Genomic DNA, 72,089 nt, shown 5'->3' with positions numbered 1-72,089 from the left:
TGACTTCATCAATTTTCCCAAGACACATTTTTCACGAGAACTAAATTAAAGTAGGTCCCTTTTTAAATCTCAAGGTGATTTATGGCAATATTTCATGTTCCTAATCAGAAAGCACTCACAAACTTTTGGGGAGACAAGACCTCTTCACTGGAAAGGTAACAATGCTGTAACAAGCAAAGTTATACAAGGACATTAGAATAAGGTTTTCCTATGCCTGCAGCCCCACCCTTTCCTTTCATTTCACCTTTGTAAAGTACTAACCAATGAATTAACAAAGATGCTGCAGAGCAAGACATCCATGCACGCAGTCATAGCTATGAAATGTTCACAAGATTAAGGATGAAGAGTGGAATAGGTGTTGGAGAGCGAGAGACTACGATGGAACAAGAACTCTTTCAGGAAGTATGTAAATTGACTTCATAGAATGCCAAGCTGACTTTCCAGCAGTGTTATGTGCCCCTTCATTTGCAATCTGTCCTGTTGACATTTAACTGGGAGTTGGCTCAATAGTCCGCGTTATTCACTTTAAAAATGTACACTGAAAGTAAGAGACAGACCACAGCCTGCTCTAAAGACATCTCAGTGTTTCCTGAACTAGGAAAAGAAGCTAACAGGACCACATCATCCAAAGATTCTTACCAAAGGAAGTTAAATATGTAAAGGTTTTTAAACTATTCACATATCTTTGAAATAAAGACCACTCTTTGCAGGAGGATGCAGTAAGTAAAAGTTCCACAAAATGTATTTTAAGCAATGTTATTTTAATGAAAAATAAATTTTACATGCCACATACTAAAACAGCATTTAGTTGCTCTGGTGGGTAGACCTAGAATATCATGGGGAAAACGCAAAAAAAGAAAAAAAAAAACAAAACACCCCACAACAACAAAACAAAAGAAAACACTTTGTGATTTAGAAAAATCACAGAGTTGAAGTTTATTCCTATAGCTACCAAGGCTTTTCCTGAATAAAACAGTAAAATATATGAATCTCAGCAGGGGGAAAAAAAACCAACCCAAAACCCAAAAAACAACCACAACAAACTTGTATTTCACTACAGAAGAAAGCCACACTTTTTGGTTGGAAAAAAACCTGAACCAAACAAGAACTAGAATTATGAGATATCCATTTGTTACACTCTCATGCCAGACAAATCTTTCTTCAGATAGTTCTTGCACAATCTAAGTTGCTGAACAAAGATAAAATGGCACAAAAACTCCTCCTACAGGCATCATAACTGAAGTTCACCTTCACACTGATGACATCTTTTGTTTTCTTTTTTCAAAACCATATAATGTCATCTATTCCGATAGTGCCAATTTAAAACAGGACTTACTTGAGGATTGCAGAGCAGAGACCTCCCAGATAACACTGATACTGGTGATTTTTCTCACAGAAATTCTTCACATGACTAAAGATTATTTTTTTAAAACAGACGCTAGGTATAAATACTGGAAGTGTTCCGAGAGGAAAAAAAAAAGACAGAATAAATTCTTACATTACTCCCATAAAAGGAACCATTTTGTCAAGATCTTCATTTTCATTCTTTACCTATTATGAAAGACGAGCAGAAACCCTAAGAAGTCCAGCAGATGTTGCCTTCTGATAGTCATAAAGGTCAGGTGAAAGCTGTGACTCCCAGCTTGAAATAATATTTAAAATTTCTCAATTTTTGACTATTCACATTCAAAATGTTGATTCTAGTTAAACGGTAATACTTTCTAGGTATATCCTTTTAGACACTGTGTGTCACATTATTGAAAGGTAAAATTACTATCTCAAAAAACTCAATGATATCCTCTATTTCCCTCTTAACCTCCCTCCAACCCCCCAGCACCTTGCTCCGGTTAGCCATGATTCACACATCTTTAGGAAGCCTGGAGCACATATGGGGGGGGGGAGGGGGCGCAGAGAGGGAACACGGTTCAGATACGCTACTGGCCACCTCACGTGCCACTCAGAAGTAATGAAGGAAAGAAGGCTAAAAGACTGAAAATAAAATAGCAGGCACAATAAAGAGGAAAAGACCTGTTGGTCTACACTGTAATCATTACTATTAAGTAGCATCTGGCCTGAATGATATATATTGAACTAGAAGAGCACAAATTTTATAACATTGGTACATTTGGAAGCATACCTTGATAAAAATAATAAATGAATACATTAAAAAAATAGTTTGAGTGGAAACATCACCACAAAACCTGGATTTTATCAAAATAATAGGGCAATCTTAAAAGCAGGGAATACATGGTCAACAGTTCTTATGTGAATGTTATTTCCAATGATAGGACTCCTAACATTAAAAATTCTAAAGAGGAAGTAAGGAAAGTTCATGAGCCATCATAGCAATCTAAAGCTCTTTTCTAACCTCATTTGAACTCTACATAACTCTCGATTTGAATTGCACAAGCACAGTGTCATAATCCATCTTTCATTTAAATTGTCAATACCTGAAGTTTCTACCTTCTGAATGTCCTGGGTTCAGCTACAGCAGTCATTTTTCTCCTTCTTAGTAGCTGGTGCAGTGCTGTGGTTTTTAACTTTCAGCCTGGGACCAACGCTGATAACACCGATGTTTTTAGTTGTTGCTAAGTAATGTTTACTCCAACCAAGGACTTTCTCAGTCTCATGCTCTGCCAGGGAGGAGGTGGAAGCTGGGAGGAAGTAGAGACCTGACACCTGACCCAAACTAGCCAAAGGGGTATTCCATACCACAGCACATCGTGCCCAGTATATAAACTGGGGAGAGTGTGTTAGACGGGTCTAACACTGTGGAATTGGTCCGTGGTGGACCACCCCGATCATCTAGAATAAGTGTGTATGGCAAAGGGCCGGCAAGGCCACTCCTTCTGGCACAGACTGTCCCCCTGCGTCAGGATGAGTCTGCACTTTTGACATATAAAAAGCCCGGGGGTTCAAGAGAGATCGAGAAGGAGGCGGATCCAACTATCTTTTATGGTTGACATTACCTCTGCAGGGACGCCTGCCAAAGTAGTGCCTGCCGCCCCATCTCTTCACGATGCACCCCGGAGCTGGCCTCTTGGTCATTGTATAAGTGTGTGGGTCGGTAAGAATCTGTGCCTAACCTAGTTTTGGTAGCCTTTAGGTATCTCTCTTTCTACCTGGTCATATCTCTGGATTTTGTATCTATTCTGGATCTTGCAATAAACTTTCTAGCGGTTTGGGGTGTGTGTGGCTTGCATCCTTCTCCACCCAGAATCCTTCGATCCCTGGAACAAAAATTGGCGATGAGGATGGGATTCCGGTATTGAGAAGGCAGCCACACCCGGGTTTGGTGAATAGTGGGGCCGAGTAGTGGAGTGCACAGCTACCGGATCATGCCACTGTAGTCCGTGTGTTAGTGGGGCCGTGTAGTGGAGTGCGCAGCTACCAGATCGTGCCACTGTAGCGTGGGGCCGAGTAGTGAAGTGCGCAGCTACCGGATCGCGCCACTGTCGTACGTGTGTTTGTCTGTTGGAGGTTGCATAATCATGTTTAGGAAAAAGAGTCCGGCAGCGACCCCTGCCGCTCCACCGGTGGAGCGATCGGGGTGGGAACCGGAACCCTGAAGTACTTTGTGGGATAGGTGGGAAACCTGTACCCAAGTAGGTCTAGAACCCTGGAATGAACAGAGCCCCATGGGCTTATTAAAATATTGGGGACAATTCGTAGTGCTGCCCCAGACAAAAACGAAGGAGAGGTTACAGCATACTGGACGCATGGGGGGCAGCCTCCTCAGTGCCTTTAAGATCATTTGGGGACATAATCAAGCGTTAGAAGAAAAGATAGGACAATTAGAAAGAGAACTGCAGGTGGAAAAGGCTAAAGGCATTATGCAGCAACAAGCTTTAGTGGCTGCCACCCAAGCGGGGGTGGGGTGGCAGGAAAAATTGGAAAAATTAGCTGCCTCCTACGCGGTGCAGGCAGCGCGATGACAAAGAGGGCGTCCCAAAAAAACCGATGACCCCGGACTGCGAGTACGCACAGTCATCACGCAGCCAGACTGGGATCCAGAAACGTGGGATGGGAATATCTGGAGCTCCTCAGAGAATGAGGAGGAGGAGAAGGACCTAGAGCAGGGCATTGAATCAGTTCAGGCTGCTCCAGTGGTTAAGAGAAGGGGGGCACTGGACCCCCTCTTGGGGCAGGGGGCAAGGGCAGATATTATGGAGGATTTTTCACCAGAAGATATTAAAAACCTACTGGCCAAGTATAGTCAGCGGCCGGGTGAACGGCCACAACAGCGGCTAGTACGTCTGATAGAGGAGGGTGCGGACAGTGTCTTGCTGGACAGTGTAGATGCTACCCATTTTAATGGATTGTCCAATGATCCCTATGTGCAGCAGGCACTACGAGCATTACCAGCGGGGCTGAATGTCCCCCTCACTATTGTGATAGCCTAAAACAAGCCAAAGTGTTCAAAACACCATTAGGGAAAGTGAAAAGGGGATTGAGAGGGGGAGAGGTCTGGCAAATTGACTTTATAGGGCCACTACCAGAACATAAGCGTCAATGTTATGCCTGTGTAGCAGTAGATACCTATTCTAGTGTTGTGGTTGCGATTCCCACTCGGTATGCTAATAGTTATGCAACCATAAGATGTTTAGAAACCATCGAACTATACTATGGAACCCCAGTAGAAATACAAATGGACAATGGCATTCACTTTAAAATGTTAAGGTAGCCCAATGGGCAAATGAACGAAACATCTCTTGGACATGGCATTTGCCACACCATCCACAGGGAGCCGGGCTGGTAGAGTGCATGAATGGACTCTTAAAAACACAACTAAAACGTTTGGGTGGGGGAACCTATGTGAAATGGGTAGACCATTTGAGTGAGGCACAACGGGTATTAAATAATCGAATGATATCCCCCACCTTAACGCCCCTAACATTAATGAAGGGTGAGACCCGCACGGTGGCACGGGTTGCCCATGGTTCTGTCACGATTGTAGGAGGAAAAGATTATTCAGTATATCCCGACAAAGGTAGTATTGTGTTGGCACGAAAGCAGCCCCTAACGCTTGATCCACAGCAGGAGCAATGGCTCTGAACTGACGTACAGGTCCATGTAAAACCCAGTTCAGAGATACTAATGCGAGTCATTGTTTTACACCCAGATTTGAAAAGGCTAAATATACAGCTCTTGAATCCTGTACAAACAGATCTTGAAAAACCCATCTTACTGGGCCTAAAAAACAAGTCCACCAAGCAACAGATCCTCCCCCCTGGGACGTGGTGTAACATTTATTATGTCGCCGGTTTAGTAGAGTTACAATCTCCTATCAGAACCTTTCCTGGCAGTCAGGTATAGTATCAGAAACCAGGAACTTCCGCTCCAGTGGCTGCAGAAGTTATAGCAGCAGATGATTCACATGCAGTCACCATTGTATGTCCAAATTCCACTCAATGGCTTCGAGTCCCGTCTGAGCATTTAAGAAGAAGAGAATAGGGATGGGGGGGGGGGCATAGCAATTTTTGTGTTCTATTCCCTGCAGACTTTTAGCCTAGTCTGTGACACAGCCTCGAACCTATGTATGGATCACCCTCACCAATCTCACCCACCATGACACTCTCTGTTTACACCATCGGATCCGTTTTTGATATGTCTAGCGGGTGTTCCCTTGTCGACAGAAGAACTCTGGAACATTGTTAATAATTCCCTCTAAGGAGCATGCTCCCCACCCACCCCCCTGTCCTCACCCACCCCACCCCCTGCCATGCGGTGCCACGGAACCCGTGGTGGCACAGTGTGGCGGTCTGACATCAGGCCAGTTCTTTACAGTGAGGGTGGTGAAGCACTGGAATGGGTTGCCCAGGGAGGTTGTGGATGCTCCATCCCTGGCAGTGTTCAAGGCCAGGTTGGACAGAGCCTTGGGCCACATGGTTTAGTGCGAGGTGTCCCTGCCCATGGCAGGGGGTTGGAACTAGATGATCCTAAGGTCCTTTCCAACCCTTACTATTCTATCATTCTATGATTCTATGATTCTGATGAGGCAATGTATAGAAAGCCCAAAATATGCTATAATCAAAGTTACCAGCTAGTGTAAGCTTTGAAAAACGAGAAGCAAATCTGTAGCTGATAATTAACAACTTCCTTCATTGTTGACTACACAGGAAAGAGAAGGATGTTTTTACTACTGCTCTACTCCGCGTTAGTCTATGATGCTACTGCTATCACACCGTCTAAACCCAACCTTAGAACACAGCAACTGCTTTATTTTTTTCCAAAAACTCTTGTGAGTTGGAGTCATGAAGGACTGCTTTTTGTACACTAAAATACTAATGTAATTTATTTAGTTAGATAGAATTAATCTGTATAATTAATAACAAAGCTTTCAAGCTTAGCCTTAGTGTCATGAAGACATGACATTTTTTCTTATCCAAGCCTGTTTTCTCAGGCTAAGTATAATTCATCCCTGTGCAAACACTAACCATTAGATACTGCTTATCACACCTTAAACAGCAAAAAAACAAGTAATCTACCAATATAATCTATTCAATAACAAGACAGTAAATCCAAGGTAAACTTCTTATCTACCTTATTCTAATTCTCCCATATTCCAGAGGTTGATAGCCGTCTTTTTCTGACCACATAAGAAAGCAACAGGAAAAAGAGAGTAAAGATGGGTTGTTCAAAAAAGCCTGGTGCCTGTAGAAGCTACAATAACCAGGAAGCAGCATTATTAATAAGATGACCTAGTTGACAAAAAAAATTTGCAGAGATATTTATCTGAAACCCTCCACTTCCCACTGAATGACAATACAACAGGATCACTCAGACTCCAGGCTTCTACCAGAATGCTGTGTCCAAAGCATCCTATCATTCAGGTCAACTACTAAGGTTCAACGCCCCCCCCAATGTTCTCTGTGAATGCTTTCACAGCCTCAAAATAATACATGAGCCTACAAATGGAACCAAAATGTGAGGAACATTCTTTCATAAATCCAGAATTATCCAGAATCACCTGGCAGTCAGGTGAAGTTCCCGATAACTGGAAGAAGGGTAATATAACCCCCATTTTCAAGAAGGGGAAGGTGGAAGACCTGGGGAACTACAGACCAGTCAGTCTCACCTCTGTGCCTGGCGAAATCTTGGAGCAGTTTCTCCTGGAAAACATGCTAAGGCACATGAAAAACAACGAAGTGGTTGGTGACAGCCAACATGGCTTCACTAAGGGGAAATCCTGTCTGACCAATTTGGTGGCCTTCTATGATGGAGCCACGGAACTGATGGACAGCAGCAGAGCAGTTGATGTCATCTACCTGGACTTGTGCAAAGCGTTCGACACTGTCCTGCACGACATCCTTGTCTCTAAATTGGAGAGACATCAATTTGATAGATGGACCACTCGGTGGATAAAAAACTGGCTTGATGGCCGCACGCAAAGAGTTGTGGTAAATGGCTCGATGTCCAGTTGGAAACCTGTAACGAGTGGTGTCCCTCAGGGATCGGTGTTGGGACCGGTCCTGTTCAACATCTTTGTCGGCGACATGGACAGTGGGATTGAGTGCGCCCTCAGCAAGTTTGCCAATGACACCAAGCTGTGTGGTTCGGTTGATACGCTGGAGGGAAGGGATGCCATCCAGAGGGACCTTGACACGCTTGTGAGGTGGGCTGATGCCAACCTTATGAAGTTTAACCAAGCCAAGTGCAAGGTCCTACACCTGGGTCAGGGCAATCCCAGGCACAGCTACAGGCTGAGCAGAGAAGAGATTCAGAGCAGCCCTGCAGAAAAGGACTTGGGGGTGTTGGTTGACGAGAAGCTTAACATGAGCCGGCAGTGTGCGCTTGCAGCCCAGAAAGCCAACCATATCCTGGGCTGCATCAAAAGAAGCGTGACCAGCAGGTCGAAGGAGGTGATCCTGCCCCTCTTCTCTGCTCTCGTGAGACCTCCCTTGGAGTACTGTGTACAGTTCTGGTGTCCTCAACATAAAAAGGACATGGAGCTGTTGGAGTGAGTCCAGAGGAGGGCCACGAGGATGATAAGAGGGCTGGAGCACCTCCCATATGAAGACAGGCTGAGAGAGTTGGGGCTGTTCAGCCTGGAGAAGAGAAGGCTGCGTGGTGACCTCATAGCAGCCTTCCAGTATCTGAAGGGGGTCTACAAGGATGCTGGGGAGGGACCCTTCCTTAGGGACTGTAGTGGTAGGACAAGGGGTAATGGGTTCAAACTTAAACAGGGGAAGTTTAGATTAGATATAAGGAAGAAGTTCTTTACAGTGAGGGTGGTGAAGCACTGGAATGGGTTGCCCAGGGAGGTTGTGGATCCTCCATCCCTGGTGGTGTTCAAGGCCAGGTTGGACAGAGCCTTGAACCACATGGTTTAGGGCAAGGTGTCCCTGCCCATGGCAGGGGGGTTGGAACTAGATGATCTTAAGGTCCTTTCCAACCCTTACGATTCTATGATTCTATGATTCTATGATTTCTTGGTGTATATTCCTAACTAGATGTGTTCTTGATGTGAGGGTTTTTATGCTTTGCCTTAAAATGCTTCATGTTTCCACTAGTTTTTCAAAAATTACTATATGGAAATCAAAATACTACTTACTCGTTTGCCCAGGGCAATAATTATTTTTTATAAATTTGTCAAATATCCTTCATTTTTTAATCAATCTCCAGGGCACATGCCAGGCAAGCAGGTTCTGTGACTCCTGAAAGTAAAATTTCAGGACAATTTTGCAAGGCTGATATTAAAGAATGTGCACTGAATATTTCAAGGCTCCAATGAAAACTGTAAAATCCTAATAGATAATGCAGAAAACTTTTATCCAAATCCACGAAATCCAAACTTGGAAATCATTGGGTAGACCACAAAAATATTTGAATTATATCTATAGATTATATCCCATCTATTATTTATGAGAAATAAACTGAATTCCAATATACAAGCTTATCTCTGAGCCCTAGTTGTGTTCAATGAAGAAATAATGGCCTACCTATGCTTCTGGCACTAACACCTATACTGTTTTGAGCTTAGAAAAACGCAAACTAGAAAATGAACCAAGCCCCACATTCGAAAACAACCTAGATGAGGCTCACCGTTTAATAAAATAAAATTTAAAAAAAAAAAGAAAGATGTTTTGGTGCATTCATATGGGACCTTTTGCTAAGATCTAACTGGAATCACACGGTATGTACTAGGTAAAAGAAAAAAATGGTTTTGATCTGGTTGTCATCTAATATTCAAACAAATATTGCCTCTCATACTGTAAAACGGTGCAAGAACAGTGGCTATTAACCCAGAGTTATGACCAAATGATACCACACTTGAAAAATCCTGTCATCATGGATCCTTAGACATCTTCATATTCTGGACCCCATGCAAATGAAAATATTACTTTGTGGATCACATCCCTTCTCATCTGCACTTTCATAAACCAAGCTCCCTCATATTCATAACCCTGACTCATGTCCATCACTGTCCTGGGTTCAGCTGTAGCAGTCATTTTTCTTAGTAGCTGGTGCAGTGCTGTGTTTTTTACTTTAGTCAGGGAACAGTGCTGATAACACACTGATGTTTTTAGTTGTTGCTAAGTAATGTTTACTCCCATCAAGGACTTTTCAGTCTCATGTTCTTCCAGGGAGGAGGGGCACGGGAAGCCGGGAGGAAGCAGAGACAGGACACCTGACCCAAACTAGCCAAAGGGGTATTCCATACCACAGCACGTCATGCCCAGTATATAAACCGGGAGGAGTTACCCGGAAGGCCCAGATCACTGCTCGGGTCGGGCTGGGTATCGGTCGGTGGGTGGTGAGCAATTGTATCCTCTCCCCTTGTTATTTCCCTTATCGTTATTATCATTGGTGGTAGCAGTAGTGGTTTTGTATTATACCTTAGTTACGGGACTACTCTTATCTCAACCCGTGGGAGTTACATTCTTTTGATTCTCCTCCCCATACCTCCGGGAGCGGGGGGAGGAAGAAGGGGGGGGAGTGAGTGAGCGGCTGTGTGGTTCCGAGTTACCGGCTGGGCTCAAACCATGACACAGTGTTGTAACTTGCATATAATTAAAGCATAGCATACTATCAGAGAAAGATTTAAAAAGCAATTGAAGAAAATTATTTTTGCATTTTATGTATAGAGAAGTGTTTAGTTCAGAATTCTTAATATCATTTATGTACTGTACATAAACTATTACATGCACCTAGTGCAGTTTTATTTGTTGAAGCAGAAACAGAAAATTAACTGAAAATTAGCGTCATCACAATATTGGGTCTGAAGACACTTGCATTGTCATTTGTAGATCATCCATGTCTTCTGAGCTGATCAGGAATGAGAGATTATCTGTAGCAGTTAATCCTAATCCAGTTACCAGGTGTGACAATATTCATTCATTAGCATTATACTGAAGTTCATGGCCTGCTCTTGTCACCAGGAAGACACTGAAAAATTGGTTTATTTGGTTTAGGATACAGACACTCAAGCAAATTAATGCACAAAGCAGCAGCATGCAGATTTACTTACTACTCTTTCACTGAGGAGTTAATAGTAATTGCTAGGGTGTAATTCACAGCAAAAGATGGTAAAGACATGTATGTATTCATGCCGTCATTAATCCCATCATACCTTGTACTTAAATATCCTAAAAAAAAATAAATCACACAGACAGGGTGCAAGACCAGACACTTGGTCAGTTTGAAAGAACACTAGCAGGGTACCAATGACATTTGAATCAGCCAGCTTTCATTCTGTTCAGAGATAGTCAACACATGCATTATCTAGTTTTTCCTACTTCAAATTTTTTGCATTTACATGGGAAGCATTTTATAATCTGTACACTCCAAATAGACAAATCTATAATTAAACAAATCACAGCATTTCTGCAAGAACACTCTAAAAGAATCATCAAATCAAACTTTGAGCTCAGAGTCCAGAAGACTCAAGAGTTGCTCAACAATACCCTAGCTAGGTCCTTGTTTCGGTGCAAATAAGGCAAGTAAAATATGATGTTGCACCAAAAGAAACAGTTAATTTCTTTATCTGTTGTACATGAACACACACTACCAAAAGCATTGCTCCCCTTTTGAATGCCAGGTCTCTAGAACAGCAAAAATGACTACACTGAGGTAAGCATCATTCTTGATTCTAGAGCACATAACAATAGTTGTAACACAGAAACACAGCAAAACACACAAACTTCTTCAGTTCACTTCATACAACTTCACACCGATTTCCAGATATTTAAAAGGAAAAATGGTAGAAATTAATTACTTTGACTGTTGCTAAAAACTTAGATGTGTCTCTTTATTAAGAGTTTGAGTAAAAAGTATAGTTGGTATAGTTTCTTCTCTATACACTCCATAAATCTGTTTCTTCAATATACAATTCGAAAAGCCCCAAATTGCTATTCATAGAATCATAGAATCATAGAATCGTAAGGGTTGGAAAGGACCTTAAGATCATCTAGTTCCAACCCCCCTGCCATGGGCAGGGACACCTTGCCCTAAACCATGTGGCTCAAGGCTCTGTCCAACCTGGCCTTGAACACCGCCAGGGATGGAGGATCCACAACCTCCCTGGGCAACCCATTCCAGTGCTTCACCACCCTCACTGTAAAGAACTTCTTCCTTATATCTAATCTAAACTTCCCCTGTTTAAGTTTGAACCCATTACCCCTTGTCCTACCACTACAGTGCATAAGGAAGAGTCCCTCCCCAGCATCCTTGTAGACCCCCTTCAGATACTGGAAGGCTGCTATGAGGTCACCACGCAGCCTTCTCTTCTCCAGGCTGAACAGCCCCAACTTTCTCAGCCTGTCTTCATATGGGAGGTGCTCCAGCCCCTTGATCATCCTCGTGGCCCTCCTCTGGACTCACTCCAACAGCTCCATGTCCTTTTTATGTTGAGGACACCAGAACTGTACACAGTACTCCAAGTGAGGTCTCACGAGAGCAGAGTAGAGGGGCAGGATCACCTCCTTCGACCTGCTGGTCATGCTTCTTTTGATGCAGCCCAGGATATGGTTGGCTTTCTGGGCTGCAAGCGCACACTGCCGGCTCATGTTAAGCTTCTCGTCAACCAACACCCCCAAGTCCTTTTCTGCAGGGCTGCTCTGAATCTCTTCTCTGCTCAGCCTGTAGCAGTGCCTGGGGTTGCCCCGACCCAGGTGTAGGACCTTGCACTTGGCTTGGTTAAACTTCATAAGGTTGGCATCAGCCCACCTCACAAGCGTGTCAAGGTCCCTCTGGATGGCATCCCTTCCCTCCAGCGTATCAACCGAACCACACAGCTTGGTGTCATCGGCAAACTTGCTGAGGGTGCACTCAATCCCACTGTCCATGTCACCGACAAAGATGTTGAACAGGACCGGTCCCAACACCGATCCCTGAGGGACACCACTCGTTACAGGTTTCCAACTGGACATCGAGCCATTTACCACAACTCTCTGCTTGCGGCCATCAAGCCAGTTTTTTATCCACCGAGTGGTCCATCTATCAAATTGATGTCTCTCCAATTTAGAGACAAGGATGTCGTGCAGGACAGTGTCGAACGCTTTGCACAAGTCCAGGTAGATGACATCAACTGCTCTGCTGCTGTCCATCAGTTCCGTGGCTCCATCATAGAAGGCCACCAAATTGGTCAGACAGGATTTCCCCTTAGTGAAGCCATGTTGGCTGTCACCAACCACCTCGTTGTTTTTCATGTGCCTTAGCATGTTTTCCAGGAGAAACTGCTCCAAGATTTTCTCAGGCACAGAGGTGAGACCGACTGGTCTGTAGTTCCCCAGGTCTTCCACCTTCCCCTTCTTGAAAATGGGGGTTATATTACCCTTCTTCCAGTCATCGGGAACTTCACCTGACTGCCATGATTTTTCAAATATGATGGACAGTGGCTTAGCAACTTCATTCGCCAGCTCCTTCAGGACCCGCGGATGGATTTCATCAGGTCCCATGGACTTGTGCACGTTCAGGTTCTTAAGATGGTCTCGAACCTGATCCTCTCCTACAGTGGGCCTAAGGTCTTCGTTCTCACAGCCCCTGCATTTGCTTTCCAAGACTTGGGTTGTGTGGTCAGAGCATTTGCTGGTGAAGACTGAGGCAAAGAAGTCATTAAGAACCTCAGCCTTCTCCAAATCCATGGTAGCCAGTTCTCCTGATAGCTTCTGGAGAGGGCCTACATTGTCCCTATTGCTATCATGATAAACATTGGAAAGTTCTGCTTGATCTTTTATTAACATTTTTCTATACCAATATGGTTCTTTTGCTACAAGCACCCTAAGGAATTATGAAAAATACTTTTTTCTGTAGTTTAGCCTATGTGCACTTAATAGGCTCACAAATATAATATCATTATAAAAAAGAAAATCTGCCAACACTGCTAAAAAATTGTCATAACAGTAAATTATTATATAAAAGGAGTATGTCTGTAAAATATTCACTCAATGAACATCCCAAGGTGATGATTTTGCTATGTTGTTTTTATTCCTGGGAGATCCATAACACATTTGGATATGCCACGTATCACCACATGAATCAGGCAGTTAATGCATGTGCTTTTTAGAAGCAGAGGTGTCTTCCCAATAGAATGTGCTATAAAAAAAAGTTGAGATTCTGCTGCTTTGTCTCATAGGCATAATTTAATGTCTTGCTTATAATGCTGCATCTTAAGGAAAAAATGTGCACTGTCCTATGCAGTTATTTACAATATATTACTAAATCTATGCAAATATATTTCCCTGAGCTTGGTATTGTATAACAAAGGTCAACAATGTTTGAAATATTTTGAAACGCATTCCCAATATATTTTATATACAGCACTAATGTCCAATGTGCATACATATATCTTAATATATTTTCAGATATTTCTATTCTTTTTATCTTGCTGTAGATTATTACAATAAATATCTGGAGTTTTTTGCTTTAAGACAATAGAAATTGGCCTATCAGGCTATGGCTTTTCATTAAGAATGCTACTTATACAGTTGTTAACAATGCATCATTTAAATTGCCACATAATATGCCAGCACTATTTAACAAAATAAATTGTAATAGTCAGTATTCAATAATAAAGATACTTAAATAAGAAAAATTAAGAGAAAAAAGTTTTAAAGTTCTGCTTCTTATGTGATTTCATTTCTACCATTCACATTTATTTCCACTATCATTTAAACAGAAGATCCCCAAATACTATTTATCTGTCCCATTTAGGGATAAATATTTCTCTATCTTTTGTGAAAACTCTAGACATCCAATTCATTCACATATCCTCTTGTCATTTTATGTCCGCATTACTGTTAACAACAATTTTTTCCTACATATGAAATTGTACAAACAATTAGCAAAACCTTGTGTATTCAGAAAGCAGGAACAGTAGTTTCAAAGGGAGTATAATTTTTTCCATATTTTCTTTAGGTTTTTTCCTTTTATTTAAATGCATGTTAGGGACAGTATGCATTGTCTCTGCAGAAACATGGATGCTTTTTTGAAATCCAGGACTTACTTAAAAGTTAATATATTAAGATGTTCCTATGTACATCCAATACCATTGAAATGCTGAACAGTTTGTATGTTGCCTTGTCAAGTAACTGACATTTTTCCAAATTTTACACCAGGATTTCAAAATAAAAGTTCTGAAATGTTTACATGTTATTATATGTTTCGGGGGGAGGGGTGTTGCTGTATATGTTAAATTATTCATCTCTTTAAGTGAAAGCTGTATCATGTCATTTTAGCAGAGCACTGAACAAATTTTAATATGCATTAATGGTGCTACAGATCCACATGTCTGAAAAAGATCCGTAGACTTTTTCAAGGCTAAAAGAAATCACGTCCTACCTAGTCTGACTTACTTTTGCTACAACACTTCAAGCAATTCCCAGATCAAATCCAACAGGCTGAATTGCTATAAACGGTGAATAAAAACAGGTTGAAACTAGCACATATTACTGCAGAATAGGAAGAGCAATTTTTTTTCCCCCTCATATTTCCATTGCTAACAAATTTCTGACAGTCAATTTTCTGGGCAAGGCAAGATGACATCCTATGAAGCACACCGAGTGCAAAGCATATCCTGGGTCAGCATTTACTATCGAGTCTAGCATGTACTAGCTGTCTTACATACTCCTAACTTGCAGGACCATCTCTGTTGTATTATTAAATACTAAACATAGCACTTTGCTCAATAAGTACCAAGCAAGATTTAGATAACTATGTTTACATTAAACTAGGGGAACCCAGAAGCATTTTCAAGCTGTTTCTGTAGTTGCATACCATGGCCATATCCCAATTCCATCCCTAAAACAGATGTCAGATAGGGGCCAGGATATTGGGGAATGTCATAGCATGCCATTGCATATCTGTTTAGACACTTAACCCTTCCCTGTGTATCTGCAGGTAGCAGGTGATACCACTCATTCCTACTGCCAGTGTAACTGCTGGCATGGAAGCAAGGATTCTCCATCACTCACCCACCATTCAGGTTGCACACTTGGACTCTAAAGCTCAAGCCACAGCAGCAGATCAACAGGTAACTTAACTTATTACCCTGTCTCCAACACTGGGTGTAAGCAGAAGGTATGAAGAAAACAGGGCCAGGATAAGATACTTCCCCCTAATATGCTCCCTGCCTTCAGCTATTCTCAGGTCAGAATTTCCTGTATTTTTTATCTCCATTTCTACCTGAAGCCCTCTACTGCCACTCTCTATCTTCTCAAAGTATCACTCAGCATCTTACAAAAGATTTTGGACATTTAATGTCATTACTCTGTTGATGTTTTCATTCTCTCTATGTAGTGTTGGTTATTATTAATGTTTTAATTTCTAACATGTTTTGGTCATCTCTGGTGGGTTTTTACTCTATTAGAGCACATCAGTTCTTACTCATTTCATTTATTTTAGTATTAACCACTTCAATATTACCCATTCTTGTTTTTCAAATAGTGATAAATTCAAAGAATTACATAGTTGAATTGTAATTCTAATTCCACCAAACTGTAAGAACTGTCATTCCAGAATTCTATTCAGGGCCATATTTTCCATATGGAACAGTCATCTATTTTTGTGCATGTGATACAGTTTGCATTTGCAAATCAAACAGTATAGTATACATGTAATTACTTAATCAAAACTACACACAAAACCACTGTGACTGCCAATAGAATGGAACTTAACCCTGTTTTCAGCATACCCATTTCTCACATTGTCTGCAGGTCTTCCCACTTTCCATTAACATGCTCATGAGTACTTTCGATTTCTCTTTCCTTGCTTAGCATGATCTACATCGCCTGTGATCTGCTACATTTTCGTTCATCTGAATTAGAAAATAACACAATCATTTGGAAGTGATAATATACACGCAAGACTGTGTTTAGATCTAGGATAGTCCTGGTCAAACATTGCTATTAAATCCCACTGCATTTTTAAACATACCAAAATTGCACAAAATGCTGATAAAGAAAGTTGATATTTAATACCATGGTCCTATTAAGCAGTATCAATCAAGCACACTAACAAAAGAAAGCTCTCAAAGGCTAACACATACTCAAGGAAAAAAAAAAAGGCAAGATTACAGAGGCAACAAGATATGAATAATGCTTACAACTGGTAAAAATTTATTAATGTTTCCAAGAAAATATTTTGAATTGCATCCACGATATTTGCCTAGAAGAACAAGATCTTTATTGAAGTTTGGAGTTAGTTTCTTAGCATTATCCTTCTCTCTTGTGTAGATCAACATCACTGCAAGATTTCTCAAGGCTCACTGTCTCCACTTAACAAAGGCCAATGTTTCTTTTGATATCAGGGAGACCCGCTAGGAACACTCTGCATCTCTTCACGTTTTTCACCCAGTTCTAAGAAATATTGGCAGTTCTTCTATTATACTTCACACATCTCCCCCCATGAATACACACACAAGACATGGGAGGAAAACTGGCAGTATTCAATGCATTAAGATCACCTTTCAGAAAACATCAGTACCCCAAAAGGACTACACCCCCAGTAAAGCCGCTCACCTTGAGTTTCTCTTTGATGCATACTATTTCAGAAGAGGTACAAAGGCCACCATAGCTTTGAAGTTTGGAACAACTGCTTCCTTTCTCCTTTGATACCAAATCTACCCTACCCATTTTGACATTTTCACACTGCTTTCCATCTTAAAACATGGAAAAGGAGTTACAAAATTTGCAGAGATTCCAGAAGTCCTTTCAAATAAAGATATTCAACAAACCTAAATACTAGATGTTTTTGCAGAGGGCTTTAAACAACATCATCATAAGCAACAGATTGCCTTAAGATAGGAAACTATCATTTTCAGACTCTCTAAGAATAAATCTGCTAAACATGAACTTTATGTTGCAACAAATTAGCAAACAGTTAACCATGTCCATTTGTTGGCGAAGGTATGGTCACCAGACTCTATTAGTATATTTAAATACTGAGTCACTTTTATATTATACTTGAATAGAAAACTAATTTAGCCAACTAATCTTGTTTATTTCCTAAATATTGTTATTGTTAATTAGTTTTGCCCAGAGTCAGAAACAAAAATCTCTCCTTAAGATTAACTAATAGGCACACATCATTCTGCAGTTGACAGGACACTAAGTGTTTGAGGTAGGGGGTGATAGGAGTTTCGTTTTGTGAGGAGAGATGACAATGGACCCTACACGATTCAATGTGAATCAAGCTGAAGCCACTTTATTGTTCCCACAATCCCTTTATATACAGAGTTTTCTATCTCTACATGCGGTCACGCACCTTTTGATTGGTAAAAGCCCTCTTGCACGAGGCAATCACGCGGCTCGGTAAGTGTCCTTATTGGATCACCTAATTCCTGGTGTTCTTCCCATGTATCCGACTGCAGATGTTTTCTTCCTCTTATCTTCTTCTTGGTATGTGGCTGCATGCTTAGAAGAGGCCCTCATATGGCTGGCTCATCACATGTCCACTGTCCTCCAAATACGACCCCACAATTCCCCCTTTTTCTCTTTGAACCAGCCAAACTTTCTTCAAGGAACTAGTAATCATGTTAGACACTCCCTTTAAGATACAGGGAACGATTAACAATACAATCACAATTATACTTAAAGTTACAATGCCTTTTTTACAAAGATCTAAAAGCCATCCTGTTATGCCCCGACCCCTTAACCACTTATCTAAACCTGAATTGACCACCGTCAGTTTGTTCATGTTGTCTTTTATCTCCTTGAGACTTTTATGAATTGACTCCGAATGGTCAGACAGATTCATACAACACATCCCTTCAAAATCCTCATGCCCATGACCCTGTGCTAAAAGCAAAAATCAATTGTAGCTCTATTTTGCAAAACAGTGTGTCTTGTGCTATCTACATCATTAAGCATTTGCGTAATTACTTCTGATGTTAAATTTATATGCTTTGCGGCCCAACACCCTAACTCAGTCACGTCTCCTAATGCTTTTGCTGCAGCTACTCCAAATGCAAACAAGGAGGCGATAACTCGAGACGGCACATCCCAAAATTGTACCTGATCATTACAATCGGGCCTCAGTTGTATCCTTGTTGACAAGTAATATTGAGCTCTAACTTAAACAATGTGTCATTTGGCACATATCCCTTGAACCATTGTGACTGATAACCTTCTACCCCGCGAGTGCCCTAGAACTTCGACAATACCATCTGACTCCACAATACTCGCAAACACACAAACTCCAAGGCTCCCAAGTTCCACAGTTATGGCACGGAGTCCTTAGGTGCTGGGGTGTTTTCGGGTGGGTCATGCAACTTTTCTTGCCATGGCTTTACCCACTTGGCTGGTATCCATCTGGTTCCTGTATCTGTAACAACACATGCATATCCTCTTCCCCATGTGATTAACTTAAATGGTCCTTCCCAGGCCCCTGTTATCCCGTTTTTAATCATTACCTTGCATTGTCTGCTCTTAACTTCTTCCAACCCTCCTTGTAGACCAGCCCCGTGTTTTACCATTGGTGGCACCAAGCTATCTTGTGGCAATCGTAAGAAATTTAACACATATAGGACTTTGTTTAATCTATCTGTTGGTGATATAGTACTTTCTCCCCCTTTTTGTTTTTGAAGCAAATGCTTCAATGTCTGATTCATACGTTTGACTATAGCCTGACCGGTAGGTGAATGGGGCGTACCCGTCACGTGAGTAATGCCCCAGAGCTGGAAAAACGCTTGCGTGGAATGAGCTACATAGCCAAGGCCGTTGTCAGTTTTGATTTCTCGTGGCATGCCAAGGGCCACTATAGCCGAACACATGTGAGGCTGCACGTTTGCTAGATTCGCCAGTCTGAGCTGTAGCCCAAACTGCAAGAGAAAAACAATCCAAGCAGACATGCACATATTTTTGTTTACCGAATTCTGGGACATGCGTAACATCCACTTGCCAAATTTCTAAAGGTCCAGTACCATGAGGATTGACTCCAGGAGCCAAGCCTCCGGTATACTGTTGACAATCGGGGCACGACTGGACAATGCCCTGGGCATCTGATTCAGACAGCCCGAATTGGTGGCGCAGTACTTTGGCTGACTGGTGGAAAAAATCATGAGACCGTCTGGTTTGCGCGAACCGGTCCATTGAGGGAGCCGCCCATAGCGGCACTACCAGCTTGTCGGCTCTCCAGTTGCCTTCCGCTAAGCCTTCAATTGTTCCTGTGTGACTCCGAATATGGGTGATAAAATATTCACATTGTCTTTCTGACAGCAATAGCCACAACCTCCGAAATAGTTTGTACAATACCTCATTGTTTATCTCTTTCAGCAATGCTCGTTCTATACGTGATACAACTCCTACTACATACAGTGAATCACAAACATTGACTGGTGTTGTCTTCCATCGAGCAAACACTTCTACCACAGCTCACAACTCCAAATGTTGTGTGGAGCCTTGACAGTCTGTTAAAACTACATCATGCCATGGCCTGTTGGCCTGCCACGTGATGGCAGCCTTTTGAGATCTTCCTCCTGCGTCTGTAAAGACTGTAGCACCGTCTACCAGACGTGCAGAGCGTCTAGGTCGCTCTTCTATTTGACAGGAATGTAGTACACTAAAAAACTTGTGTGGTGGATAGTGCACCTTTACTTCACCCGAATAATCCAGCAATGCCACTTGCAATAAAATACACTGGTGCAAAGCCCAAGCTAAATATTCTGCCACTAAAGGTATTATGGTAAAAGATGGTTCTTTCCCTGCTATTTCAACAATTCGATTTCGCCCCCTCATGATTAATTGTGCTAACGCCTCCATTCTTGTTGTAACTGTCCACTTTGACTGTGCCGATAAAAACACCCACTCTAATAACCACAAGGGATCTCTTCCAGGAATCCATTGCAGTATTACAGCAAAAGGGTGCTGCTCACTATTGATTATTGCTAAACCTATCCCATAATCAGGGATTCCAGTGATGGGTGTAGGCTTTACTAACTTTTATGCTAATCTGCTGCAAAGCCTCTTTGGCCTCATTTGTCAATGTCCGGGGTGCGTTTGCACCACCTCCTCCCCTGAGTAACCTCATCAGAGGTGCCAACTCCTCATTGGTAATACCGCATAGGTCCTCACCCAGTTTAAATCTCCTAACAATTTTTGTACATCATTCAAGGTGTGGATCTCCATCCGGAGTTCCACCTTTTGAGGTCAAACAACTGCTTTGTCAATTTCCCAGCCAAGATACTTCCATACTTCTGTTTTTTGTATTTTTTCAGGGGCCAATTGTAGCCCGTTTGACTGCAACACATTTTGTAATTCAACAATCAATTGGTCTCCATTCAGCTGTTTTCCGGCTATCAAAATGTCATCCATGTAATGATAAATAAGCAAGTCTGGATGTGCTTCATGTACCGGAGTAAGTGCCCAGGCCACGTAAACCTGGCACATGGTTGGTGAATTTTTCATGCCCTGCGGTAACACTACCCAGTGGTACCTTTTCATAGGTTCACTTTCGTTTACGCTCAGTACAGAAAAAGCAAATTTCTGATAATCTTCTGGATGCAGGGGAATGGTAAAAAAGCAATCTTTTAAATCGATAATTAAAATGTCCCAATTTTTCGGAATCACATTTGGGGAGGGTAATCCAGGCTGTAACGCCCCCATATCCTCCATGACCTCATTAATTTTCCTCAGATCATGCAATAGGCGCCATTTGCCACTTCTCTTTGGAATTGTAAAAATTGGGGTATTCCAAGGGCTTGTGGTCGGTTTAATGTGACCTTTCTCTAATTGCTCCTGTCCCTTTCCAAAGCTAAAATTAAGGGATCTGGCAGAGCTCTCTTAATTCCACATTCCTTCTGCCACTCCTGCTGGTTTCTTAACATGAAAAACATATCTGCATACATTACTTCGCTCTGTTGATATCCCATTTTTAATTTTACACACACACACACAAGGGATCCCACAAACACACTCCACACAACTACAATACCTAAAACACAAACAAAATCCAATTAGACAAACAACTATTAATGACACAATCACAACATACAGTGCAGCCTTAACCATATTATATCGTCAACACCAAAATCGTTACCGTGATAATCCACAATACTAGGTCAAATACCAGCAAGTCACAAACAGAAACAAATCCAAATGTATACCAATCGAGCGCTAGCAGCCGGGTATACGCCTTTACCTACGAGATTTCTATATCTTGATTTACGGAAGGCTCCAAACAAAAGGTTAACCCACCAAAATCCAAACTTCAAACAGACTCCCGTGCAGGACATCTCCTATGACTTACGGGATGTTAACCAAAACAAAACGATATTTACAAAAGAATACCTTCTTAAAGATGGTCCTTGTCTGCTCCCGCAGTGATCCGAGTGAGTCGAGGGGTCCCTCCAGGAAAATCCCCCGGGGGCCCTAGGGAGCCCTGTTCTCAGCAGGTCCTGCAGCCGAGCAGAGAGGGTCCCATGTGGGGTGCCAAATTGATTCATAGAACTCGTTAAGAACTTGTCAACTTAATTAGTTCGGTAACACTGCTGGCATAAATGAGTGATTTCTCCTTGTCTTTCTACTTATCAGTTAACTTCGCTACATCACCTCCTGAACATCTGCTTAGTTTCAGCTACTCCTTAGCTACAATCCTGTTTTGGCTACAATAAATTTTATGCAAAGGTCATAAGGTTCCAAAACTATGTCAGCTACAACGATTCATCTTAGACAAGGACCCTTATTGTGTTCTTTTGGTCGGGCCTTTTTTAGGTTTGGAAAGTTTTGTTATTATATACAAAGTCACCAAGCTTAAAGTTACTTAGAACTAAATTTTCTTATTTACAAAAGATTATATTGCATTTTGTACTTCCTTGTCTCAAATCCCCCTTTTTTCTATCCTTTTGCAAATTCTTCTGCAATTTTTTTTTTTTTTTTCACTAGCGCATTCTGAATAATCTCTCTCCGTCACCGTGTTGGGTCCCCGTCAGTTTTAGCAGTTTTGCCTCTCGCCTCCACCCACCCCTGGAGCTTCCTGCAGCTTGCTATCGTGCCCTCCTCCTCCCTCCTGTGTTCTTCTCGAGCGATCTTATCTCTTTCCAAGTCCTCCAACTTTCGAAGTAGTTTCTGCGCCCAGTCCGGCTCCCTGTGGGGCTCGAGTGTGGATGATTTTTGCGGAGACGTTGGTGGGGGAGGCGTGGACGGAGGGAGAGGTGGAAAAAGTGATGGCTGGCTATTGGAGTGAGATGGGTCGGGTGGGACGGGCGGCGGCTCTCCCCTGGGTGGCTTTTCTACGCAAGGGTCGGGAGGCAGTGGTACGGACCAGGATTCATCCACTTCCATCCCCTCGTCTTTCCGGGGATCCATCTCATCCTCTATCAGAGGTGCCGACAGGGCAGCAGGGGAAGGGACAGGGAGCCGATCGAAAACTTTGATCTTAGACGATGGGGGCTGTAAAGCTATAAAAGCTCCGACAGCGGCTGATCGCACCGCCCTCATCGCTTGAAGGGTCATTAGAATCAGCTTCCAAGTTGTTGCTAGTCCCTTAGCTTCTTTGTTGCTGTCGCTTATGGCATCCCATAACTGTTCCCCAACCTTTTCCCAAGTTTCGACCTTAAAAGCAGCCTGTGGATCTGGGGGGAACCCGTTCTCTCGGCACCATATTAATAAGTTTCAGAGCACAAGCTCATCGTGTTTAATTCCTCTCTTAGAGAGTATATGTAGGAGCAGTTTCACAATCGCCCTTTCTTCCTTTGTTACACTCTGCCCCATCTCTTATTACCGGCTGCTCACCTCTAAGGGTGTCCCATTGCAACGTACATTCTTTTTCTTCACGGACCATCCTCCGATCCGTCCTGACTCCAGTCCCGCTGGCTCGGCTCTCCAGCCGGTCCTCTCCTTCGGGGTTGCTCCCGGTACTATCGTATGGCGATCACGTCGGGGTCACCAACTGAGGAGAGACGACAATGGACCCTACACGATTCAATGTGAATCAAGCAGAAGCCACTTTATTGTTCCCACAATCCCTTTATATACAGAGTTTTCTATCTCTACATGCGGTCACGCACCTTTTGATTGGTAAAAGCCCTCTTGCATGAGGCAATCACGCGGCTCGGTAAGTGTCCTTATTGGATCACCTAATTCCTGGTGTTCTTCCCATGTATCCGACTGCAGATGTTTTCTTCCTCTTATCTTCTTCTTGGTATGTAGCTGCATGCTTAGAAGAGGCCCTCATATGGCTGGCTCATCACATGTCCACTGTCCTCCAAATACGACCCCACAGTTTTGGAATTTTTTTATTCTTCCCCATTTCAGTTACATATTAAGAAAAAAAAAGTAGGAATACACACATGAAATTTTCCCCAGGTTAGGTTGCTTACACAGTATTCATTATGCATTTGAAATGCATTATGCATTCAAAAATGCATTCAAAATTCATTATGCATTGCTGTACAGTTTATCACTTTTGATATGTATCACTAATCCATATAGTGATACTAATGTATCACTACATCATTCACAGACAACACGAAACTTCAAACACAAAAGCTTGAATTCAATGAATGAATTCTGCAGGGACACAAAAGAGAAAATCACACATGTATCTAGCTTCCTCCCCACTAAGAAAATGGAAAACATAGTAAAGAAGGCAAGACATAGCAAAAAAAAAAAAAAAAAAATCACTGCATTAAGAATTCTATTATCTTTGTTAATATTGGTACCTATTCCTTGGATTTCTGTCCTGAGTTCAGCTGTAACATTTATTTTTCTCCTTCTTAGTAGCTGGTGCAATGCTGTGTTTTCGACTTTAGTCTGAGAACAACGCTGATAACACACCGATGTTTTTAGTTGTTGCTGAGTAATGCTTGCTCCAGTCAAGGACTTTTCAGTCTCTTATGCTCTGCCAGTGAGGAGGGGCACAAGAAGCCGGGAGGAAGCAGAGACAGGACACCTGACCCAAACTAGTCAAAGGGGTATTCCATACCATAGCACGTCATGCCCAGTATATAAACTGGGGGGAGTTACCCGGAAGGGGCAGATTGCTGCTCAGGTCGGGCTCGGTATCAGTCAGTGGGTGGTGAGCAACTGCATTGTGCATAACGTGTTTATTACTTTCTTTTCCTTTTCCTCTTAGAGTTTTATATTCTCTCCATTTCCTATTTCCCTTATCGTTATTATTATTAGTGGTAGTAGTAGTATTTCTGTATTATACCTTAATTACTGGACTGTTCTTATCTCAACCCGTGAGAGTTAAATTCTTACGGTTCTCCTCCCCATCCCTCCAAGAGCGTGGGGGGAAGAAGGGGGGAAGTGAGCGAGTGGCTGCATGGTTCTGAGTTACTGGCTGGGCTTAAACCACAACAGTTCTGTTTGGATCCCAACGTGGGCCTCGAAGGCTTGAGTTAATGACAGATCTGACTAGAGTGTGTCTAATAGACACATATATTCAAACTCAATAGACACAATAGACTCATTGATCATGAAACTGGTCTGGCTTGAGTTCCCAGCGTGGTCATCACCTCTATACTTTGGGAGGTATACAATGGAATTTTTTAGCAATTACACATCTTTTTTTCCTCCTCGGGGGTTCAACCTATGAAGGAGACATTCCCTCACACCCCCTGCTCCCCCACCAGGCTATTTACAGCAGCATTTGAGAGTTCTAAAGGTTTTGGATGTCATTTGGATACCCTTGAAACCTGCCTGCTGCTTTTGCTGGGGATCTGCATGTTGCCACAAATACTGCATGTATTTTACCCATGGCCATACAACCTTGAGAACACCCTATTTCGTCTGATCTTGAAAGTTAAGCAGGGTCAGACTCGGGCCTTGTGTAAGGTTAAATGATGATCTAAGAGGACCGCCAAGAGATTTTCCCCGAGGCTGGACAGCCATGAGTGGCAGGGTGTGTGGGATAGTATGGGCAAGTATTTAAGCCAGTGGGCCCCTCCAGTGCTTTGGAATTTCACCCCTGAACAAGTGCAAAATCCAGAAAAACTAGTAAACCACTTAAACAAGGTGTGCTGTTGTCCTGGTTATACCAGAGAGGGACAAATCATGGCAATGTGCTGGGGCTTGGCCTATGCCTACAGAGCATCTCTGGAAAAAGATGTCTCTGGATCTGATAGCAAAGCAACAGAAAACGCAGCTACTCAACCCCCAAGTGCAACAGCTACACCAACCACGACAAGAGACACTGCAGCCACTTCAACCACAGTGAAAGACACTGCAGCTAAACCAAAGGACCAATCCATGCCATTATCAGTTGTCCCTATAAGCAAGGGGAAAAGCAAACGAGACCAAAAGGAGCAACTCGTGTAGTAAAGAAAGATGAAGACCCAATGCATGTGCTACAGGGAACAGCATCTGAACAAGAGTTATTAATACAGGTATCAGAGGAAAAGGAAGAAGAAGGGGTTTGAGTTGCTTCAGAAGTGATTGGCACTGAAGCACAGCTCCTCCTGGCACCTCGATTGCCCGTGCTGGGCTGGATGTTCAAAGGCAGGGTCTCCTCTACACATCATGCAAATGATGCTACATGGAGTAAGTGGGCCGCACTAATTACACAACGAGTTCAAATAGGAAATGCCAGTCATCCAGGAATTCTAGAAGTCATCATGGACTGGCCAGAGGGCAAAGATTTTGGGATGTCACCAGAAGAGGAGGTGATGTGTGCTGAAGAGGCCCCACCATATAATGAACTGTCAGAAAGCGAGAAGCAATATGCCTTGTTTACTGATGGGTCCTGCTGTATTGTGGGAAAGCGTTGGAGATGGAAGGCAGCTGTATGGAGTCCCCTGTGACAAGTTGCAGAAACTGCTGAGGGAGAGGGTGAATGGAGTCAGTTTGCAGAGGTGAAAGCCATCCAGCTGGCCTTGGACATTGCTGAACAAGAAAAATGGCCAGTACTTTATCTCTATACTGACTCATGGATGGTGGCAAATGCCCTGTGGGGGTGGTTGCAGCAATGGAAGCAGAGCAACTGGCAATGCAGAGGTAAATCCATCTGGGCTGCTGCACTGCGGCAAGATATTGCTGCCTGGGTGCAGAATCTGGTGGTGAAGGTATGCCATGCAGCTGCTCATGTACCCAAGAGTAGGGCCACTGAGGAACACCAGAACAACCAGCAAGTGGATCAAGCTGCAAAGATTGACGTGGCTCAGATGGATTTACATTGGCAATATAAGGGTGAATTATTTTTAGCCCGGTGGGCCCATGACACCTCAGGCCATCAAGGCAGAGATGCAACATATAGATGGGCTCGTGATTGAGGGGTGGACTTAACAAAGGACACTATTGCCCAGGTTATCCATGAATGTGAAACGTGCTGCAATTAAGCAGGCCAAGTGGTTAAAGCCTCTCTGGTATGGAGGACGATGGCTAAGTAGAAATATGGGGAGGTCTGGCAGATTGACTATATCACACTCTCACCGACCTGCCAAGGCAAGCGCCATGTGCTTGCCATGGTGGAAGCAACCACCGGATGGCTGGAAACATACGCTGTGCCCCACGCCACTGCCCGGAACGCTATCCTGGGACTTGAGAAACAAGTCTTGTGGCGACACGGCACAGCAGAGAGAATTGAGTCAGACAATGGGACTCATTTCCAGAATAACCTTATAGACACTTGGACCAAAGAGCATGGCATTGAGTGGGTATATCACATCCCCTACCATGTACTAGCCTCTGGGAAAATGGAATGGTACAATGGGCTGTTAAAAACTACACTGAGAGCAATGGGTGGTGGGACTTTCAAACACTGGGATACACATTTACCAAAAGCCACCTGGTTGGTTCAGCCCAAACAGAACTTTTGCGTACTGTAGAGGGGGAAAAAGTTTCTGTGGTGCACACAAAGAATTTGCTGGGGAAGACAGTCTGCGTCATTCCTGCTTCAGGTAAAGGCAAACCCTCCCGTGGGATTGCTTTTGCTCAGGGACCTGGATATACTTGGTGGGTAATGTGGGAAGATGGGCAAGCTGGTGTGTATCTCAAGGGGATTTAATTTTGGGGGAAAACAGCCAATGAACTCAATTGTATGCTGTTGCCTGTTGTGTAATACTTCTATAACCCATCAGCTAGATGCCCATCTCTACCACTCTGGGCCTTGAAAAGAAGATATGTGCTGTCACGATCATCAGCAGAGAATAAAGTCATGGGAAAGCCAGTAGCAGCAGCAGAACGGTCCTCAGGTCACCATTGACTGACCCTGACTTCCCTCCAATCATCACCCCAACAAAGAATGAACTTTGATGAAACCAGACGAGCTCAGCAGTGACCAGATGAGTTTGGTGGTGTCGTCAGCAGGCAACAATCCAACGCTACACACTGTCTCTCCTGCCCTGAAAAACTGTTACAAGAGATGGAGCCTGACATCAGGGACTGAATGAATTCAGCAATCTTTATAGGGATGGTCTATGGACTAAGGAATGATATTTGTCTCTGTGTGTGTATATATATATACATAAGACAAAAAGCAATGGTATATTGAAAAATACGGGATCTGAGCATGATGTGAATGGTATGGAATAAGGGGTGGATACTGTCCTGAGTTCAGCTGCAACAGTTATTTTTCTCCTTCCTAGTAGCTGATGCAGTGCTGTGTTTTTGACTTTAGTTTGAGAACAATGCTGATAACACACAGATGTTTTTAGTTGTTCCTAAGTAATGCTTACTCAGATCAAGGACTTTTCAGTATCATGCTCTACCAGTGAGGAGGGGCACAGGAAGCCGGGAAGAAGCAGAGACAGGACGCCTGACCCAAACTAGCCAAAGGGGTATTCCATACCACAGCACGTCATGCCCAGTATATAAATTGGAGGGAGTTACTTGGAAGGCCCAGATCGCTGCTCAGGTCGGGCTGGGTATAAGTCAGCGGGCAGTGAGCAATTGCCTTGTGCATCACTTGTGTTTATTATTTTCTTTTCCTTTTCCCTTTCCCCTTTTAGTTTTATATTCTCTCCCTTTGCTATTTCCCTTGTCATTATTATTACTGGTGGTGGTAGTAGTAGTTTTGTATGGTACCTTAGTGACTGGACTGTTCTTATCGCAACCCATGGGATTTACATTCTTTCGATTCTCCTCCCCAGCCCTCTGGCTGGGCTTAAACCATGGCAATTTCTTTGTAAAATGAAACACAAACAAATTAGACTATAATCAGTAAGAATTGAGCAGGGTAAAAAACCAACCAAAAAACCAAATATGTAAACAATTTCAACTCCTCAAAAATATCTTCCAAACATTTCTTCAGAAGAAAACCAGGAAACACGCAGCTACTGGAGACTTCAATATTTCTGTCCTTCTGTGACTCTCCCCATTTACACTTGGGGAGAAGAGTATAAAAAAAAGTTCACAGAGAATGAGATCTTTTTAAACTAGAAATAGATTAAACTTAATGAAGGTGTATTTTACTTCTAGAGCTTCACTGTTGTCTTTGCATTATCACAGGTCCTACAGAAGTGAGTCTAAAAAACTTGTGCAAAATGAATGACGTGACTTATCAAAAGAGTCAAGAATCTCTGAATTTTAAATCTAACTCAGGCAGGTGATTCTTCCAGCAACTTTTCCAGAGTCTGGGATTTTCCTGCTCTGCATATTTCTATAAAGATGGTGGGGGAAGCTACCATGCTTCTATAACCTCTGAAATTGTTAACTAATTTCTTCAAAGCATGAAATATTCTTACGGACTAAGTATGCAATAGGAAAAAGCTTACAGACTTATTTGCAATATACACAATGCCATTGTTTTCAAAAACAGTAACCAAGAAGGGAATTTGCATACTTTTACATTTACCTGAATCCTACTGCATAAATACTAAGTCTATTTTAAGTGCTGCAAATTCCCCTTAATTTTCTTGTGTTGCTTCATATGAATACACAGCATGTTTTAATCAGGTGTTGCTAGCCAAAAATTCAAGATTCTTGCTAGCTCATTCATTTACAAATACACATACTCTGAATACTGCAGATGGTGGGAAGAAGCTTAACTGCTAAAACGTGTCCATCATGACATGCCACAATTTAAGTATAATAGATGACCAAATCCATTCAGAAAACATTGCAGGTTTTTATGTTGCCAATCATAAAAGTTGTGATATTTCGCTGAATGTTCAGTTCTTTACAAAAAATTATTACAGAAGGCCAAAGGGGAAAAAAAAATAAATTCCTAAGCTTCTTAACTATAAAAGAAATCCAAACACTGTAGTGCACTCTAAAAAAAACCTGAACTCACAAAGATAACAAAGAACAAATATTTTCAGCCTTATAAAATCTCAATTTTTATGCCAGTCTTGTGATGACAGCAGGCCCAATTAATGAAATAATAATGTTCAGAGTTTACCTACTGATCACTCTTCCATATGTCATGGTTTAAGCCCACCCAGTAACTCAGCACCACGCAGCCACTCACTCTCCCCTCCACCCTCCAGGCAGGATGGGGAAGAGAATCAAAAGAATGTAAACCCCACAGGGTGAGATAAGAATATTCCAATAACTAAAGTATAATAGCAAACTACTACTACTTTGGAACTTCACCCCTGAACAAGTGCAAAATCCGGAAAAACTAGTAAAACACTTAAACGAGGTGTGCTGTCGTCCTGGTTATACCAGAGAGGGACAAATCATGGCAACATGCTGGGGCTTGGCCTATGCCTAGAGAGTCCTGCTCAACACTATCCAGCACCTTCAAAGGGAAAAAGATGTCTCTGGATCTGATGGCAAAGCAACAGACAACGCAGCTACTCAACCCCCAAGCACAACAGCTACACCAACCCCAACAACAGACACTGCAACCACTCCAACCCCGACAAGAGACACTGCAGCCACTCCAACCACAGTGACAAACACTGGAGCTAAACCAAATGACCAATCTGTGCCAATACCGGTTGCCCCTGTAAGCAAGGGGAAAAGCAAATGAGAGGCACAAAGAGCAACCCATGGAGTGAAGAAAGATGAAGACCCAATGCACTTACTAGAGGGGACAGCATCTGAACAAGAGTTATTAATATGTGAATCAGAGGAAGAGGAAGAAGAGGTGACTTCTCAACCCTGGACCTCGACCGAGCTGCGGAATATGCAAAACGATTTCATTCATCTTCCAGGGGAGCACATTGTCACCTGGTTGCTCCGATGCTGGGACAATGGGGCCGACGGTCACGAACTAGAAGGGAGGGAAGCCAAGCAGCTTGGATCACTTGCTAGGGAAGAGGGAATTGACAAAGTGATTGCAAGAGAGAAGAGAGCCCTCAGCCTTTGGAGGCAGCTCTTGGCAGCTGTGAAGGAGAGGTTTCCCTACAAGGACGATATTATGAGTCACTCAGCCAAATGGGCCACGATAGAGAAAGGCATCCAGTCCCTGAGGGAATCAGCCATTCTAGAGATGATCTATCATAGGCCGGATGCTGAGAATGCATCTGTAGATCCAGATGAAGTTGAACGTACATGACCCATGTGGCGGAAACTTACATGGAGCGTGCCATCATCATATGCCCACTCATTGGCATCAATGACCTGGAGTGAGGCAGCACCACCAACACTGATGATGGAGCCTGCTGGCACAGGTGGGAGCCCGCTGGGAACCCTCACCCTCTGCTTGGCCCCTGCTCACTTCATTTCCAAGCTCCTCCCGTGCTGATCTAGCACCACTGCTCCTCCTGCTCTCAGGAGCACATCCCTTCCTTTTCCGTCTTGGTCCCGAGATGCAGTATTTGCACATTTGATTTTTATACTTATTTCAGAGGAGCTGGAATAAACTGAGCAATGTGGCCGAGTGTGAGGACAGCAGAGTGGTCTAGTCCACATGGAAAGTGTGGGCAGAAGAGGGATTGTTGGGGGGAATGGTTACAGGTGGAAATTGGCTCCTGTGCTCTTCAGCTCTCCTTGCAGAGTCAGGACCATGAGCCTGAGGCTCCCCTCTCCACTGACCCAGCACTGGCTCCATGCTGGTGCCACAGCAGACAGGGACTTGGCTCAGGATCATGCCTATGGGTGCAGTCCAGTCTGCTCCAGGCTAGAAGAATTTTTGGGAATAAAATGGCAAGATGGATGTCGCCAGATCCCCACAGATGTGATCAATAAGATAACAGCAACATCTCCACCAACTAATAAGAAAGAAACACAAGCTTTCTTAGGTGTTGTGGGGTTCTGTGGGAGAGGATGGAAACTATTTCATTATTGCCAGAGAGAAGTAACTGCTTGGCTGGAGAAGAAGGAGTTAAAGAAGAAGCAAAGTACACTGTGTGATTAAGCAGAGCAACCCAGCTGGACAGGAGTAGGAGAACAGAAAGATAAGGAACTGGTTAATTTGGGACTGTTTGTGAAACGACAAAGAATGTTGGAAAAAACAAAACTGTAAACCAGGAACTAAACATGATGTGATAAAATAGTTTGGCATAAGAGTTAGAGCAATAGGCTAAAAATATCTTTTGCTAGAATGGTATAAAAGTTAGAGCAATAGGTAATAAAGTGATTTGCTGCATGAAGATGCACTGAGTCCGTGCCGTTAATCTCCACAAATGGCACCTGAACGGGGACCCAAATGCAGCAATTAGAGCGACCGGTGGAGACCCCAGCCAGTCGAGAGACAGGAGCAGCGGGACCAGAGAGCTGCAACCCGGGTTAAACAATCACCGTTACAGAAGATGAGAGGCTGGGGCATAACGATGGGGGCAAGTATGTCATTGGAAGAAAAATCTATTGTCTGCATTTTCCAAAAGATTCTGGAGAGAAGAGGTATCGCTTATGACGAGAACACGCTCCGCTTGTTACTCGCCTGGCTTAAAAACAAAGGCGTAGCAGCGGATGCACAAACTGCTTTTCATGTAGAAACATGGTCGCGAGCTGGGGAAGTACTGTGGGACGCTGCTACTAAAGGCAACAATGCTGCCACGAGATTATCGACTACGTGGCGATTGGTAACTGACTCATTGAAACAACTTAAAGCAGACCGTGCCGCTCATGCAGCCGCGGCAGAGGCTTTGTCCCTGGCCAATGATCATCCAGCAGCTGAGGAAGGAACACAAAGCGCTCTGCCTCAGCAACAGGCGCCACTAAGGTCCCCCTCAGCTCCCTCGCTAGGCCTGACGATTCCTGCGTCTCCACCTTGCCTTCCTGGGTTCACCCAGTCCATGACAAATTCAAACAACTCCCTACCGTTAAATGACTTAGAAAAGGAAGGATCCATCTTCGGAGAACCAGCCAGCGGATCACAGTCTCGCTCTGGGGTATACTGCGACCGGACCAGTGGCCCACTTGCGTTAGACTGGGAGCACACAAAGGTTGAGGAAGCACCTTTGGAAAGTCGCATAGAGAGAAGAATTCCTTGTATCGTTTGTAATACGAATGGACATACTGTATGGACTAAATGTGAATGTGTAGAATGTGGGCAAAAATGGTTCTGTGATTCCAAGTTGAGGGAGGCATTGTGTCAGCGGTGCAGGAAGGATACGGTAACGACACATGGCCCTCAAATTGTGGGGTTAGTGTGTGGAAGGACTCACCTAGTCCCGCACCTTTGGCAGGTTTGGGAAAGTGACTGGGAAAAGACATAGGATAAGTGTGCACGTAGGTTTAAGTTGAAGCTTAGAAAGGTGGTAGAAGGAGTTGTTGACTAAAAGAGATCAGTAAAAATGGACTATTGTCTCTACTTTAACTATTCTGGAGGCAATAACAGCAGAATTGTACAATGGTTGAATGCTACTTTACCTATATTCCGTAACGCCAGTGCCTGGTGTAACTATACGTCCACTAACATATCACGATCCACTAATCAACCTTTATGGTTACCACCTGGTTTTTTCCTAATATGTGATGACCCTGATAACCCTGATGATCCTAACAACCCTACGGACCCCTTTGATCCTGGTTTTGTAGATCTGGAGAAGGAGCCAGACTTGTTTCCTCCTCCTGCTGAGTTACAGACATTTACAGGGAAGCAGGGGTGGGACGCTTTTGGTCTGTTTTCATGGCTCGGGAATTTTGGACTATGGGCCAAAAATATCGCAGGGTTTATTTTAATAGCTCTAATTGCTGTATTAATGATTGCCTTATGTCTTCCTTGTCTTTTTTCTTGTGTTCAATGATCAATCGAACAAAGTATGAATCAGGTTATGGTAACAGAGTTATATGCGAACCTTGCCCTTTCGCAGATAAATAAAGAAGGGGGAGATGTGGGAGAGGATGGAAACTATTTCATTATTGCCAGAGAGAAGTAACTGCTTGGCTGGAGAAGAAAGAGTTAAAGAAGCAGCAAAGTAAACTGTGTGATTAAGCAGAGCAACCCAGCTGGACAGGAGTAGGAGAACAGAAAGATAAGGAACTGGTTATTTTGGGACTGTTTGTGAAACGACAAAGAATGTTGAAAAAAACAAAACTGTAAACCAGGAACTAAACATGATGTGATAAAATAGTTTGGCATAAGAGTTAGAGCAATAGGCTAAAGATAGCTTTGCTAGAATGGTATAAAAGTTAGAGCAATAGGCAATAAAGTGATTCGCTGCATGAAGATGCACTGAGTCCGTGCCATTAATCTCCACAGGGTTCTGGAGAATGCACATCTGCATAACTTAGTGTCATTGGCAAACTTCCTGAGGGCGCACTCAATCCCACTGTCCATGTCGCCAACAAAGATGTTGAACAAGATCGGTCCCAACACCGACCCCTGAGGGACACCACTCGTTACTAGTCTCCAATTGGACATTGAGCCGTTGACCACACCTCTTTGTGTGCGGCCATCCAGCCAATTCTTTATCCACTGAGTGGTCCATCCATCAAATCTATGTCTCTGCAGTTCAGAGACATAATATTCCCACTTGTCAAAAAGGAGACACTTAAATTCATTTAGAAGAGTGAAAATATTATGTTAATCACACGAACCCCAGATATTTTTAGAAAGTTCTGTATATCCAAGGATTTTCTCATTTGAGTAAAGAGTTTAACAAATTCATATCACTTTTCATATATTCATCTCCAGTTTTAGCAAAATCCTTTGAAGAAATAAGTATCCAGACATACACAAACACAGGATAAATTTCCAAGTTATTTTTCTGAATTGCTGTGTCCCTTTCTCTTCCACCCCACAAAATGGCATCATTTTTAACGTAAATTATGTTTAGAATATATCGTGTTTAACATAGTGAAAGCTTTTAATAAAGCTAAACTAACAAAGATCTCCAGTTTTCAGTTAAAAGATCAGTTTCTTTTCTATCAAATTAAATGAATGACCAGTAAAATTGTAGGTGCAGAAAATGCATTCCCTATTCCCTGTAGCAGGGAAAAATTTGGCTTTGCCAGCAAGAGACCAAGTACTCTATGTAGGAAAGGATGGGGTTTGCTTAGTTAGCTTGGAAATAAAGTCAGTGAAAGAATGGAAGCTTTCAAAACACAGACACATACAACTTAGTGATGCTTTCTCATAAAGCCGCAGAACGCAGGTCCCCTTCAGCTGTTAAAAGATTGAAGAATGACATGGAGTAGAACAATTATGTCAAAAGAACAGCAAAGTGCACACTAGACAGCCATAAGAACTTCATTTGACTTGTATTGGCAATTGATTTAAATGGAATTCCAACTACCCATCAAGGTCAAGTGCTTTCTTGGCATTAGGGACCTCTGTGTCAACTGTAAATGTACAATGGTCATCTATTTTTTACAAACATGTTCGAATCATTATAAATCATGTTTTAGAATGATTGTTTTAATGTCCAAGTTAATGTGATTTAACCGAACAGTAGTATTGCTAACTGAACAGTCTGCAATATCATCTTTGCTATACAAATAACTGCATGAAATAATAAAATACCCTTTATCAGATACTGTAGTACATAAGAGAGAAATTCTTTCTCGCACCAGAAATTAGTGCATTTTAGTCTACGACTGATTTAACAAGGAGAAAAAAGTAATTCCTTTTAACTGCAAGTGTAAAAAAAAATAAATAAGCAATTAAATCAATTACAGGAATATTAGCTATATTAGAACTTCAGAGAGTCAAATTCTTTTTAGCAGATCTCCTTTTACATGTGAAATATTGATTTATGTAATGCAGGGTCGGATTCCAGGTTTACTGCAGCTTATCATTCACAAATGAATTCTCTTGTATGTGTAAAACACACACCAAGGACAGTCACTGGGGACATATATGAATGGCAAATATAACAACTGGGATCAGAATGGACCTGCTATAATGCAACACTTCTCGTATAGCTAATTTCTCTTAAGAATGCAAAGGACACTTCTGTATTTTCACCAACTGTAACAAGAAAAAGAGTGGTAGTTTGCTGTCATTGTAGGAGTCTTTTGTGCATATGACTCCCCTTGCTACAACTGCCAGTAATAAATCACATTCTATACTCCCTTAATTGGATTACATACCTAAGAAAGCACTGCTTGGAGTAAGAACTTGCAAAAATAGCAGTATATATGCAAAGTAATAAAAAGGGAAAATAATAATGGACATTAAAATATGTGGCAAGCCTCTAGGAACTGCCCTGATATTTCCTGTGTAGTTAAATAATTTTTGTCCCTATTCTAAGTAGTGTTTCCCCATGGCCAATTCAGCAGTAAAAAACAATCCAAACTCTCCTTATGATTCTCACTAATTTAAAACATATCAGTCCTTAGTACATGTACACAGATCACACTGTCTTTATATTAATAAAGACAAAGAAAAGTGCATATTCCAAGGGCTAGGAGAAGCCCTGAGTCTTTTGAAAACAACAGTGAAACATCTCTTAAGAATAACAACTACTAATCTATCATTTCCAAAAAAAGAAGAAAAATATGGCAGTAAGATCCAGTTGTCACCTACCAGAGAGATGTATCATTCCCACAACTGTAGAGAACAGTAAACTGGTAAAGGGACAGGCTAACCAGAAAGCTAGATTCCATTGACACTCAGAGGCTTTCACTGCCCTAGATCACTGCAGAATCCAGTCCAAAGAATCGACAAATTCTAGCTCATCCCCTAACAATTTTTCCTGCAGTGCCTGGATTTCAAAGGATCCAATGCTCTTGATTCCATATTTTGCCTCAATATATGAATAAGTATGGCATGGTTCAGCTATTTTTTAAATGTACTTTTTCAAAGGCAGGAGAAAACTGGTGTTTGAAGCACTTCAAGTCATAATGCATCCTACGACCTTCAGTCACCGCTGCAAACCCACTCCTTTGCGATACAGAATCATAAAATGGCAGTTATATTGATATAGGCAAAAATAAACATTAAAAGAATCATTACTTATTTTTTGAGAATGTTGTAAATCTTTCTTTCCTGTTTCTTCCTTCCTCCGGTCCTATTCACACTCAGCTACAGCTCAGATTTATCCTCTGCTGCTTTATACTCACTGCAGACCTTCCATTGAGAAGCAAATATGCCCGTTGTGATACTTGGACCAAGTCCATAAAAATCATCTACTAACATACTAATAGGAGTTAGGGATGTGATTTTTTAATGACATTTTTGTGTAAGATTTAACATAGAATGCCATTATAATTATGGTTTTCCAGTATCACAGACAGAAATAAGCTTTCACTTACTTCACAGATGAAACAAGCAGTTGTGAAAAGAATTGCTGTGCCAGTAGAATGTCTACATGTTATCTAAGTTCCTGTTGGTATAGTTGTATCAGAACGCCACCTTTATTTATTGTAGAGAACATTTCAGTACCTGGATTTGAGCCAAGCTTTCCTTAATGTCTCACTATTTTCAGCTCACCTGGTTGTAGTTTCTTTCTCTTACATACCTACCAGAAAAGCTATGAAGGAAGTTGGCTTGCCCTCAGTATATCATCAGCAATCTCATGTCAAGTGATTTCTCACATTCTCTTAAATTGAGTGCCTCCTGACAGCTGACTGGCAGGTTCTATGAAAATATAGCTCTAAGTTTTACATTTTACAGCACCTAACATTTAAGGTTTAATCTTGCTCAAGTCAGTAACACTCTCCCAAAACCACAAACATGACTTGAAAATTTTAAGGATCTATCTAAGGAAAAAGATGAGCCTTTCCCTATTTCTTACACTCAAGGGTTCTTATTCAGGTCTCTTCTTCTCAATACCAATAAGAAGACAGTATGTTAAAGATAGTACCACATATACCACAGAATGGCATAAGGGGAATTTTGCAAAAAAATATTTTTTTTATTCCTGAGAAAAAGTTGTAAACATAAGGGAAGAAGCCAATGAGAAAGAAATACAGGAAATTTTTTTTCTGTAAAAAGCAATTCCGAATAAGTGACTTATGGTCAAATAACTGAGATTCAAGGAAAAGAAAGTAACTTTGCAAATAATGGGACAGACGCTGTTAAATCATCTCTACATTGCAATTAGGTATTTTATGTATACACATACTTGCACACATAAAATTGGATTTATGTATAGCTTAGAGGTGGCTCTGAATTGCAGGGTTTAAATCTGGAGTCAAGCCTATATCTACACACCCATAAAGCTGGGGGAAGCAGGGGACTGAATATAGGGATTTTTTGTCTTATTTCCTATACAAAACAAAGTAGATGTGATTTTAGGAATGTCATATAAGAAAGCAGAGTCAAAGAGATTTCCCTTTAATTCATAGAAAAGCATGCATCAATTACTGAGTGAAAAATATTTCACCACTTGATAACGTCATGAAAAAATACAAGGTCGAAGGGAGTAAGAGATTCAATATTTGAAGTGTTAGCAGTACTAAAATAATAAAGACAGATCAAGATAAAACAAAAAAAAACACCTAAAAATTTTAAAATGTCATGCCTATTCTCTGAATATATGACACTTGAGATTTGGAGCATTTTAGCAAATACTAATAATTTGGATTAAGCAAGCATGTTAGTAACTATCTTCTCAAAAAAATAGGAGACAGATTTCTAAAATAAATTAAGATAAATCAGACCCTAGATATCATTGTTGCAGCTGAAATATCACTTAACACAGAACTTAGCTAATTCTGTAGTGGAAAAGGCTGTGTAAAGCAAAATAAACGATCTAAGTAAGATAAATTCTGCTCAGTTTTAACACCTCAAAGCCTGTCCTGGTCTAAGCTCAGCCGGTAACTCAGAACCATGCAGCCGCTCGCTCACTCCCTGCCTTCTTCCTCCCCCTGCTCCCGGAGGGATGGGGAGCAGAATCGAAAGAATGTAACTCCGATGGGCTGAGATAAGAACAGTCCAGTAACTAAGGTATAATACAAAACTACTACTGCTACCGCCAATAACAATAATGATAAGGGAAATAACAAAGGGAGAGAATACAATTGCTCACCACCCACCGACAGACACCCAGTTCAACCCGAGCAGCAATCACACCCTTCGGGGTAACTCCCCCAGGTTTATATACTGGGCATGACGTGCTGTGGTATGGAATACCCCTTTGGCTAGTTTGGGTCAGGTGTCCTGTCTCTGCTTCCTCCCGGCTTCCCGTGCCCCTCCTCACTGGCAGAGCATGAGACTGAAAAGTCCTTGGTCAGAGTAAACATTACTTAGCAACAACTAAAAACATTGGTGTGTTATCCGCATTGTTCTCAGACTGAAGTTGAAAACATAGAACTGCACCAGCTACTAGGAAGGAGAAAAATGACTGCTACAGATGAACGCAGGACAGTATCCACCCCTTATTCCATACCATTCACGTCATGCACAGACCCCATTTTTTTAAAATGTACCATCGCGTTTTGTCTAATATATATACACATACAGACATATATATACACAACCATACACACACAAAGAAAGAGAGAGATATCATTCCTTAGTCTATAGACCAATCTCTATAAAGTTGCCAGCCCTGTTGGCTGATCCCCTAGTGTTGACCAACCAGGCGGCTTTTGATAAATGTGTATCCCAGTGTTTGAAAGTCCCACCACCCATTGCTCTCAGTGCAGTTTTTAACAGCCCGTTGTACCGTTCCATTTTCCCAGAGGCTGGTGCATGGTAAGGGATGTGATATACCCACTCAATGCCATGCTCTTTGGCCCAAGTGTCTGTAAGGTTGTTGTAGAACTGAGTCCCATTGTCTAACTCAATTCTCTCTGGGGTGCTGTGTCCCCACAAGACTTGTTTCTCAAGGCCCAGGATAGTGTTCCGGGCAGTGGCGTGGGGCACAGCGTATGTTTCCAGCCATCCGGTGGTTGCTTCCACCATGGTAAGCACATGGCACTTGCCTTGGCGGGTCAGTAGGAGTGTGATATAGTCGGTCTGCCAGGCCCCCCTGTATTTGTACTTCAGCCATCGTCCTCCATACCAGAGAGGCTTTAACTGTTTGGCTTGCTTAATTGCAGCACGTTTCACATTCATGGATAACCTGGGCAATAGTGTCCATTGTTAAGTCCACCCCTTGATCACAAGCCCATCTATATGTTGCATCTCTGCCTTGATGGCCTGAGGTGTCATGGGCCCACCAGGCTAAAAATAATTCACCCTTATATTGCCAATGTAAATCCATCTGAGCCACATCAACCTTTGCAGCTTGATCCACCTGTTGGTTGTTCTGGTGTTCCTCAGCGGCCCAACTCTTGGGTACATGAGCATCTACGTGGCATACCTTCACCACCAGGTTCTGCACCCAGGCAGCAATATCTTGCCACAATGCAGCAGCCCAGGTGGGTTTACTTCTGTGTTGCCAGTTGCTCTGCTTCCATTGCTGCAACCACCCCCACAGGGCATTTGCCACCATCCATGAGTCAGTACAGAGAGAAAGTACTGGCCATTGTTCTTGTTCAGCAATGTCCAAGGCCAGCTGGATGGCTTTCACCTCTGCGAACTGACCTGATTCACCCTCTCCTTCAGCAGTTTCTGCACCTTGTCACAGGGGACTCCACACAGCTGCCTTCCATCTCTGATGCTTTCCCACAATATGGCAGGACCCATCAGTAAACAAGGCATATTGCTTTTCACTCTCTGACAGTTCATTATATGGTGGGGCCTCTTCAGCACGCGTCACCTCCTCTTCTGGCGACATCCCAAAATCTTTGCCCTCTGGCCAGTCCATGATGACTTCTAGAATTCCTGGACGACTGGCATTTACTATTCGAGCTCGTTGTGTAATTAGTGCGGCCCACTTACTCCATGTAGCATCGGTTGCATGATGTGTAGAGGAGACCCTGCCTTTGAACATCCAGCCCAGCACAGGCAACCGGGGTGCCAGGAGGAGCTGTGCTTCAGTGCCAATCACTTCTGAGGCAGCTCGAACCCCTTCATAGGCTGCCAGTATCTCTTTTTCAGTGGGAGTATAGCTGGCCTCGGATCCTTTATATCCCCGACTCCAAAAGCCAAGGGGTCGACCTCGAGTCTCCCCTGGAGCTTTCTGCCAGAGGCTCCAGGTAGGACCATTCTCCCCAGCTGCGGTATAGAGCACATTTTTCACCTCTGGCCCGGCCCGGACTGGTCCAAGGGCTACTGCATGAACTATTTCTCGTTTAATTTGTTCAAAGGCTTGTTGTTGCTCAGGGCCCCATTTGAAATCATTCTTCTTCCGGGTCACATGGTAGAGAGGGCTTAGAATCAGACTGTAATTTGGGATGGGCATTCTCCAGAACCCCACAACACCTAAGAAAGCTTGTGTTTCTTTCTTATTAGGTGGTGGAGACATTGCTGTTATCTTGTTGATCACGTCTGTGGGGACCTGGCGATGTCCATCTTGCCATTTTATTCCCAAAAATTGAATCTCCTGTGCAGGTCCCTTGACCTTGCTCCGTTTTATGGCAAAACCGGCCTTCAGAAGGATTTGGATTATCTTCCTCCCTTTCTCAAAAACTTCTTCTGCTGTATCACCCCACACGATGATGTCATCAATGTATTGCAGGTGTTCTGGAGCTTGCCCCTGTTCCAGTGCAGTCTGGATCAATCCATGGCAGATGGTAGGGCTGTGTTTCCACCCCTGGGGCAGTCGGTTCCAAGTGTACTGGACGCCCCTCCAAGTAAAAGAAAACTGTGGCCTGCACTCTGCTGCCAAAGGAATTGAGAAAAATGCATTGGCAATATCACTTGTGGCATCCCACTTGGCTGCCTTTGACTCCAGTTCATATTGAAGTTCTAGCATGTCTGGTATGGCAGCACTCAATGGTGGTGTGACTTCGTTCAGGCCACGATAGTCTACTGTTAATCTCCACTCACGGTTAGACTTTTGCACTGGCCATATGGGGCTATTAAAGGGTGAGAGGGTCCTGCTGATCACTCCTTGGCTCTCCAGTCTACGGATCAGCTTTTGGATGGGAATCAAGGAGTCTCGGTTGGTGCGATATTGCTGCCAGTGCACTGTTGTGGTCGCAATTGGCACTTGTTGTTCTTCGACCTTCAGCAACCCCACAACAGAAGGATCCTCTGAGAGACCGGGTAAGGTGGACATCTGCTTAATTTCCTCTGTCTCCAAGGCAGCGATACCAAAAGCCCATCTATACCCTTTTGGGTCTTTGAAGTACCCTCTCCTGAGATAGTCTATGCCAAGGATGCATGGAGCCCCTGGACCAGTCATAATGGGGTGCTTTTGCCACTTCCTCCCAGTCAGGCTGATTTCAGCTTCCAGCATAGTTAACGCTTGGGATCCTCCTGTCACTTTATGGGTTCAGCTACAGCAGTCATTTTTCCTCCTTCTTAGTAGCTGGTGCAGTGCTGTGTTCCCAGGCTGAAAGTCAAAAACACAGCAAAAAAACATTAACATTCTGAACATATTATGCTCAAAACAAGTGTCTCATCTCTACCACTCAGGGATAGCTGCCTTATCCATATTTCATTTGGTTTCATGCCTCCTTCAAATCGAAAGCAATGAAAATTAAACATATGAACTTTGTGAATTAAGAAGCTTTTCAAATTAATGTAAAAGTGCAAAATCTAAATCTCTGTTGTACAATCATACTTAAACAGAGAATGAAATCTTTAACTTAGTCCAGATTTAATTACATCAGAGAAGAGTAACAGAGCATATGGAGACCATTACTCACTATCAACCCAGTATTTTTAATCCAGACATATCAGACCCTAGCATAGTTTGATTAGGAAAAGGAGGGTGAGAGTTCTGTATCTATAAGAGTGATTCAATTCAGATAACTGGTTAATTAAATGATGACAAATAGAGAAGTGGAAACTTGAAACTACGAAAAGGCTCCATTTAATATGGCAGAAAAAGCTGAAACCAACTGCTATTATTATTATTACTACTACTACATTTGACTTTGTAAATACTATGCAGCTTCAAATTTTTTATTTTTTATTTTTTAGAAAATGAAACATATTTTAGTAGATGTTCAGATGATGGGCTGTATCTTTGCATCTTCCCCACAGCAATTTCTTTTTTAAGAAATCTTACCAAAGTTATCTTACCAAGTCACAGACTGTAGGATAAGGTTTGAAGGGTTTTAAGACTAAACACAGTTAAACAGAGCCTCATAACTCAAGGAATCAAAGTAACAAAGTAAAATCAGAGATGAAACAATGCCTATTGAAAGGATGGCTAAATCCATCTCTTGAATAATACCTGATTTGCCAATATTTCAAACACATCTCCTATCCTCTATGAAACAATACACAATCGTAACCTGCTCTAGGTGGGGTTGGACTAGATGATCTCCAGAGGTCCCTTCTAACCCTAATAATTCTGTGACTCTGTAATTAGCAAAACTATCTGATGTATGAATAAATGAACTTGAAAAAGTTGCTACAACTTTACCAAGTCACCAACAAACCCAACTGTATACACCTCCACATCAGTACACTTCAAGCCTCTTTCTGGAAATGAACATTGGATTTTATTTGCTGTCACCTAGCCATGAGCAAATTCCAGAGCTCATTATTGCTCTGATTTTTCAATTTATATGAAATATCTCATAAATTCATAGCACATAACATTTCTGGTGTGTAGCTTCTACAGGTGCCCCTAACATGCAGCGCACACTTTCACCTCCATATTCATAGAATCACAGACTGTTTTGGGTTGGAAGGGTCCTTAAAGCTTGCCTAGTTCCAACTCCCTGCTACTGGCAGGGACACCTTCCACTCGACCAGGTTGCTTATTCCTGGTAACTTAAATTGCTAAACCTTCTTGCCAGCTCTCTGCACTTCACATTCAGAAACATTTGCATTGATTTGCCATTTTAGACCCAAAATGCGGGGGTGTTGTGTTGTTGTGGGTTTTTTTTAACTACAGGTGTTTACCATTCGAAAACTGCTGAACAAGATTATCTTTTGGGGGACTCTACCATTTCTGAAGCGCGTGTTGGCAGGGCGCGGCCATGACACGGCCCGCAGTCGTCTCCGTGGCAACGGCGCGGAGGCGGTGGCGCGGTGGCGCGGCGGCGGCCATCCGCCGGTCACCTGACCCGAGCCCGCCAGTCACGTGATACGGTCTCCATCGTCGCCATCTTCAAGGGGTGGCCTGGGGTAAGGGACAAGAACTGTTTTTCCCCTCATTACCGAGGTAAAAGCCCGGGCAGGCCCTTAGGACGCCGGGGCGGGTGGCGGTTTGGTAGTTGGTTGGCCGGTCGGCAGGTAGGTAGGTAGGTAGGTAGGTAGGTCCCGGGGCGTCGCGCCGCAGCCCATGTGCGGAACTGTAGGCGGCTGCGGCTCCCGGCGGACCCTTCCCCGGGCCGGGCACCGACCGCCGCCGCCTCCCTCCTCTCCGCGCTGCCTCTCCGGCGGGCCAGCTCGCCGCCACCTCCTCCTTTCGCTCCTCACCGCACAGTATCACTTCTTCAGCGAGCCCACGAACGCTGCTCCTCGCCCTCCCCGTGGCGCCGGGCCCGCTGCTCAAGGACCGCGCTGGCGGCACCTGCGAGATATAAAGCGGCGGCCGCCCGGGGAGTGGTGGCAGGGGTGGGAGGCTGGGGGCGAGTGGTGGGGTCCCGCGGGAGGGTGTCACCGATCCGCGATATGTCGCCTCCCCGAGCCGCAGCCCCGGGGCAGAGGCTCCGCTGTCAGGGGGCGGCGGTTGGCGGCTCGGAGCTCCTGCTGGTGAAGTTTCCGTGCCCTCGGGAATAGCGATGTGACCATGTTACCGTAAAAGTCGGTCGGAAAAACTCTCTAAGACTCAATCTGGAGTTTTAGAAAGCAGGCATTCTTTATTGCAGCGCTGGTCGCACACGCAAAATGTTTCGCAAAGGTGAGCGCACCCGTTACTTGCCGGCAGCAGCTATATATTTAGCATACTCATGCATATTCATAGCATTTCCAGGAACTGATTATAATATTTACATTCTAATTACACATGCGCTTTCTTGCTGAGTGGGGGTCTCTGGTGGTCGCCGATAGTCTTCCTCACTGTGCTTACTGAATGACCTCAGTGCTTGAGCACACTCGCAAGGTCCTAGTGCTGAGTTAGCAGTTGGTACGTCCTTGCTTCTGTTCTGTTCTAGTCTCACTCCATGTTGGACGCCACTCTGCTATCTTGAAGGCTGGCATCCTTGGTCTTATTTATTGTCTCCTTAGTTGTTATCAGTCCCATGATGTTCCTTCCCCTGTCAGCCGAACATTCCTTTCTCTCTACGTGTTAGTAAGTTAGAACAGTTTGGTCTATTCTACTATGTTAAAGGCACACACACTAATGTTAGTTTAAACCTATGATTTAAGCCTACAACCAGACCGGCCTCTCCAAGTTAGATGGTTGTGCAAATCGGTGGTTGGCATTTCCTTAGACCTGGGGGCATCTCGCCCTATCCCTGCTGTGCTGCTCGAGGGGGTGTCTGGCACAGGTGGAACGGGTCCCTTCAGCGCAGAGGTGTTCTCCTCTGGTCTGGACCTTCTTCTTTGGGCCCCTTCGTCATCCCTAGACCCTGTATTTTAATTACTGTGTAGGTCTGTAAAGGGTACGTGCTGGCAGATCCACTTCCCAGGCTGAAGTTTTATGTCATGGGAGACTGAATCATCTTTGTTCTTGGTGAAAGCAATGTAGTTAAAAAAATCATAGAATCATAGAATAGTTAGGGTTGGAAAGGACCTTAAGATCATCTAGTTCCAACCCCCCTGCCATGGGCAGGGACACCTCACACTAAACCATGTGGCCCAAGGCTCTGTCCAACCTGGCCTTGAACACCACCAGGGATGGAGCATCCACAACCTCCCTGGGCAACCCATTCCAGTGCCTCACCACCCTCACAGTGGTAGTTGTGCCCAGAATTTTCCTGTAGTGGGAAAGGGGCACCACAGAATCCACTCTCATATGTCTGTTCATTACATTGCTGTATACTACATCTATAAGTAGAAAAAAGTGGATTTCATGGGTCTTTAGGATCAGTTCTGGAAGTTCTGGTTTGGCTTGTGTATTTCTTGAGGGGAAAAAAACCAAAAATCCATGTGAAAGAACTTAGGATACATTTTCAAGGATGACTGATAAAAGAAATATCTGTCATCTCTTTATGTTCTAAATTTTATATATAGCATATAAAAATGCATACCGTATATAAAATCTGTGTGTATATAGTGGAACTTGACTACATTATTTTTAGACATTTTTTCAGAAGTAAATTTTGCTGTAACACTTCTTGTCCAGCTCCTTCACCCCACAGCTTTTCCCACATCACAAAGTATGTTTTGTGTAAGTTTATCCATATTGGTTTCTAATTTAACCTCCAACAGTACCACGTTATTGCCTGTGGTTTATGGTTAGATATGTTTAAAGGAAGTGTAAGTGGAAATAGTTATTGCCTTTAGCTTTCCCTCAAAACAGAAAACAATTACTCTCTAATTTTCATACCAATTGATTTTTCCTACAATTAAGGAATTGTAGAAAAAGCTACAATTAGTAGCTTTTCTAGAAAATGACATTTATAAGTATGACTTGACATTTGAACAATCTTTAATATAGTTATAGCGAAATGACTAATGCAAGTAAATACCAGAATTACTTTCTTTTCCTAACATTTCAAGGAAAAATTGCTTATTTTTGTAAATTATGTTGTTGCAAATTGTCATTTACTTTAGGAGCGTTCTGCTGACAGACAGGGTATGCCACAAAATGGCCACACACTAGCTGTATAATATGCAGAGTTTAATAAACAAGCACACTAAAGCCAATAAGCACACTAAAGCAAGCACACTAATGTGAATTAGGTAAATATCTCTCTATATAGTGAATAAGTACAATAAAGCAAATCAGAGATATAGGTATATAAGTACTGAAGAAAGTTAGCAATGCATTAAATCATTACTGCATAGAAAGAACAGAGATTAAGAAGAAATACATCACCAATTACCACTGAATCATCATCCAGGCCCATGCTTCCAGCTGGGAAGCCCCGTTGCAGCCAATGCCAGGAGTCTCAGGTAATTGGGAAAATTCCTGCGCAGTGCGTCCACCCATAGGTGAGGCTTTTCCCATGGCCACAAGAGGGTCTCGCTTTTATACCCTTAGAAAAACAACCGGCTTTATGCCAGATCTCTAATTGTTTACTCGTGGGGCCGTGCAGTTTCTCATGATCTCACCGTTGTCCACTCTGAGAGCGTTGGCCAGGCGCCCCAGTGCGGCCAAGTATGAAGGTCATAGAACAGCTGCACACCTCTGTTTTCCTGCCTCTTTCTGACAGTCAAGATGAACATAAACATATATACTCTGCCAAATACACTGTGGCAAACAACATCCTTTGTTATCTCTCCCAATCATGAGAGGGAATCAACTCCCAGCTAGGTTCCCATCCATTACAAGGAGACATCAGTGTAAGTATGTTGGGGGTACATTTTCATATCATATCATGGCTTTGAAACATAAATATGCCAGTTACTATTGATTGGTATATTTAAGTGTCTAGCATTCAAATGTATAGTCTTTGTAAAGAAAAAGGCAATAGCTGTGATAATGCTAATCAGCCTGTACTTGAAAAATATTTATCTTGCCCTTGTACAACTTGGAGGCAGGCTGCTATAGGCTGTCTTGGAATTATTCTGTCCAGCTCTATTGGAACAGCATCTATGCTAGCCACTAAATGTCCTAAAAATCTGTCTATTTCTATAGCCATTCTGAAAGTTTTTATTAAGTTAGTGGCATTAGGCTTCCATATTTAGCAGAGGGTGAAATTAAATAGTACTGGGTTATATTTTTATTATTGTGCATGTATACATTTTATTTTTTTATAAACCCTTTTCTCCTAGGTATTATGGATGAAGGAAGCAGTGTTGCAGTATTGATGCCAAATACTGGGGAACAGGAAGCTGTGCTGATTTCTGAAACAGTCATTGGCCCAACACTGCAGAACAGTGAAGATCAGGGAAAATGTAAAACTGACCCACTAATCCATGTTATCCAGAAACTAAGCAAAATAGTTGAAAGTGAGAAGACACAAAGATGCCTTTTAATAGGGAAAAAACGTTCCCATCCTAATGCTTCTGCACAATCCTTGGACACAGACGATCTTTGTGAAATCCCAGTTAAAGCAATTGAGATCTCTGTTATTGCTACTAAAAAGACTGAAGATTTACAAGCAGATTATTTTGTGACTGAATGTCTTCCACAAAGCAAAAAAAATGTGATGTGCTACCAATGTAGTCTATGTAAATTTCTATCACCTTCTCTTTTAACACTACAAGAACATATAAAACAACATGGGCAGAAAAATGAAGTGATATTAATGTGCTCAGAATGTCATTTCGCTTCCAAAAGCCAAAAAGAACTTGAATCCCACTTCCAAAATTGCCATGAGAATGATGGTAAAAATAGCATCCAGACAAAAGTGCAGCAGTGTGTAAATGTCATGAGTTCATTTTTGCAAGGGCCAGTGGAAGGAAGTGTCAAATCAGGGGCTGATCAGACAGGAAATCTGGAATGTAAAGATACAACTTGGTCTACTCAGAGGCCTGAAATGGGTAGAAGAAAATGGTATACTTACGAGCAGTATGGCATGTACCGGTGTTTAATTTGTCGGTACACCTGTGGTCAGCAAAGAATGTTGAAAACACACGCTTGGAAACATGCAGGTGAGGTTGATTGCTCCTATCCTATCTTTGAGGAAGAAAATGAAACTACCAACTTGTCAGAGGTGGTTGTAACTCACACACCTTATAGTGTGGATACAGTTGTTCTTTCCTTGGAAAATAGTGAACTTGATATCCAGAGTGAACCTTCTCTTCAACTTCAGATTTGCAATTCTGAGCAACTCTCATGTAAATCGCCAGTAGGAACAAATGTAAAAGAGGAAGAGATGTTAAATCAGTCTGTAGTGCATTCTCCTACTACAGAGGTTTTAGAGGAGACTGTATCAGATACAGAACCAGATAGTATGATAACTGATAGCCTACTTTCATCAGCAAAGAAAATCATCAATTGTAGTCCAAATAAAAAGGGTCATGTTAATGTAATAGTGGAGCATTTGCCAGGTGCTGAAGAAAGTGTCTTACAAAAGCCTTTCTTGATGAACACTGACATCGAAACAGAAAAATTAATCTCTGAGGAGTCCCACATTACCTGTGAAGAACCTGAAGAAGTTTATTGTTCAGATCCAATTCAAGAAGTAGTAACAGGATGGAATAATACGGAGAAGAAAGATAAGGTATTAAGCTCTAATAAAACCGTAACAACTGATGAAAATGTGCCTCCTGCACGAAGAAGGACAAATTCAGAGTCTTTACGACTACACTCATTAGCTGCAGAAGCTCTTGTTACAATGCCTATCAGAGCTGCAGAACTAATGAGGTCTAGCTTCAGGACTCTGACTGGAGAAGATGCTGTGGATGCAGGTGCAGGACAGGGAGAAGCAGATGGCCCATGCATGGCTCATTCTAAAGTGGCATCCTCACTTCAGGATCCTTCAGAGGAGTTTAGTGGCTTAAACCAAAGTGAATGTGCAATAGTTGAGATACAGAAAGAAAGGCCAGAGTTATCAGAAGCACCAATTAAAATGGGCATCAGTATGTCACTACTCACTGTCATTGAAAAATTGAAGGAGAGGACAGATCAGAATGCTTCTGATGATGACATTTTGAAAGAATTACAAGACAATGCACAGTGCCAAAATGCAAATGATGCAAATATTCCTGGCAGTAACCTAGTAGAATATATACCTAACACAGATCGACCCTACTGCTGTCGCCTCTGCCATTGCAGCAGTGGTAATAAGGGCTACATAAAACAACACTTGAGAGTCCATCATCAGAGGCAGCCATACCAGTGTCCTATCTGTGAACACATTGCTGACAATAGTAAGGATTTAGAGAGCCACATGATCAACCACTGCAAAACAAGAATATATCAGTGCAAGCAATGTGAAGAATCCTTTCATTATAAGGTAAAGTTCTTTCCTGTGCCTGTCTATAATAGCTAAATAACCTATTTTGCTACCTTTTTAATAACTGGTGATTCCTCTTTCTAACTTAATTCAGCCTGATGTCCTGACTTGATGGTCATTGCAGTTGGGGATTATTGCCAGCAGCACTTTCTAAATATACAATTCAGCTATAATTATTCTGCCTTACCCACTGAAATAAACTTGCTTCCTCACATAAGTTACTTTCCTGAGAACCATCTTATGGACATATTGATATCATGTTGTTTTTCTGCTCACATGTAGCAACTACTGGAAGAAATGGAAGCATCAGAGAACTTAATAGTTGAAACTTTAAAAGAATGCTCAAACATGTCCACTAGTTTTGAGTGTGTGCAAAAGCAATCATGGCACTAGGGGTAACATGAGACACTTTGAAGCAGAAATTCTTTTTTCCTCTTTTGTTTTGGTCTGGATGTTCTGTAGAACTGAAAGATTACACACCAGAGCAGAATAATGTACTTCTGCCATTTTTATAATTGCTATTTTAAGCGTTAGTGCTGGTGAGTGTGTTCCTATGTACTCAGTTCAGTACTCAGGAATATAGAATAGATAGAATCAGTATCTAGACATACAACTGAAATTCTTGTAGGCAATGGTAGTGCAAATTTTTCCATATTTACTGTTGTTTAGTCCTAGTTTAAAAAAAAGTACAAGTAGGGTGGCGAAAGGTTCTCTTTCCCCTCTCCTCCCCAGGCAAGTAGAAACAGGAATAACATATTCCTAAGCCACTAGGCAATATGAGAATTGAGTCAGTTTTCACACAAGCCATCGTCTAACCTCTAATCTAATACTGCTTCTGGAATATAATAATTTTGGAGGAATAACTGTTCACTACTTGTCCATGGGAATGGGGGAAGAAGGAAATTTATTTTCTAAATAAACACAAATCATATAATCCTCTCAGTCACTCTCATCATTCCTTTATGTTATGTTACTTACTTTTTGTTTCTAGTAAAATTACCTGAGGGATAATCTGTATACATGTTAACATACATTTTATAACAGTTGTCCTTAAAACTTCAGTAACAATTCACAATTGATTGCAATATTTGAAGTGACCGCTGTATGTTTATAGTGTATATTTAAATGTGGGAAATTGCTTTTTCAGAGCCAACTACGAAATCATGAAAGAGAACAACACAGTCTTCCAGATATCTTTTCAACAGCCACATCTAACAAACTAGTAGTTTCCAAGGAAGTAGATGAAAGAGAAGGTACTGTTTATATTTACACTTGAAATTACAAAAAGTCACTCATGACTTCGTTTGCTATATTTGTATAAAACTGGCTTTAAGATCTCGTTTATGCTGAAATGTTTTCATGCCTGTTCATGACCTTAAATGTATATTCTTTGTAGTGTGCAAAACTTAACCATAGTCAGTTTTGAGATATCTTACTGACATGCATTGGTAGGCAAGACATCTTCAGCCCCTGTAATTGGACATTGTATTTCTTGTGAAAAACAACTGGTATGGAGTATTACTCTGGATTTTTAAGAAAAAAAAATAATCTTTGTTTCCTTCCTTCCAAATCACCTACTGCAAACAAAAGAAAGCCTTTTTTAAAACTCACTGTGGTAATGTAGTTTGCTGTCAGCATATATATACAATACCATCCATTCTGTGTTTAGAAATTTTTCTTTAATTGTGGTAATGTCAAAATGCACCATTTGTTTTAGCCCTAGAGAGGCAAATGTAAAGCATTCTAAAAATGCAACTCGCATCTGTAATCGTTGCCAGGGTAACAGTAGGTATGCATTTTCTAAATGTTTGTTTAACTGTGTATCTGCTTATCATTCAATAGTGTTTGTTTTTTGTCCTGGGTTCAGCTGTAACAGTTATTTTTCTCCTTCCTAGTAGCTGGTGCAGTGCTGTGTTTCATCTTTAGTCTGAGAACAATGCTGATAACACACCGACGTTTTAGTTGTTGCTAAGTAATGCTTACTCTGATCAAGGACTTTTCAGTCTCTCATGCAGTCCCTCTGTCAGTGAGGAGGGGCACAAGAAGCCGGGAAGAAGCAGAGACAGGATGTCGTGGTTTGAGCCCAGCCGGTAACTCGGAACCACGCAGCCGCTTGCTCACTCCCTGCCTTCTTCCTCCCCCTGCTCCCGGAGGGATGGGGAGGAGAATCGAAAGAATGTAACTCCCACAGGTTGAGATAAGAGCAGTCCTGTAACTAAGGTATAATACAAAACCACTACTGCTACCACCAATGATAATAACGATACGGGAAATAACAAGGGGAGAGGATACAATTGCTCACCACCCGCCGACCGATACCCAGCCCGACCCGAGCAGTGATCTGATCTTCCGGGTAACTTCCCCCGGTTTATATACTGGGCATGACGTGCTGTGGTATGGAATACCCCTTTGGCTAGTTTGGGTCAGGTGTCCTGTCTCTGCTTCCTCCCGCCTTCCCCTCCTCCCTGGCAAAGCATGAGACTGAGAAAGTCCTTGGTCAGAGTAAACATTACTCAGCAACGACTGAAAACATCGGTGTTATCAGCATTGTTCCCAGGCTGAAAGTTAAAAAACACAGCACTGCACCAGCTACTAAGAAGGAGAAAAATGACTGCTGTAGCTGAACCTAGGACACAGGACACTAGCCAAAAGGGTGTTCTATACCACAGCACGTCATGGCCAGTATATAAACTGGGGGGAGTTACCCAGAAGGGCAGATCGCTGCTCAGGTCGGGCTGGGTATCGTTCGGCGGGTGGTGAACAGTTGTATTGTGCATCACTTGTGTTTATTGGGGTTTTTTCTCTTCCCTTTTTAGTTTTATATTCTCTCCCCTTGTTATTTCTCTTATCATTATTCTTCTTATTCTTAGTAGTAGTTTTATATTATACTTTAGTTATTGGACTGTTCTTATCTCAACCCGTGGAGTTTACATTCCTTTGATTCTCCTCCCCATCCTGCGGGGGGGGGGGGGGGAAGGGGGAAGGGGGAGTGAGTGAGCGGCTGTGTGTTTCTGAGTTACCGGCTGGGCTTAAACCATGACAGTTTTAAAAACAACAGCAAAAAAACCAAAACAAAACCCTTGATGTGTTAAGGTAGTGAAATAGGGGGAATAATAGCCAGATTTTGTAGTTTAGGAGAACATGTTTAAGATCCATTTGAATATCTTGAAGGCCCAATATTTATAATTTCAACTTGAATGCATCCTATTCTCTGGTGAGTTAAAGTTACCGAAAGTATTTACAGCATTTTTATTCTGAAGGCAACACTGTAATTATTAGTATTGTGCAATTTTAGAGCACTGTGGAAAAATACTATTAATTATATCACCTCTGAACAGCCGTGTGCTGAAGTATTTCCATTTTGCACATATAGCTCTTTCATGTCCTAAGTATGGTCTCTTGTTCTTTTAGATAGCAAAATGTGCACTATAATAGTACTTAGACCACAGTTGAAATTTCTGAGTTCTATTCTCACCTCTACAGGTGATCAGTGAGTGTGAAATTAATCACTGAAACTGATACTTGTAAAAAAGGGGCTAACCAGCATGAACCAGGGTGGACAGTTTGAACCACTAATGATTTGTCCAAAGCAACATGGTACATGTTGGAATAGAATGAGATCCTTACTCTTGACTTCTATTCTCTTAGCTTACACTGCCTCTTTTTCTGGCTTTCAGTATACAAGGTTAAAGTTCATTATGTTATCAGCCTCAGGTAGAATGAACCTTCCCAACTCCTTTTCAGTCTCATCAATGCAGAAAGGATTTAAATTCAGGGAATTGATCTGTAGTGCTTGTTACATCCCTAAGACCAAAGCCTGAGAGAGCCATCTGAAGTCAGGAGGAGACAGGAAGAAGGCGAGGGAGGGTCTGCTGGTAGTGGGAACGTTCCCCATGTAGTGGGTTTTTTCTTCAGAAGAAATAGCATAAATGTTTTAATGGAAGTGATAGGAAATAAAACATTGTTAGTTTAGCTGGGTACAAATATCTATGAGCACAGATTGGACTATTATTTCTGACCATGTTTTGTTTGTTTTAAACCAATATTTTTAAAGATGTCATGATACCGGACAACCTTGCAATGCCTGAAGCATGTCATATTTGGGGGAATACTGTAACTTTTGAGCTAAAGTCCTGTTAAGGTGACTGAAAAGTCAAGATTCCCATTTGCTTTTGAAAATAGTATGTTTTAATAAGGTGGTTTTATAGTTTATATCCTGATCTTGCAATTTACCTTCCATGAAAGAGGAGCACCTGTTTGAGAAAACTGCCTGCTTTCAATTTAATTACTGTAGAGATTTTTTATATATTTTTTTTGCTTATTATTATCTTACAAAAGTGTTACAGCCATGCACTTTGATTGTTTACCTCACATGAAATTCAGTTATGTGGCTTGAATGAAAACAGTTCTCCTTTTAAACTTTTATTAATTCATACTTTGGAATGCTTAAGTTATTTCAGAACCAATTTATAATCAAATTGCAACACCTCTGTAGTACAGCGATCTCTTGTCAAACAGATGTCATCACTATAAAATGACACAAAAAAAAGAAGTTTATGACATAGCATCTGGTTATGTGAAAGATGCCTGAGCTGGAACAGTTTCATTTCTTGTTAATTAAATAGTCCTAAAAGTCTCTATTCATCATGGTTGTACAATAAATTAAAAGGGAGCATTATGACACTGGATATGATCCGATTGTAAATGTTTAATAATGAAGGAATAGGGCAATAAGCAGCATTGCAGGAGCACCTGTTACTGCTTCTAGAACAAACATCTGTCATTTCCATGCTCCTTTTTAAGAGGCCTGTTATCCTCCATGCAGAAAGCAAAAAAGGCTCCAAACCCACAAGAAATAAGCCCATGGAGGGGGTAGTAGGTGGGGGACATGACTGCTATTTTGCAACAGTGAGAGATTATATGATGTATTATAATTTATGTGCATTTTATTGAAGGAATAAATCTAAAGTAGTGATTGGTATAAATAATTGCTCCTAAGTGTATGCTACTGGGTGGTTAGCCACTTACAACTATGCAATAGATAATGAGTTTGCATAATGCTTTAAAAATCTCATTAGATACTGTTTGTTTTAAGCTGCCTGCCCAATAAAATACCAAATTTGTAACAGAAAATACATTTGGAAGCAGTTTATTCTAAAGCTGCAGAATTTAAGATGGAAAACCCATTCAAGTAGAGCATGCAATAGCTTGACCTCCATACAACCCCTGCTCTCCCATAGATCTGCAGCCCAGTAAGTGTTTTTGTATTCGAGGTCTTCTATATACATGTGCGTTCATAAAAGAATAATTGTAGAAGCATAAATTCCATAGTCTTCAAGTATATATTAAGATAGTTTTGATAATTTACATTAAAGAGAAAAAAATAACCCAATAAATTTTACTATATGAGCATATTGTAGGAAAAAATCTGATCTATTTTGCTTTAAGGTTGACTTGCAAAGACTGTATGTTATATATTACTTCCATATTACTTTTTATAAGAATGCTAGAAGAGTGAGCACTGTGTCATGTTTTAAAGTAAAAAATATAAAATATTTTTTCTGTTATCTTGGTACACACAGAATTATTCAAATTTTATTTCAGACTGTCTTTGTATTCAGATTGCTATTTTATATGACATACTACATATTCTTCAGAATAACCCTCTGGGATTATCAGTCCTACCTAAAAGTGATGAATTTTGGAGGGAAAGTTTAATTATTGGTAATTTTCCTTTACTGTTTAAGTTAGCTGTGTGACTGTATCCCTCAGAATAATATATCTAAAACTTTTTTGGACATAATTCAGTGCCCACCTGTGGGGGGGGCTGGAAATCAAAGTGAAAAGTTGAGCTTCCATTTTGGATGACTCATTCTACTGGTTTATTCTGCAATGTCTCCTTAAAAGAGTTTTACCATAAAGATTCTTAAGTGTTGCTTTGATAATGAAAAGATTAAAGATTCCATCTGGAGTCCGGCATCATTAAGAGGGAACTTCAGAACAAACAGACCTTCTTTAGCTAAAAAGAATTGGAATTCAGGAGGTGATAAAGGAGGGGGTGTCGGTCAGTTTTTCTTACTTCAAACTGGAAAGAAGCTCATGGTATTTGGACCTAAGCTGAGATGTGTCTGAAAAGTCTACTTTCTATCTTTTTGGACAGACACTTATTTCATATTTCAAGCTTGTTTGTCTTTACAAGTTGGAACAGTGGCAGACAGACCCTCCCCTCGGTGTGACATGGATCACCTGATGATATTATCAGAGTTCTTAAGGCAATATCTACTAAAAATCATCCAGCTAATACACCCTTTTCTGTTCATCTAGGATCTTCTGATTTATCCTACTAGTAGCAAACCTCTTCACAACACAAACTAATTTGTGCTGGAGATGTGCTTCATAGGAGCATGAAGAGTTTCCGAAGTCTGTACTTGCAAGATTTGAGCTTTACTTTTTCTCCCACACATTATTTATTGATTTCTATATTTATTTTGGTTTGGGGGTGTACTTAGTAATGATCTTTACCCACCAGAGAAATTCTCTAAGGATCGATATCAAAGTTTCTTCAAAGCCCATGTAGGTAACTGAGAGTAATGGCTTGGCTGTTCAGCCAGATAATAAGAATTTGGTGTAAAGATAAATTGAACTTAAGCACCTTACTTGCACTTACTTCACTTAAGCTAGTGAAGATGTTAGATGCAGGAAAAAAGCCCTGTGATTTAGTTTGATGTTTCTTTTGGTGGTAGTGCTGATTTAAACAGCTCTAATCTTGGTGTTCCTTCATGTTTCTGCTGTTTCCTCATTTGGGGAGTGCATGAAGGCTGGAATGGGAAAGTGACCTGCATAGAAAATACCATCCCTCTTCCCACATGTTAATATTTTAACCCAAATCAGTTCCATTATTCAGTAAGGGAGCAGGAATAAGGCTGTTTAAGTCTACACACTTACATCTTAAAAGTATTCAAACTGTGCACTTGTGAGCACACATTTTCCTATGTTAAATTAGTCATTAGCCTTTGTCTCTGCAACCATTAATTTTTCAAGAGTCTTTTTCATTCTGGAAAGAAAAAAATATTTTTGTTACAATTGCTTTTTAGTAATTTGGAGAAGTTCCAAATTATTTCTTCACACATCTGATCAGAATCTTTTGGTTTGTTTTTTTTTTAATCATTTGAAATCCTTCTGAAAGTGTGAGTGTATGTGGAGGATAAAGAGGATTTAGATGCTTTGGGAAGACTTCTGCTTTTCTATGTTTGACAGTTTGAAACTTGGCCTTTCTCAATGCCCATCTTTTCCTTTCCATTCTGCAAAGCAGTGAAACTGCTGGGGTCAGCAATTCCCACATTTTAACAACTTTTGCTGTAACACAGGATTTTAACCCAGGAAGAAGGGAAGTGTCCGCATAGAGAGAAAGAATGTGTTTTCCTAAAATTTTAATAATTCCAGTAAATGGTAGGGTGAATGCAGAACAGCATGCTAAATAAATGATACCTTTATTATCTCTATGTCCATTGCCAGTTTGCTCCAGATACTTTAAAAGTATTAAATATATACAGATATTTAAAAGTATTACTTTTAAATGTTAATTCATGTTTCATAATTCAGTTGTGTTGAAATTATCATCTGAGAACTCCTTACAATGCTGAATGTAACTCACTAAAATAATGGATTTTGTTTCATATAGGAAACAAGTCTTCAGTTCAGAAACTGTATAGATGTGATGTATGTGACTACACAAGCACGACTTATGTTGGTGTACGCAATCACAGACGAATTCATAACTCTGATAAGCCATACAGGTAAGTGTCTCAATTATTGCTGATTAATGCCACATGCCTGGTTTACTTGTTTTAATTAAAAAGGTTACTTAATTGCTCATGCAATTTTGAAGATATTGTTAAAGAATTTCAGTTACTTACTTTTGCTGCAAATTTGATGGATCTACACTCGCTGGTTGACTCAAACTATGTAATTAACATTTGCTAACTTTTCCAGGACACATCTTTTGCCATAGCAGTCTACTGCTTGTTTTCAGTTTGAAGTTTTCAGATGTGAAAAGGGAAGTTAATTACATTGTAATATTGAACTTTGGCCAATAGTAATAATATATTGGTTGAACTCCTTGCACACTTAAGTTCATTTTGGATTTGTGTCCTGGGTTCAGCTATAGCAGTCATTTTTCTCCTTCTTAGTAGCTGGTGCAGTGCTCAGTGCTGTGTTTTTGACTTTCAGCCTGGGAACAATGCTGATAACACCGATGTTTTGAGTTGTTGCTGAGTAATGTTTACTCTGACCAAGGACTTTCTCAGTCTCATGCTTTGCCAGGGAGGAGGGGAAGCCGGGAGGAAGCAGAGACAGGACACCTGACCCAAACTAGCCAAAGGGGTATTCCATACCATGGCACATCATGCCCAGTATATAAATCAGGGGGAGTTACCCGGAAGGCCAGATCACTGCTCGGGTCGGGCTGGGTATCGGTCAGCGGGTGGTGAGCAATTGTATCCTCTCCCCTTGTTATTTCCCTTATCATTATTATTATTGGTGGCAGCAGTAGTGGTTTTGTATTATACCTTAGTTACTGGACTGTTCTTATCTCAACCTGTGGGAGTTACATTCTTTCGATTCTCCTCCCCATCCCTCCGGGAGAGGGGGGAGGAAGAAGGGGGGGAGTGAGCGAGTGGCTGCATGGTTCCGAGTTACCGGCTGGGCTTAAACCACGACAGTTTGCTTTATTGCAAAGTGTTCTCCATTGTCTGCCCTTTGTCTTGTCACCAGTCCCCTCATCTTTTTCACAGGTTTCAAGCAATATTACTACACTCAGGATCAGATTTTACAACTTTTCTACAAGGGTGTTGTATGGATTTATATAGAACTTTGATATATAAAATCACGTGTAATACTGTAGCTCAGGTCCCCAGCAGAAAAATAAATCATGCATTTTTCTATCATTTGCTGCATAAATTCCTGCAAATTCAATCTATGCTCATTCAGTGTGGATCTCTGTCCCTCTCTAGTGGCTAGAAAATAGATCTAAGTTAATAGAGTCGTTGAGCTAATATACTTCTATCTTTTTTAATACAAATTCTGGAAACTCAACACCTTGAAATGCTGAGCTCAGCCAGGGACTTTCTCTTTTGGATAAACAAACTGTCGTGGTTTGAGCCCAGCCGGTAACTCAGAACCACACAGCCGCTCGCTCACTCCCCCCCCCCCCTTCTTCCTCCCCCCGCTCCCGGAGGGATGGGGAGGAGAATGGGAAGAATGTAACTCCCACGGGTTGAGATAAGAGCAGTCCCGCAACTAAGGTATAACACAAAACCACTACTGCTACCACCAATGATAATAACGATTAGTGAAATAACAAGGGGAGAGGATACAATTGCTCACCACCCGCCGACCGATACCCAGCCCGACCCGAGCAGTGATCTGGGCCTTCCGGGTAACTCCCCCCGGTTTATATACTGGGCATGACGTGCTGTGGTATGGAATACCCCTTTGGCTAGTTTGGGTCAGGTGTCCTGTCTCTGCTTCCTCCCGGCTTCCCCTCCTCCCTGGCAAAGCATGAGACTGAGAAAGTCCTTGGTTGGAATAAACATTACTTAGCAACAACTAAAAACATCAGTGTTATCAGCGTTGTTCCCAGGCTGAAAGTTAAAAAAACACAGCACTGCACCAGCTACTAAGCAGGAGAAAAATGACTGCTATAGCTGAACCCAGGACACAAACCCAGAAGACGTGTTGTATTTCAATTTGTGCATTATAATGATATTCCATAACACTAACAAAAATTTGCAAGATGTTTGCTCAGAGAGCAAATGCAGAATACAGATAGATTTATTTTTTTTTTATCCTCCGAATCATCCCTATTGCTGTTACTTGTTACTTAGAGAGGTTGGAACAGCAGATACTGTAGAGTGTCTTGTAAATGGTAGTTTTCTGAATTGGTGTTAGCCAGCTTGTTTGATTTAGGAACACTTAAAAATTTTCCATTGGTGATATAGACTGCTGCATACTAAATTTAAGCCTACTGATCTGGCTTGCTTTTCTTATGATTTTTTCATAAACCCCTTAGACAAATCTGTAGACCTGGTAGGATACTTAAGCTACAGCCTAAAAAACACAGAAGTCCAGTATTTATGGTATTTCTCCTTTTGAAACATGTATTCCTCAAGTCTTTCATAGTATCAAATAGCAACCAACTACATTGCTGCCATTTTTATAGCTGTAAACATATTTCCTTATTATTCTGACAAAAAATGCTGGAAATTAAACTGTATAGCTTCCAATGATGCATTTTTGTAGATTTGATACCTTCTGGATTTTAATACTGCACAGTTAAGTCCTTTAAAAAATAAAGTGAGTAATCTCAAGTGAAGTATCCTGCAGTCTCAAACTGTCTCACACTGTAGACCAGACTTAAAATTGGACACTTTACCATTTCAAAAAAAGAAACAACTAAAGTCCTAACAAATACGCAGAGTTTAGCTGAGCATGATGGCTTCTGTTTCAATGTTATGCATAAAAAGCTTGTGTGGTAGTATATTGATATTTATGAATAGCATAGTATTTTGTGTAATACTTTGGGATCTAAATCCGTGGATCTAAATCTACATCCAGACTGGTTTATGTATTGTTTTTATACAAAGATATTGTGACAGAAGTAAAAAAAAATAAAAATGTAGACAGCATGATGTGACACACTCGTCTTGGGGCACTTGAATTTAAATACGTTGGTCAGCTATAATGCTCTGAAACCTAGACATTTCATTACTAAATAGATAGTTTGGCTTTTAAAATGTCACAAGAAACATGGCTGTTGCATTAAGCAGAACATGTATTCTTGAGGAACAAGACTTACTTCTAAATACACTATGTCCCCTATAGCTCTTATGACCATATTCTGCCTGTGTGTAACACAGCCAAGCAACTTGCATCAGGGCTGCATCCATTCCAGTGCATCCACGTCACCCTGATACTTCATGACGCTTACCAACTTCAGTAGAGGTACACAAGATAGATGTCAGGAAGGAACACAGACCATATGCCTCCTCAAAGGTGGAGGCTTCTTTGGGCTGCAAATAATTCTCATGGTCCAAAAACTGAAAGCTAATGCCATCACTTGGACTTCCATCAGTATTGCTAGTCTTTAACTGTAAGTCTTTCCAGATACCTTTGCTTTTTTATAGATTTTTATTTCTGGAATAGTGTTAGCAGTTAACTGTCAGATGAGTTTACTTCTTGTTGTCTCTTTAGATGTCAAGTATGTGACTTCGCCACCACAAATATGAATAGCTTGAAATGCCATATGAGGCGCCACCCCCAGGAGCATCAGACAGTGCAGCTAATGGAACAGTACAAGTATGTAACAGTTCTCATTTGGCAAAAAGCTGTGATAGTGATTTTTTTTTTTTATGATAAGATACAAAGCAGAGTTCAGATTCTATTCTTTTCCCTCCTAGATTCATTATTTGTTCCAGTGACTTTTTTTTTTTTTTTTTGAGAATGAAATTTGATGTGGCATTCCAATGTGATCTTTATGCTTGCTAATTAAACATGTCCACGACCTCCTTCTGGAGGAGCTTTTTCTTTCCAGAATGGGGTGGTTGCATATAAAATGCCTGTTGCAAGTAGTTTCTGGACTGTGTTAATTACCAAAGCATGCCTGGAATTGTTTGGGAGAATGCATGTGCCAAAACCATGCTAGGGGCACTTCTAACATTTAATGTTATAGATTGTTAAATGCCAGTACCCAGGAATGTTCTCTGGCTTTGTTTAATATCCTAGTCTAGGCACAGCCTTTGCATATACATGTTAGAATCCAGACTGGCATCACACTGCCCTAGTTAAGAATTAGTATGAATAGTCGTTATGTTTAAGTGATGAGTGTCCTTTATAGTCTGTCCATAGATGTGTGTGGGTTTTATATATATATATGAGAAAGTTGGCACAAATATGTGTAATCGTTTACTACTAATTTGCAACAAAAAAAGGAAAGCTAGGAAAGGAAAGTAAATCAGGAATATACTGAATATTCTGACAATTCTGAACATTTCTTTGTGGAAGATTTTAAAGGCAATAGGAAGAATCCAAATAAAGCACATTCACGTAAGGGTTTCTTCTCAAGAAAATCTGCTTCTACAACTTCAAAGTCCTTCCACTGCCTTTTTCCCCTAAACTGTTCCTAGTAGCATTAAGTTCTATTTGCTCTGCTGTCATACTTCCTACCGTATTGCTGAGTGCTCTTAGTATTACCAAAGATTACTGAAAACCTCCACACTTTGGTCCCTGCGTCCCCAAGGAAATAGTCTATCCAAAGCTGAAAGGTAATTGTTTCCTCAGTAGATCAGTTTAGGATACACTTGAACAGTGAAGTTTAATAATTCAACACAGGTCAACCAGTTGGGCAAATCATGGTATAGAATTGAAAGGGTTCTACTACCAAACTCTTTGGTAAATAGTTTTGTTTCTCTGGGAATGTCTTGCATATACTGTAACTATATATTAAGTATATGATCATAAAGTGTAGTGCATCATGCTAAAAGCTGATGAGTTTCTGTGTCTTCGATTTGAACTGTATGCTAAAGCAGTCAACAGCATTTGGCTCATGATATTGTTCTCAGCAAAATAAATCTGATTAGTAAATCACCTGAGCAAATTAATGTACTTCAAAAAATGAGACTAAAAGGGAATAAAAACAAACACTGAAATGTTGCTTCATTCCCTGTGTTACCAACCCACTGACCAAGCTGTGTTAGTGGTGCAGAAAAATCATATATATAAGATTAGTAGAATACATGTGCATATAGAATGGAATTAAGATTATTTGTTGATCTTTGTGTTTTGCAAAAAAAAAAAAAACAAAACAAAACACACTTTTGGCTTAATTTTATCTATAACTATAAGGTCTGCCTTTTATCTTATTTTTAATGATGCCACTATTTTATAACAGTCTTATTAAAAATATTAAGACTCTCAACCTGAGAGTGAACATGCCTATGTCTGAAAGCATCCGTTTTCTTTATAAGGCTTCAAATTGTAAGAAAAAGAGAAAAACAGGATAGTACATTCCAAATCAATAAAGTGAGCTAAAAGGACATGCCTGTTGTTCCCCAGCAGGACAGAATTATCTTGCTATATAAGCAAGGTAATGTACCATGCCTTCACCTAACTTGTGAGATTTGTGCTGTTCTCCACAATCTTCTGCTGAGCAGAAATAGTTTCCTGTATATGATTATTTGCAAGGCATTTGAGGACTATATCCTACTGTCATTAAGAGAAGTCATAAAACCTTACTGAATTGTAGTGTATAACACAGTTTTATGTAGGCCTTCTCATGTTTCCAGGTTATATTTCTGAAAAGGTCTTAAAAATATACAAAAACTTACTAGAATAGTAGTCATTTTAACAGACTCATCATAGTGTAACATACTGGGATCACATTGCTTGAGCAGAAAACATCCTCTCATTGAGGAATGAGATAGACTGAGATGCATTCCTAGGTATAATTTATTAGAACAAGGTCACCTTCAGATCTTTTCCATGGGATTTGAGAAAAGGAAACTTCCAAAGTAGCAGGTAGCTAAACTAGCTTCCTCGTCCAAAAGACAAGGAGTTTCATCATCTTTACCATGAATACTGTTCTGTGGAGTGATGTCATGCAGTATCACTCATCTCCTTCATGCTGAGATAACTAATTTATCATCTTAGGAAACACTTGTAAAAAAAACTCGGCTGTATGTTCATGTATGAAAAAAGTCCTATGGGATTTGATCAGTCTTAGGTTGTGTCTGTAAATACACCACATCTCTATGTAAATAGGATTTATTCTTCAAGGTTTTGTCCTTTACTGTTTAAGACAGTGTTTTATAGTCTTGTGGACTACGGACAAAATTGTCACCTGTCTGAATCTTGACCTGTGAATATATTCAAAATCTGACTGGACACTGTCCTCGGGATCTCAAAAGGTCCCCTTCCAACTTCAACAAGTCTGTGATCCTTAAATAAACTAATATATGCTACATTAGGAAAGACTTCATTAGTTCAATTTAAATTACCAGTTCTAATTACACAGCTACTTGGTTCAGAGCAACAGCAAAGAGAGCTCGCGATGCCCACCAGTTACCACACCGATGTACTCTGTGTTTCTGCAGTCATCAGAACTATTGCATTTTTGCAGTATTTAAAGTTTTAACAGGCCAAACAGATAAGATTTTAATTCAGTTGTTTAAGAAGTCAGAAAAAGTAAACTTAAAAATTTTCAGACCCTAAAAAGAGTCTTACATTTCAAGATGAAACTGCAAACTAACTCGACCTAGTAATGAAACTGAAAGGAGGACCAAGAAGAGGATTGACATCTCTCTCTGTTTTCTCATTCTTTTGGAAGAACTAATCCATTGCTAAGCTAATAAAATTTAACTTCTAAATGTTTCTCTTTCCCCTTTTCCACCTTTTTTCCCCCAGATGTTCTCTCTGTGGATATGTATGTAGCCATCCTCCATCCCTGAAGTCCCACATGTGGAAACATGCAAGTGACCAAAATTATAACTATGAACAAGTGAACAAGGCTATTAATGATGCAATTTCACAAAGCAGCAGGTATGTCTGATTTACTTTCAAGCCCTATTATCTAGTTTTCAAAGGACCCAACTCTCAAAATAAAGTTCCTCTCAGAAAGCAACAACTGCACGTTTTGATATTTGTTTTGGTTTTATTATTATTTCAGGTTTCAAGGACAGTTTCCTGATAAAACCTTATTAGAAGGCACAGATGAGAGTACAGTACTTATACTAGGAAGTTCAGACAACATGGTGTCTTTTACAGAGTCTATTAACCAGACTACAAATGAAATTTCAGGTTCTGATGAAAACAAAAAGCCTAACTTGATGAATACCTCATGCAGTTTAGAAAAGAACTCCACTCTACCCCACCTTGGCACAGAATACTGTATTCTTCTCTTCTGCTGCTGCATTTGTGGTTTTGAGTCTACCAACAAAGAAAATCTGCTGGATCATATGAAAGAACATGAGGGTAAAATCATAAATATCATTCTAAATAAGGACCACAGCACATCTCAGAGCACAAACTAGGTGAAGCAGTAAGTTAAAGAGAGGGTTTCCTAGAGTGAATATTTTCTTTCTTTGCTAATTTTTGCCTGAGAAACTTGCTAAAGAGAAGAATTGCAAGCAAAACTTGATTTCCCATCCTGAGTCCTTGTTTCAGTAGGAGTACAATATTTTAACCAGGGATTGATGAGTCAGTTAAGAGATAAATTTAAGGAGTGGGGAATAGAATGATCCATTTTAACCTGTTATTTCTCTATATGGCGCCAAGAACATAGGATTCTTGAGGTTTTTTTCTCTTATTGTCAGGTACTAGTCAGTCATAAGGCATTAGTACAGTACGTTCAAACCCAAAGGTATGAAAGCTTTGTATCAACTGAAAAGCTTTTTCCTTCCTTCCTCTTTGTTGTTTTCCAAGTAGTATTTCAGCAAGCAACTTTTTTACCCTCTTTTTTTTTTTTTTTTTTTGAAACTGGCAACAGATCAGATAAAAATTTTACAGTATGATCTCACAAATCCCACTGCCTGGATTCTGGAAGGTAGGGAGAGGGACGTGGGTCAGGGCACGTGTGTGCTTGCATGCACACGTGTTTCATTTCTCCCCATCTATTTTTAAGGCCTTACAAACTCCAAGTTGTCCTTCAACAAAGATTGCTATCCTTTCTATTGATTTAGAGCAGCAGGAGCTGAGGAGCCTGGAAGCATTTTGCTAGTAACTATTTGATTGGATCCTAACTAAAAAAATATCTTTTGAATTAATAGTGTGTAAAAGATCCTTTATAATAATAACCTGCTGTTTCTTAATGGTTTTCTTGACACATTCATCAGAACTATTTAAAAAAAAAAAAAAAAAGCTCATCATATGTCACTTTTAATTTGTGGTGATTACTTTGCAGTCTGTATGAGCAATGTGTTTTAATGAAAACAAGATATTAACAATAATTGCCACAAGGAGATATAGATTAAACCTATGTAGATTCCTAAAGATGAAGGTGAGCACAAAGTGGGTTTTTAAGGAATGCTTACATGCTTTTGGAGTTCTTTGAAATCCCACTGGCTGTCTAAATTGTCCATTTGTCTGGCAGAGCTGTAACTAGAAATAATTCGCTCAAAGATAGAGTAATCTTTCTGTAGAAAATAATATTTTAAAAAAAGGCAAACAATATTTTAAGCAAAAACTATATCCAGTCACTTGTAGAATAAATTTTACTAGTGCATATAATATGGATTCATGCAGGGAAGTAGGGATTACTTTGTTTTCTAAGAAACACATAGAAATCTCTCCCTTTTAAAGTCTTTAGCTTCTAAAATTACAGTGCCCTTTTTTTTTTTTATTACAGTACAGCAGTTTGCAGTAGAAGACATTAATCTGTCAGTTGGGAATATTGTTATACTGGCTAATTACCTGGCAACTTTGTTGAGGTTATTTATAAAGTTGGCTACTTAAATTGTTTGAAATACACACTTTGATCAAGTGAAGTAGTAGTGTTTCCAAAGAAGCCCTTTAGCAGCCAGATTTAAACTTTCTAGTTTAGGCATGTATTTCTGCTTTTAACAATGGGCAGATGCAGAGCAGCATGCCTAGTTCCTGACATGGGGATGCAGTTACCTGATTTTTAGTAGCTTGTTACTTAAAAAATTACTTACTCATAGAAAAACAGTATTTCATGGTTACTTTATCTATAACTTTCTGCTAGCAGAAATAAGCTACAATTGTAAGTCTGAGAAGGTGGCATATGTAGTATACAGTCTATTGCGCTATCACTGACTAGAAGCAGCATCAGAAAAGAAAGCAACAAGTCTTGTCACAACTTTATGAAGCAGCACAAAGGCACTAAGAGTCCAAGTACATTTGATGATTTTTTTGTTTTCAAGTGATTTCCTCAATTTGACTTGTTCTTTTGGGTTAAATATCTATTATTTTGTTTATAAATCAGATAGCAGAAAGTACACATTTTACTTTAAAAATTGGCCAGGATATAATGTCAAAGCATTTTTGTGTCAGATATTTGAGGTATTTTAAATACATATGTGAAGTAAGCATACATTATTTTGAATTAAAAGCTATTTTTCATATTCCTACAGATGGATTTTACAACTGGAAAACCATGTTTTATTTACATGATCTCAAATTCAGTTAAAGATAGTAAACTTTTAATGGGATATTCATACTGTCTTATTGACACTGAAACTTTACCATCAATATAGAATTCATTTGAAAATAATACCTTATCTGGAATATATCTAAACTTTCGCATTCAGAGATCCCATTTGTTGAAAAAATTAAAGGTACAACAAGATCCATAGTATTGCAAAACTACTAGTCAGTATTCACAGAAACAATATTTTGCCACATTGGGGTTTTTTGTGTAAAGGGATAATTATTTTAAAGTTGCTCAGCTAGTGAAAGATAAAAAGGTGAAAAACTTGCATTCATAAGCTAAGAAGGAGGTGGCAGTGGAACAAGACTTTAAAAACAAGTAAACTTGAATTAACAATTTTTTGGTGTATGTGCATCCCATGCTTGCAGCAGTAAGTATAATGCACCAGGACTCATCGTAGTGGGATTATAGAGCAGGATGCGTCTATTCACAGTTGTATTTTGCCATCCTATTGCTTTTTTCTTTTTGACTATGTGTTCCTATAAAATGGTAGAAAGTTAGTTGCTGCTAAAACCCATTATCAATCCTAACAAATGCCAACAAATAATTCCTTTCCACATGTAGAATCGTAGAATCATAGAATAGTTAGGGTTGGAAAGGACCTTAAGATCACCTAGTTCCAACCCCCCTGCCATGGGCAGGGACACCTCACACTAAACCATGTCAACCAAGACTCCGTCCAACCTGGCCTTGAACACTGCCAGGGATGGAGCATTTACCACTTCTTTGGGCAACCTGTTCCAGTGCCTCACCACCCTCACAGTAAAGAACTTCTTCCTTATATCTAACCTAAACTTCCCCTGTTTAAGTTTGAACCCCTTACCCCTTGTCCTACCACTACAGTCCCTAAGGAAGAGTCCCTCCCCAGCATCCCTATAGGCCCCCTTCAGATACTGGAAGGCTGTACAGAGATTTGTTTTTTTTTTTAAACTGTCTTCATGCTGCTCACCATTAGCTACCCACTTACAATTCCCATGGACTTTACCTAAAGTTCTGCATGTGAAGTAATTATACACTTACTTTTTCTGAGAGCAAATTTTTTTCTTTACTATTCCTCAGGTTATCTGCTTTAGGGAAGCGTATGGTTGGCTTGGTTGCATGTTCTGTAATGAGTTTTAAGCACATTTCAGTCACCAACACTGCAGTCTTCCCCTTTTTTTAAGCTTTTAAAATATTTTTGGATCTTCTGTCACAGCAATATTAGATGATCAGATATTCACTTGCTGTTTGTTTCAATTAGATTTCATTCTGTGTTACGAACTGTAACTTGCAGCTTTGTTTTAAATGCCTTTAAAGAGAAAACTTACTTCATTCTAGTCTATATTTATAAATAGGTGCATATTTCATCTTTCCGATTGATGCCTGGCCTGGAAAAATAGAGTGGGGTTCAGTCAGAGTTATTGTATTTTCCCCTTTCAGAATGTCGTGGTTTAAGCCCAGCTGGTAACTCGGAACCACGCAGCCACTCGCTCACTCCCCCCAGTTCTTCCTCCCCCCTCTCCCAGAGGGATGGGGAGGAGAATTGAAAGAATGTAACTCCCACAGGTTGAGATAAGAACAGTCCAGTAACTAAGGTATAATATAAAACCACTACTGCTACCACCAATAATAATAATGATAAGGGAAATAATAAGGGGAGAGAATACAATTGCTCACCACCCACCGACCGATACCCAGCCTGACCCGAGCAGCGATCTCGGCCTTCTGGGTAACTCCCCCTGGTTTATATACTGGGCATGACGTGCTATGGTATGGAATACCCCTTTGGCTAGTTTGGGTCAGGTGTCCTGTCTCTGCTTCTTCCCGGCTTCCCCTCCTCACTGGCAGAGCATGAGACTGACAAAGTCCTTGTCAGAGTAAACATTACTTAGCAACAACTAAAAACATTGGTGTTATCAGCATTGTTCCCAGGCTGAAAGTCAAAAACACAGCACTGCACCAGCTACTAAGAAGGAGAAAAATGACTGCTACAGCTGAACTCAGGACACAGAAGCACTTATTTAATTATTAAAAAAAAAAATATGTACAGTTGGTGCTCAAAGTAACATTTGTTAAGATGTATTCAATAGAAATTTACATTTGCATTTGATATTCATGGATATGGGTACATGTTTGGTTTTTTTTAATAAAAGGTAATGCAACACTATGGCACTGCTTTTATAGCCAAAGTATAAAAAAATTAGAAAACTGACATGTAAAGACTGCAGTTAATTCTGATACTGTATCTTATTAAATAGGATGACTTTTCATTTTATAAAATTATCCAGCATATTAAGCTGCATGCCTTAAGCTCTCTCTAGGATTGTGTTCCTGATAGATGACTTTTTGGAACTATGAAGCAAAGTCTGTAGTACTACTTTAACTACCTTCTGAAATACCTGTACAATGTTAGAATAATTTATTTTGCTTTACAGGAGTTTGTCACGTATTGACTTTAATATTGTATTTTGGTAATAAACTTTTTTGTTAAACATTTAGTCACTTTGACCTATATGAAATATGAATATGGAAAATTCAAACACTGAACCAGTGTTTAGAGAGATGGGAATCTGTTTAAATCAAAAAGTATTTGAAATACTTGACTGCCATTTCTCTCTCATTGTTGTTACAGTTTTAATATTGTTAACACAAGTTTTATAAAAGTAACTGTAGTGATGAAATATGAGACTATTAAGTCAAAATACTTGTAAGCCTGCACACAGTTATGATGGGACAAGGCTGAAGGACACAACTGCACTTTCACAATTCTTCATTATGAAGCTAGTGGGAATTTTTTCCCCAATTTCAATGGAGTGAAAGCCTTACGCAGCTTTTTTCAGATAAGTGAAGGTATGGATATTTCCAAACGATGGCTATAGTTGATGAGTTATTCTAAAATAACTTAAGAGGTAGCGTTTACTCTTGAATACATTAACCACTATGTAAGGCTGTCTAATGCTTTTCTACTACACAAACTGTTCTCTGAGTAATGCTATTTTACTGTGTAAATTGCATTAGTAGTTCAGGAATGTCAGAGGAATTTGTACTGCTGGTCACCTGCAATCATTTCCACAAAATGGAAGACTTCAACTGACCCTAGCAACTTGTTTATCACATACAGATATATTACAAATATACACGGTGTCATAAAACACAGTAGAATTTAAATTACTAACTCCCTCTTTTCTCAGTACTACTACCTGTTGGCAACCACGCAACACAGCCTGTCACTTAGTTCAAAGTAACATCTACCCAAGTTTTGGTTCTACAGAGAACAAGCTTTTGGTGGTCCCAAATTTATTGAACATGCATAATTACCAGATTTCTAAAGCTCTTGAATTATTATGTTCTGTATAGATTCTATTGTGCATTGGCCTCTTTACCGGTAGCGGATAAACAGAATTTCCATTCTAGGAAACATCTTCCACAGCATTCCCTATCTAAGAAATTTATGTCCATTATCTGACCTCCTTTACACAAAACCATACATACACTCAAGATAAGGTTTTTTCTTTATTTACAGTGTAAAATCACTTGTATGATCTGTATACAATGTGTTCACTTAAACACCTGACATGATGTGGCAGTGATGCTATTCATGATAAAAATAAGATGCATCTAACACCCATTGTAAAGCCTGTAATTCTTTACTTTTCATATTCTTAAGTTTAAGCATTCCCCACAAATGTACCACCTGCCTTATTGCTCAAAACAATAAAAGAAGTAAATTGATTTACAGTAGAAATTTTTAACTATTTGGAGAGCTCAATCAGAGGAAGTAAGATAAAATTGTTCTGTTTGTTCTAAAATATACTTTATAACATGCATGTGCCAAGACATACTGAAAAATTTCCTGGTTTCAAAGCTCTGAATTACCAGGATGATAACCAGTTACTTGGCATCTCTGAGCATGTTTTATATAGATTCTATGCCTCTCTGCTCAAAATACCAACTCTGCCAATGAACCATGGTTGTGGAAAAAAAAAAAAAGTATTGCTGCACTGTAAAATGGTGATGGAAAAAATCAACTAATATTGTCCTGAAGAAATGAAATTGATCCCCACCTGTTCCAAAGAATTTGTGTGGAAATCTGCTTTCTGGGATAGGATTGGGGAGTTGGTATGTTGGTAAAGGCTTTATAGGGATTTTTTTTTTTCCCCTATGACAACTATCTTTAAAGACACTGCAAATAAAATTTACAATAAAGAATTATTGTAAGGGTAGGTTGTACCAGAAAAAAGTGGTGCTGCCGTTATCTTTCTGCTACAGAGGTAACAGTCTTTTCCCCCCTTGCATGTTGCAATTGATCAAGAAATATAATGGAGCTTATAATGAACTGAATACAAAATCATCATCATAGAACCATAGAATGATTTGGGTTGGAAGGGACCTTAAAGCTCATCTAGTTCCAACCCCCTGCCATGGGCAGGGTCACCTTCCCCTAGACCAGGTTGCTCCAAGCCCCTGTGTCCAACCTGGCCTTGAACACTGCCAGGGATGGGGCAGCCACAGCTTCTCTGGGCAACCTATGCCAGGGCCTCACCATCCTCATAGCGAAAAATTTGTTTAGGATTCTAATTTAAATTAAAAAACCACTTCACACAGATCTGGCACTACATATATTTGGAAAAAATTAATTAAAATTAAAAAATAATAAAAAATAACTTCTATGTCAGTATTTCAGAGAAGAGCTGTCCACGCCCGCCGAAGGCCAGCAGACAGCCCGACCCGAAGCTGGGCCGTCCTGGGGGGACGGCGCAGGAGGCGCAGCCCCGCCTGACAGCGCCGCGTCCACCCTCGCCCTTTCCCCTCCTCGCGGCAGGGCCCGGGCGGTTCGGCGCAGGCAGCGCTCGTAGGAGAAGCCCCGCCAGGAGGAATGCGGAGGGGAAGGGGAGGACGCGGGCGAGCGGCGGAGCCACCACCAAACAGGCCGCGCCGGGCCGGGCCACGCCACGCCGCGGCGAGCCGTGCCAGCGGCTGGGAAAAGGCGGTGCCCTGAGGAGCTGCCAGGTCCCCGCCGGGGGAGCCGCGGACCCAGGCCCAGCCCTCCTGCCTCCCCCTCCCGCCCTTGCCCAGCCCTCAGGGCTGCTTCCCTGTCCCCGCCGGCCCGCGGCGGCTCAGCTACCCTCTCGTCTCTCCGCCGCACTGCCCACCGACACCGACGGGCTCGCCCCGGACTCCTTATCGTGCCTTCAGGCCGGCCTGTAGCTGCAGAGCTTGTCCCCGCCCCGCTGCCCAGGCATCACCTCACCTCAGGCAGCTGTGGGGATGGAGGCGGGACGTTCCCTTTGCCCGCGTGTGCCGGGCAAACCCGTTCCCTTCGGCATAAGGAG

The 72,089-nt window shown here is 41.2% G+C and overlaps 1 protein-coding gene across 2 annotated transcripts; it reads left to right on the top strand.

The window, feature by feature from the left end:
- Window positions 1-32,747: 32,747 nt before the first annotated feature.
- LOC115619090 (zinc finger protein 507-like) lies at window positions 32,748-64,841 on the top strand. Of its 2 annotated transcripts, XM_030511120.1 has the most exons (8): window positions 32,748-32,753; window positions 38,388-38,390; window positions 40,265-40,275; window positions 47,431-49,559; window positions 50,707-50,812; window positions 57,241-57,355; window positions 64,017-64,151; window positions 64,279-64,841. In XM_030511120.1, the coding sequence occupies exons 4-8, from the start codon at window positions 47,436-47,438 to the stop codon at window positions 64,640-64,642; spliced, it is 2,844 nt and encodes a 947-aa protein (XP_030366980.1). In that variant the 5' UTR covers window positions 32,748-32,753; window positions 38,388-38,390; window positions 40,265-40,275; window positions 47,431-47,435; the 3' UTR covers window positions 64,643-64,841. The 2 variants fall into 2 exon arrangements, with proteins under 2 accessions (XP_030366980.1, XP_030366979.1); XM_030511119.1 differs by lacking the exons at window positions 32,748-32,753; window positions 38,388-38,390; window positions 40,265-40,275 and adding an exon at window positions 43,683-43,768.
- Window positions 64,842-72,089: the final 7,248 nt, after the last annotated feature.

The sequence above is a fragment of the Strigops habroptila genome, chromosome W (assembly GCF_004027225.2).
Source record: "Strigops habroptila isolate Jane chromosome W, bStrHab1.2.pri, whole genome shotgun sequence".
NCBI lineage: Eukaryota > Metazoa > Chordata > Aves > Psittaciformes > Psittacidae > Strigops > Strigops habroptila.
Note: the sequence above shows the minus strand (reverse complement) of the source record. Positions and strands in the feature narration are given on the sequence as shown.

What these genes read in the sequence shown, in the direction of transcription:
- LOC115619090 (XM_030511120.1), top strand. Translation starts at nt 47,436, where the DNA reads ATGGATGAAGGAAGCAGTGTTGCAGTATTGATGCCAAATACTGGGGAA. An exon ending in AAGAATCCTTTCATTATAAG is followed by an intron (nt 49,560 to 50,706) that starts GTAAAGTTCTTT and finishes TTGCTTTTTCAG; the next exon opens with AGCCAACTACGAAATCATGA. An exon ending in AACTCTGATAAGCCATACAG is followed by an intron (nt 57,356 to 64,016) that starts GTAAGTGTCTCA and finishes TTTTTCCCCCAG; the next exon opens with ATGTTCTCTCTGTGGATATG.